This window comes from Biomphalaria glabrata, chromosome 2, assembly GCF_947242115.1.
Source record: "Biomphalaria glabrata chromosome 2, xgBioGlab47.1, whole genome shotgun sequence".
NCBI lineage: Eukaryota > Metazoa > Mollusca > Gastropoda > Planorbidae > Biomphalaria > Biomphalaria glabrata.
The window spans coordinates 55798463-55859410 of NC_074712.1; the positions used below are offsets into that span (position 1 = coordinate 55798463).

The 60948-nt window shown below is 33.6% G+C and overlaps 1 protein-coding gene across 1 annotated transcript; it reads left to right on the top strand.

Moving 5' to 3' along the window:
• Nucleotides 1-5412: 5412 nt before the first annotated feature.
• On the top strand, nucleotides 5413-60464 carry LOC106056167 (phospholipid-transporting ATPase ABCA1-like). Its single transcript, XM_056021505.1, has 61 exons — nucleotides 5413-5712; nucleotides 10547-10640; nucleotides 11606-11735; nucleotides 12251-12393; nucleotides 12632-12762; nucleotides 12853-13050; nucleotides 13586-13803; nucleotides 14173-14320; nucleotides 14687-14847; nucleotides 15009-15108; nucleotides 16505-16671; nucleotides 16944-17068; nucleotides 17232-17335; nucleotides 18244-18428; nucleotides 18936-19063; nucleotides 19829-19971; nucleotides 20693-20896; nucleotides 21985-22187; nucleotides 22618-22754; nucleotides 22895-23013; nucleotides 23201-23389; nucleotides 26458-26638; nucleotides 27165-27317; nucleotides 27535-27674; nucleotides 27842-27958; nucleotides 28552-28810; nucleotides 29688-29832; nucleotides 30092-30268; nucleotides 30659-30776; nucleotides 31671-31861; nucleotides 34240-34378; nucleotides 34812-35010; nucleotides 35208-35324; nucleotides 35676-35844; nucleotides 36805-36906; nucleotides 37128-37217; nucleotides 37343-37539; nucleotides 37921-38099; nucleotides 38250-38277; nucleotides 38883-39097; nucleotides 39742-39865; nucleotides 40110-40368; nucleotides 40510-40617; nucleotides 42547-42762; nucleotides 43365-43528; nucleotides 50486-50546; nucleotides 50984-51161; nucleotides 51302-51417; nucleotides 52698-52836; nucleotides 53717-53835; nucleotides 53932-54066; nucleotides 54338-54461; nucleotides 55200-55268; nucleotides 56055-56161; nucleotides 56311-56452; nucleotides 56577-56711; nucleotides 56880-56983; nucleotides 57334-57426; nucleotides 57600-57699; nucleotides 57960-58097; nucleotides 58274-60464. The coding sequence occupies exons 1-61, from the start codon at nucleotides 5644-5646 to the stop codon at nucleotides 58556-58558; spliced, it is 8928 nt and encodes a 2975-aa protein (XP_055877480.1). The 5' UTR covers nucleotides 5413-5643; the 3' UTR covers nucleotides 58559-60464.
• Nucleotides 60465-60948: the final 484 nt, after the last annotated feature.

A 60948-nucleotide genomic window follows, 5' to 3' on the forward strand; every position in this document is an offset into this window, starting at 1 on the left:
CCGGGAACCCCCTCCATTTTCCTATGCCGTACCAAGCCATAAGTGTAACAGTCCCTTGAGGAACGGCGCATGGATTATCGACAGGGACGTGGAAGCTCTCTTTCAACTTCACACCGTGCGATGGGAAAGCTCTCGCATTCCCTTGGACACTCCCACAGGAGTTTTGTTTTGCTATTCATTTAGCATCTAATCACTTCCTCTAGTGATCGTTTCCACGTTGAGGCAGAAAAGCGTAACTCGGGAAAAACACTACCTGAAAAGAATCTTGGATATCATTCCTCTGCTCTCAAGCGTGGTCGATAGGCTAAGTGCGCTTGAACTTGGCTTGGCTTGGTTACCTATAAAGGGGGCTCGAGGTTCGACACCCGACTCGGGCAGAGTTGTGTTTACTGAGCGCCTAAGGGCAGCTCGGAAAACCAACTCCTAGATACCCCCTGGTCCACAAATGAGATTGGACCAAAGCGCTCTGAGCATGCTATAAGCATGAAAGTAGCGCTATATAAAAGCTATAAATATATAGGCGCTAATATAAAGCAGAATCTGGCACTTAATGACCATCGCAGAAGAGTTAAAAAAAAAAAGAGTCGCGAAGAAAAAATATAAGTAATTTCTAAAAGTTAATGAAATTACTATAATAAGTAGGCTACAATCTACTCCAGAGAGTACATGTTCTTCGAACCAAGCTAGATCCAGACCGAATACGTAAATGTCCCCACAAATACAAAACGAACCTATTGTAATATTGGGTGATTACGGGCCAAATATTTCTCGATTATTTAGACATGGGCTTTTGCACACTGGCTGAGGCTGAGAAGCATAGTCCGGGGTTTTTATATCTATATAGCTGACGAACGGACAGACAGCCACACCACACAAAAACAGCTCTACTGCTGCTATACCACTTGTACCACACACACACAATAGAGATTTTAAAAAATAAATAAACAAATTTTAACGGGCATCGTCCGGGGTTTTACCGACAATACTCTAAAATGTAAATCTTACTGTTGGAAACACTGTCGTGGTTAAGAAGTGTCCGCTTCTAGTGTCTTCTAATGTCTACAGTATGTTAATGTTAATATTTATCTGTGACAACAGACAAACTCAAAAATATACTTTTTGGACTAAAACATGCATATACGTTGTTTTTTTTTTTTTTGTTGTTTTTAAAAAAGAAAATGAGATCAAATGTAGGCCTACAAATACTCTATTTTTTGTCTTCCAAAATATGACATGCTTTTAGATACAAGTATCATCATTTATAAGTTTATTTTAACCAAAGCTTTCGAAAAGTGGTGAGACTTCCACAAGGATCCTACCCCTGAGTCTTCTCTTATTTAAATCCGGCCCCGAAAATAAATATTGCTAGAGGTTATTATTGGGGATATACATTACTAGATGTTATTAGTGGGGCCCATACACTATGAAATAAGAGCAGCAACTCTGTTTTCTCTTTTACTCGACATGTTTATATAGGCCCTACATCTGGTTCTTTGAACACTTTCATATTCCAGAACTTCAAATGTGAGATCTAGACAAGAGCGTCATCTCCTACTATTATAAGTTCATTGAACTCTGATCGTCTATAAAAAATCTGTAATGATTCTTCCTGTTACAAAAAAGGCACGTTTGTGTATTACATAAAAAACAAACTATTATGATACTACAGTACAGTGGCAGTACAATCAGAAATTCAATGCATAGCCCAGTGAACAATCATTCTGAAAAAAAAGTGGACTCCTAGTTACACATGACAAGTTTTGAAAAGAAGCACACCAACCCAGACGAAAGACACACAGTACGAATTATTTGTAGCAAGAGGAGGGGCGTGGAGGCACATTCAATTTCTGTTTTTTTGGACATACATTTCCAGTTCTCAGTGACTTTTTAACCCTGTGTTAGTGACTGGGTTATTTCCCCATAAAGCTTTGATTAAAGTCTAGCCTGTCGTCAAACCTATCTATATTCAAAACTAGCATTTTTAGCGCCCCCCTAAAGGGGAAAAGACGCTATTATTTTTGTGTGGTTTGTCTGTCCACCCGTCCGTCCCGTCTAGATCTCGTAAACTAGAAAAGATATTGAAAATCGGACATCACGATATTTTAGACCTTTCAAAGTTTTTTATGCAAAGCTTTTTTCTTTTCGTAAACTGAAAATTTTAATTTTTAAAATCAACCATGTAAGCAGTTTTTTTTTTCATAAAAATACACCATTTTTACAACTGTTCACCATGGGCGTAACCAGGGGGGGGGGGGGGGTTGGGGGTTCAACCCCCCCCCCCAAATGAAATCGCCCCCCCCCCCTCCGCCCGAATTAAGTTACTGATTTTTGCTTTCATTTTGTTTATTTTAGGTGAGATTTTAATACTAAATCATCACTAACCACAGCACAGCCGAGGGAGTTTTTAGTTAAAAACCCTCTACCAGGGGGTTTTGAGATTTTAAAAAACCCTATCAGGGGGTTTTGAGATACAAATCCCTCTACCAGAGGGTTTTGAGTTTAAAACCCCTTACCAGGGGCTTTGAGTTTAAAACCCCCTACAGGGGTTTTGAGTTTAAAACCCCCTACCAGGGGTTTTGAGTTTAAAACTCCCTACCAGGGGTTTTGCAGTTAAATCCCCCTCTTCTATAAACAAAACTAAAAAAAATGCAAACGACAATTCCTAATTCCAAGAAACAACTTAGGAAGATTTAACTTTAAAACCGCCTCCAAAAATTACGATAAACCCCCTCTCAATATAACAAAAAAGCAACTTACACACTCACAATTCTATGAGAGTAGCCAAAGGGGTTTTGAGTTTAACCCCCCTCCCCTCCAGCTGGGGTTTGAAGCTAAAAAGTGCCTATTCAATATATAAAAAAAAAATCAAATTACACACTATAAAATCTATGAGCGTAGCCAAAGGGGGTTTGAGTTTAAAACCCCCTGCCAGCGGGGTTTGAAGCTGAAAACTACCTCTTCAATATTAAAACAAAAAGCAAATTACGCACTCAAAATGCTATGAGCGTAGCCAAAGGGGATTTTGAGTTTAAATTCCCCTCCTCCAGATGGCTTTTTCTTTAAAGTTTAAAACCCCTCCAGATGGTTTTGAGTTTAAAATTCCCCTACAGAGCGTTTTGAGTTGGAAACCTCTATCTTCAATATTATTTTAAAGCAAACTACAGTCACCAAATTCTATGATCGTAGCTAAATGGGATTTTGAATTAAAAACAAAAAACTCCAGAGATTTTTTAGTTTAAAACCCCTCAACAGATGATTTTGACGATAAAACTTTCCTTTTCGATATAAAATCTAAAGCATGTAATTCCAAGAGCGTAGTCAAGAGAGGTTACAAATTTCTACTAGTGACTTGGGCTCCATTAATAAAGTGTGAATAGTCTTCTGCCGAAATTGAAAAACACTAAATGTGGCTCAACAAAGATGGCTAAGACAGATTTTAGGAGTCAGTTATAGAGATCGGGTCTAAATCAAATAAATCATATGCCGAACTGGGAGTCGAACCCTTAGTAAGGTTGTGACAGAGCGTCGCATGAGGTTTTGCAGGACATGTTCTCCGACAAAATTAGTTACGCATAATAAGAGTTGCGGAAACAGCTTGCCGGAAAATGCGCCGAACTGCGCGAGAGAGTCTACGCCAGTAAGACTAGCACATTAGGTTTTTTAAATAAAACATTTTAATAGCAAGATAATGCACTGCAGATACCTCAGAATATACATTTTGTTGGCTTTCAATACCAGAAATAGTGCTCGGCGGCGGGGCTTCACCTCGCGTTGGGGGAGCTCCCCCAGACCCCCTTGCTATCAAGGGCGGGGAGTCTACAAGTTTTCCACATATTCCAGGAAGAACCTATTCTAGGGCACAATAAACGTCTTCCGAAAGGGTCAGAATGTAATAAAGATTAATTATGTACACACACACATACATGTATATATATATATAATTTTTTTCCTCGGGGGAGGAGGGGGGGAATATCCCCCCCAACCTCCCGAAAACAAATCCTGGCTACGCCCATGCTGTTCACTATTAATAGTAACAAACACAGGAGGCAATTTAGTAAGGGAAATTACTATCAACCATATTTTTAACACATTTATGCAAACGGTTTTAGATTTTGTCAAAAAAATTTTTTTTCTACAAATGTATTGTTATTGCTATGTAAGTTTTGTCATATTAACAACTCCATTTAGCCTACAAAAAATGGTTACTGTTTTTTTCAAAGAGAAAAAATCTATTTAATATGCATATAAACAACAATAAATAAGTAGTTGTTCATATTATCACGTGTATTGCAGGGTGACACCGTAACTCAACCAGACCCTCTCCAAAAATAATTTTTTTTTACGAAATGTTTTTTTTTTTTATAAGGCTTTGAATAAGAGATTGGTCCTATACAAAACAATTAGACCAATAAGATAATCATTATATGAAATCAGTTAAGCCAGGTTCAACTTCACCTTCACTTTCACCTATCCCTTGGTCTGCTGGACCGTTGGGGCACCACACAAGATCTATCAACCTTCTTTCTCCATTCTTCTCTGTCATTTGCCTTTGATATAATTTTATTCTGATATTCTTTCTGAAAATATTTAAACCTGCCTTTTTACCTGCCTGGGTGGACCACTTCGGGGGCCGATTTTGAGTTTCTATCGATCTAGTTTAAAACAAATAAGAACTTTTTTTACAACCCTTATATTAACTAGTTCAGTCTGTTTGGCATTGTACTTTACAGATGTGGTGGTAAAAGTTGAATTAGTGCCAACTTTTTAAAAAGCGATCACAGTAACACAGGCACGCCCTTATCCCCCCCTCCCCATTTCTTTTCCCAAGGTCAGACAAATGACCGGGGATGAAATGACCGGTCACCCTATATGTGTAATTCGAAGGCTAAAGTATTTCAATTGCACGTGTTTTCCAAACAACAGTTAATGACAAAAAGTGAATAGTCTAGATTTAAATTCAATTAAACTTTAACTCGTCTTATTAATAGGTTTCTTTTTTTTTTTTTTAATCCTATCATTTGTCTGACCGTTGGGAAAAGAAATGGGAGGGGGGGGGGGAAAGGGCGTACCTGTGTACGAAATGACCGTTGATGAAATGATCGGGAATGAAATGATCGGGGATGAAATGACCGGGGATGAAATGACCGGGAACCAAATATAGCCTATATGTGTGTGTGTATATAGGACTAAATATACATCTCTTTTTTTTATTTAAGTTACCCTCCCCCCCTTTTTTTTTTATTTCTGGATGTATTCAGAACAACTCATATATTCATATCAAAGCCTCAACGGGTTTCATTTGTAGGCTCTATGTATCTATAAGCATTTCGTAACGTGTCATGTGCTATGAACCGTGTAGTTGGTAACGCTCTACTTAACATTAAATCCTATAGATCTCGAATAGTTTTTTTTTTTTTGTGTTTTTTTTTTGGTTTCTTTTCTTTTTAAAAGAGAATTTTTGCTCATGTCTATTAATTCTTTTAACTTTAAGATTTGTATACTGGTGGTTTTAATGTCTTTATAACTTATTATATAGACAGCTACATAACTATATAGCTATTTACAAATGTGACGCTTTGGATATTCGAATTGAAATTAAACATAACCAAAGAGCCGTCTTTAAACTGAAAGATTGGATTGAAGATGTATCAATCTTTAAGTCAACTATGGCTACTCTTATGGAAAAATATTCTACTACGTCGCCGGAATCCGGTAAGAGAATATTAATATTTGTAGCTTAAGTTAATCAGATGTAGGCTTAATGAAGTTATCTATAATCATAGACACTTTCAGTCTTTAGCAGATATTAAGCGATTAAGCGGTGAGAGTGATATCAAATAATTGTGCATGCAAAATTATGCCTCAATAATATAATTTGAAGGTAGAAAATTGATGCATTTTATCTACCTTAACAAAAGTTGAAAAACACTCGGAATTTTTAATCAAATGATTGGTTTCAGAGGTATTCACCTCCAGAAATATGATAACACAATGGATATCACATTATAATCTCTCTCTCCCTTCCCATCCCTCTCTCTTTCTCACTGGAGAGAGAGAGACAGAGGAAGAGCACGATGTAATAGTCATGTGTATAATAATAATAAAGAGTGTTTTTTTTAGCAGCCTCCGACTGAATTCTACATATAGTTCGTTTGATTCCTTTAATCATTTGGCAAGTGATGTACGATATTCTCATCTCATCATCTGTCCTTGAGTCTCGTCGTAGGGGTGCTGTGACGATTCCCGTGACCAAATCCAAAACTTTTCCCGGTCAGCAGCTGTTCTTAGTAGGATGAGAGTGAGAGAGAGAGGCCGGTCCACTCTGTTATTCAGCTAGCTTTTCTTTGACCCTTTCTTCGTGCTCCCTCCACTGTACCTTGAAGAATGACTTTTGATAGTGAGTCATGTCTTACAATAGGATCAAACCAGCTCAGTTTTCGTCTCTTCACGGTATAGGGGAGTTCTTCCTTTTTCCCAGCCAGAGTGTAAGCTTGTAAAAATACACACTCATTTGTCTTCTTTTCCTGGTATCTGATACCCAGCTTATTTTCTGTAGCATTTTACTCTCAAGGCTTGAATTCTTCTTTCAGCCTCAGCGTTCAGTGTCCAACTTTCCCAACCTTATAAGAGTACAGTGACCACTATGGAAGAATAGTTTTAATTTTACTGGGAAGCTGATGTTATTCTTCCAGATTTTCAATAGTTTGCTTATAGAAGTGGAAGCCAAACTTAAACGAGTTCTCATCTCTTTTATTGATCCTCCATCTCTTGTTATGTTTGTCAGTGATCTTTTTCCGCTTCCCATCCCACTATCACAATATCATTAGCTACACTAGCTCTGGTTTAGATCTATCATTTAATGTTATTTACTTACTTAGACTTAGGTCCTCCCGCGCCGTTCGGTGCATTGGGCGGCAAGCTGTCTCCATAGAGATCTGTCATTGGCAATGTTTGAAGCCTCCTCCCCACCTCTTATCTAAGTTTATGCGGATGCCAATTTTGGGTGCTTCTCTATCTAGGCTCTCCGTCATTTATTGTATGCCTTTATTTGTAGCCCCGAGTAGTGCAACGTCATCAGCAAAGTCCAAGTCTGTCATTCGGTTTTGTTCACGCCATGGAATACCAAAGGCAGTCTGTTTCATTGCTCTCCTCATTATGTAGTCGATGGCAGGGAGGAAAAGGAAGGGAGATAAGATGCACCCCTGTCTCACACATGTCTCTATGCTAAAAAACTCGGTTGTTCCTTCTTCTGTTTTAATTCAGCAACTAGACTGACTGTATAGGTGTCGTAGGATCTGGACGAATTTTTCTGGGATGCCGTATTCTCTAACTATTTTCCATAGTGATTCTCGGTGGTTATTATCAAACGCTTTCTTAAAGTCTACGAAACTGATCGTTAACCGTTGTTGGTACTCAAGACTTTGTTCTATGATATTTCGTACATGATCTGCCTCTTCGGAAACCTGCTTGTTCTTCTCTGAGCCTCTCATCTACAGACTGTTGAAGCCGTCTCAACAAAACAGTGCTGAAGACATTGCCCAGGACAGAAAGGAGAGTAATGCCCCTCCAGTTGTTGCAGTCTGCCAAGTTGCCTTTTTTTTTTTTTTTTGGAAACTTTACAATCACTCCTTTTTGCCAGTCCTCGGGGACTTTTGAAGTCCGCCAACAGAGATTTAAGAGATCAATCATTCTGCTAACAATGCACAGTCCTCCATATTTTAGCATTTCTGACTTAATGCTATTAGGATGTTATTAGTTTTTTATTTATTTTATTTATTTTTTATTTATTTATTTAGACGCTTCTAAAAGGAAAGAGAAGTGACTTAATGCCATTTAAAAAAAAATGAAAAAATATAGGAATACTTATTTTTATATCAAATTTTATTCGAATCGGTACGACAGTTCAAGAGATCTCTTGATCAGTCAGCCAGTGGCCAGCCAGGAAGCTGTTGCTTTAACTTATGTTGAACATAAAAAATACCTCTGTTCCGATTTTTAGCTATATATTATAACGTTTGGGGATATTCTGAATATGGTAATAGGCCTAACTCAATGGATGATCCATTCATGTGATAATGGTATAGAGGCGACCGCTGGAGCATTACAAGAACTGCTCGGAATAAATACTAATGAAGTACAATTTTAAAAAGGGTATTGACTCTTCTGAATGTACCTGATAGTTTGATACTTATCATATAATATGGAAGGTTACCAGTAAGATTTCCATCTTCATATCTAGTGGATAAAGGTTTCAGCGAGTTCTCAAATCTAATAAAACATTAACTGGACATCACTAAGTTTTAATATTGCTATTTATGGTGTGGTCTTGTCATCCTATGCTCATGATAAAGCGCAGTCTTTGGTGAAAGCTTTCAAGAAGTCTTCGAGGATCTTTTAGCGCTTCCTCAGACCCCTAGCTAGCGAGGGAGGGGTGTCTACTGTCGTTTAGGCTATCTCCAGAAAGATCTTATTGTTAATAAGGTACAAAAGACGTCCGAAAAAAATGAACGGACTGCATTCAATTTATTTCGGGATCTTTGGGCGCCTGATTCCACCCAGCTCTAATAGGTACCTGACATTAGTTTGGGAAAAAAATAAAGGCGGTTGCTCTTGTGCTGGCCACATGACACCCTCGTTAACCGTAGGTCAAAGAAACAGATGACCTTTACATCATCTGCCCTTGAGACCACACATATATGTGTGTCTGCGTGTGGGTGGGTGTGCAAAGAAAAAAATGTCTCCTGTAGTGAAATGGTCAATACATGTTTAAGACTGTTAACTTTTGATGCCGAGTTCTGGTACACTGTCAAGTCGCTTGGTATGCGCTCCACACTGTTATTTGGTGGTCACGGTGGATGGCCTCGGGATCGAGACTACCTGCATCAAATCTGAAAGAACATCCAAAACATATAAAACAAACAGCACCTATACTGACAGATAATGTTGAAAATAAAAACAACTCTGCACTCGAGTCTTACATATACAAATCTAGGTCTAAATTACAGATTTCAAGAGAAGATAATTAGATCTAGATTTGTATATAACATTAACAAAGAAGAGGGAGTCATAGAATGCGATGGAAATCATAAAAGAATGGACAGGCCTGCCTTTGAAAGATATAATAGTTTATCCAAAGCAAAAACAAACAAACAATATAGGCCCCTATAGTAGGCCTAATTGATGATTACGGGAGACAGATCTATATAATATTCTAGTGACCACCTCTCCACTTTTTTTTTTTTTTTTTTTACATTACTTTTTCTTTAGATGTCTAAAAAAAAATTCACCTTTTCACTTCCTCTTTGGATAAAATCAGAAACATTTGGTTTCGCATTTTTAGTATATAGAGAGCAGATATGTGAAAGCTATCTGTTTCTGTGGCCCACGGTAAACGATGGTGTTATCTGGTCAGCACAACGACCAACTGCCTTTACTTTTCCCCAACTTATGTCAGGTACCCATTAGAGCTGGGTGACTCAGAGGCGCCAAAGATCCCATTGTAGTTTAAGATGTAGAGCTATTTTAAGCCTCATGGTGAAAAACGCACGAGACTGGCTGGTGACGTAGGCTTGTAAAACACGATGTTTGGTTTCCCATAAGTGGTTAATTTGTATAGATCTATAGGGGCCTACGTCTTATGTGGCTATGCGCATCCATAATATAATAATCCATAACAATTAGGCCTACTCATGTTGTGTATGTTAATTTGATAAGCTCTGCTTTATGTCATAGCATTTACCGTCTGTCAATCTTTTCCATGCTCTAATGACATAGATTATATATATAGAAGGAGCATTGGTTAAATTCACATTGCAAGCCATTTGGGCACTCACCTGCATCAAAACAAACAAAGCCCTCCAAAGTTTTTAATATTCATCCTCATACTCCAAGGCATTGTTGATCTTGTCTTTTGTGGACTAGCCTTGAAGGGTGGCCAAGCAATGTATGTCTCTCAGCTAATCATTACTATCTTATTTTGATATTATTTCAAGGTCTTCTCCCAAGAGCATTATGCTCTTTTTAATTTCTGTTACTATAGTGTCTGATTGGTTGCATGTCTACTGTACAGTTTCAATTAGTAGCTATAGATCCACAAATTTTTTAAAGTACTTGCTTTCCCGAAGTATTTATTTAGTTTTCTGCCATGTCAGTTATTGTCCAGGCCTCATTCCAATTCACAACCATTGGTAATAAATGTGTATATACAGTTTTATTTTCCTGCAGATTTGTATGGTGTGGTACAGTTGTCTACTATTGTTATTTGCTGTTTAATTGACTCTTTTAAGCAACAATCAATGATAGGTTCTTGCTTAGATATTCCATTAACCAGTTTTTCTTAATAATTTCATCAGGACCTTACAGATGATTTAGTTTTGATAATTTCATAGAGTTTATTATTAATAAAATACATTTAGGTATTTTTTTTTTACTAATTTGCCTAGATTAAATATTTCTTGTTAGACATGTAAATATGTAATATAGATATGTTATTATGTTTTTTAAGATAATTATAGTTATAATGTAGATTATTCCTAACTGTTTACAGATGGTCCTTGTCATGGAGTTAATTTTGCCAGTTATTCTCCTTAGTCTTGTAACAGTCATGAGGTTAGGATCACTGCCTTCAAAAAACCAAGAATGTAAGTGATATAGTTATTACTTTGTTAAATAAATTCACATTATTAGCACATAATCACAATGCTTTTTATGTTGTTTTTCTAAATGTATTTCAAGTTAACCAAACATTGTACCTTAACAACTTGATGCCACAGAATGTGATGTTGGCCTGACATTGACAAATCTTTTGAAGCATTTTTTGTTGAAATAATGCAATAAGAGAGTGAATTTTAAGCTTATTTAGTTGCTTTAATCAGACTGTAATAATACATTGGCTCCAAATCAAACTTAGGTGTACCTCAAGGAGCAGTCTTAGGCCCACTACTGTTTCTAATTTACATAAATGACCCATCAAATTATATTTGTTCACAACAAAAAAGGTAGACTACTTGCAGATGATTGCATAATTGACATAATAATAAAAACAACATAGAAAACTGACATTTTACAAAGAGAATTAGAGGAATGACAGAAACTGGAATAAAATTGGAACAAGTCTTTCCACACAGAAAAAAATGCAATTATTAAGAGTTAAAAAAAAAAACTAAAGCAAATAAAAGTACTTATCTTCTTCATGGCAAACCAGTTACACTAACTAAAAACTCAAAACATTTAGGTGTTCTTGTAGATGAAAAGTTACGATAGAATCCCTATATTGACAAGATTATTAAAAAATCATACCTAGCTTAATGTTTAATTAAAATAAATTTTAACAAATCAAATAAAAATATTCATTTCTGCTGACCTAAAAAAGTAAAAATTGGATTAAACATTTGCACACATTTTCACCTGGGACAACCTTTTTTTTTATTAACTTGAAATACATTTATATATGGGTATTTCCTTTCAATAACAAAATTTAATGTTTTTATTTTCAATTATTAATCCCTTTGCTGTGGATCTGTATCACTATGATTTGATTTAATGTATAAAAAAAATCAACCATGATGAATTAATGTGCTAATTTTGATGACTTTTTTTTTAACAGGTCATTACCAAAAGTGGTCAATGCCTAGTGCTGGAGTAATCCCTTTTCTTCAGTCGTATGTGTGTAACATAGACAATTACTGTTTTAATGATGTGGATAGTCTTAAAAGTGTTGAAGTATCTGCTAAAAGGTAAACTTAAAGAAAAACAAATTTTTGGTATTTAAAAGACAGGAATCAATTGCACAACTGGACAACCAGAAGTTTAGTTTGAATAAAAGTTTATTTTCACTTTTAACTCTACTCAATTGTAATGATTACTAATCATTTTATTTACAACATTAGTCTGTCTGCATTGTCCCTTTCAATAGATATTTCTGTATCAAGGAATCTCAATACCATGCAGATATGATTCTCTGATTGGCTTTGGCATTATTGATTTTATCATTTGGGGTAGGCCTAATGAGTAATGTTTTTTTCTATTCTTGTTGGATTGTAACAGACTGTGGTAGTTTCTCTTTTCCTCCTTTAGCTCCTCTAGCATTAACATTAGCATAAAAATGTCTGACACTAAAACAACAACTGCCCCATCACATCTGTACTTATACATCTTGCTTCTGTTAATAAATACTTAATGATTCAATTGATTTTCTTTAATAATAATTTCTAAAGAAAACTTTCACATTAAAAAAAATGTAACTTGACAGTTTTTCAGCCCTAACACAAGATGTTTTACCTTTAATCTCTTCGGATGATACTCTACAAATTCTTACAGTATCTAATAAAAGCAGTGGTTTACTCAACTTGTTTAAAAATGTTATTGAAGACAAACAGTTGTTATTTGACATAGGTGAGTTACATTTTTAAAAAAATAGTATAAAAAGACTTTAAAAATGTATCATTTTTTAATATTTCAAATAATACTAATACTTTCACTTTCATTCCTTTTACTTGTGTAATTATGCTTTCATTATATTAAAACAACTGGCATTAAAAAAATTAATATTAAAATCAGTAAATGAGGATCCGATACTGATTGCGTTGTTTGCTTGGAGAGATTATACAATTTTTGAATAAATATTTTTTAGGTGAGCAACTCTACATAAAATATTACATCAGAAATGAAACGGAATTCAAAAACATACTTATGAATAAGTATCAAATCTTAACATTAGATGAAGTCAATGAAATAATGATGTCTAAATTGAATATTGCAAAGGTAGGAAAAATTATCTTATTCAACTAATTATACATTTAGCTAATTGGGTATCAGTAAGTACTGATTATTCATATTGTTCTTTTATTTAAGCTGCTGAATATGACAGAGATTACAGACATCAAAACTGTTGTCTGCAATGATGAGCAGTTTCAGTCTTTCATCATTTTCCCAGAAAGCTCAAGAGCTCAGAATATTTCTACTGTACTTTGTGAGTTATATCTACTCAATGGAACAGAGCTGATAAATGAGGTTTTCCAAAATGTGAATTTTTCTTCAGTGATTAGAGCCGTAAGTACTACATCTTTGTAAGAATTTTTTTTATTGACATAATCATATTAAGGAGCCATGGTGGCTGAGTGGTAAAGTGCTTGGCTTCTGAACTGAGGGGTCTTGGGTTAAAGTCCTCGTGAAGACAGACTTTTTAATTTCAGGATTTTCAGGGCACTTCTGAGTCCACCCAACTCCTAATGCATAACTGACATTAGTTGGATAAAAGTAAAGACAGTTGGTCATTGTGCTGGCCACATGACACCCTTGTTAACCATGGGTCACAGAAACAGATGACTTTTACATCTGCCTCATAGATTGTAAGATCTGAAAGAGGAACGTTTACTTTTTGTTTTAATCATATTAAAATAAAAAGAAATCTTCAATTTTGATAAGATATTAAGTGAAGCATTAGAAATTTTAGTTCAGTAAATTTAGTTGACATGGTTAATAGTAATTGTACATTAACAAGTCTCTTGGATCCATTGCTCTTGAATTCTGTCTTTAAAAATGCATAGCCCTCTGCAATTTCTTTTTTTTTTTCTTTGTTTTTCAGATAAAACTAATTGAAGAAATAAAAGATAAGGGACCATTGAAAACAAATTTAACTTTCATATTAGATGAACTGGCTAAGATGTATGACATTGTACGCAATGAAGAAGCTTTTCTAAGAGCAGTGCAGGTTTTGTTTGATCTACCAAACGTTAATGACCTTTTGAACATTGTACCCTTTTTAGTAGAGAATAGGAATGATTTAAAAGATTTGATTGAATTGTAAGTACACATTATTTCTTAAAGCTAAATTATTATTGTGATTTTCTTTTGCTCATTTTTTGTTGTAGTAGTTAGCTGTTTAAACATTATCAATCAAAATATTGACCAAACCTAGGACTTTGTTTACATTTACCAAATGTTCAAGTTTAACTCGGTCTCTAATGTTTTTTTTTAAATTGCTTTTATATATTGCATCTTTCATCCTGATAGCATGCTCAGTGGTCGCATCTCTTTTGTGGACCATTGGAGGAAGAGGGCATTTGAAGACTTATGTAATTTATATAAATCTCTAGAATCTCCTAATACATGATAATCAAAAATGTTAAAACTAAAAGACTAATGTAAATATACTCCTATTGTTTTGTTTAGCACAAGGAAACTAGTGCATAGTTTGAATCCCATCATGTTTAGTCTGAAGATGGATAATTCAACACTATGGATTATGCTGCAAAATATGGCACTGTTAGGGGACTATTGGCAGGAAATCAGTGATGGCACGTGGAGTCATTCTACTGCAGTAAGTTCTATAAAAGTTAAGATATTTTTCCTCGTCTATATTTTCTCAATTCTCGAATAATGTATAATTTAAATTTAGTTGGGTAAAAGTAAAGACAGTTGGTCATTGTGCTGGCCACTTTAAAAAAAATGCTTATTATGATGCAAAAAAGTTTTTAAAATTTTACTTACACATCTAAATAACCTCCATTAAATTAAAAAAATAGAAAATTTTGTGTTGCAGCTTTACAAATGTTTATACAGAGAAATGTGTCGATGAATTAGATATCTTTTTTTGTGTGTGCCCCATTTATCCCAAAATTATTTCTTTTTGACTTAACAGTATTTATATTTCTTTGTTACTTATTTTTTTTTAAATATATATTAGGATTTTGTCAAGCCTCTTGTTGTTATTGTGAATAATATAAATCAACTATTAGTTGACAACACCAGCACTATTGGAATCAACCTTATTAAGCTGTTAGCTGATTCAAATTGGATAAGTTTTACAAATGAACTATCCACCTTCATAAGAGCTCTAACAGTTAGGTAATTTTTTTCTTCTAAATTTCATAAATTAAAACAAATTTTTTTGTTAAAAAACATCTGCAATTTATTGCATTTAGCTTACCTATTTTTGTAACTTTCTGAAACAGCAAATCCAATAGTATTTTTATTGAATGTCTTATGTTTTTTAAAAACTTTTCCAGCAATGGAAGCACAATCAACAGTTTAATTCAACTGGTTGATTTTGGCCCAGATTTAACAAAAGCACTTAATCAAGTTATAATGAATGGCAATTATACTGAAGTGAGTTTGTGTGATTTAATCCTTTATTTATATATATTTATTGATATATGGCTCATTGTTGCTTTATCAACACTGGTTGTGCCCAGAGTTTCTACTTAATGGTACATTATTAGACTATAGAAGGGATCACGTTTTGCCCAAGAATCATGCTCCCTCCTTGATTTTCTAGTGTGATCTAAAGGAATGCTGTGTTGCAAGAGCGGTTGAAACACCCTTGTTGATATTCCCAATACCTGAATTCCCAATTTTATCCTTAAGGTGAACTTCTGTTGTTTTAACACTGCTAGGCAATAATGATTTAAATTGATTCACTAATCTAATGAGCTTATTCTGCCCGAAGCTCCTTGTTTTAATGGCACCATGTATCTGCCTTCACTCATTCACATGACAGAATGAACTGTTTCATCAGGCTATTTAGTTAAGCCACACAACCAAACAAGGTGCTGTACTTGATTGTCAGAAGCTATTTGAGATGCACGCCATTTAGAAGTATTTTACAGACAATGGGATCTTATTACCATTTACAACTGTGGCTATTGTTACCTTTATTTAGTTTTATGATAAACAAATGTTTCACAACATGTTTGCTTCTAATTTAAAACTATTGTTTGAACAATTTTAATTTTTAAAATTCTTTGAATATACCGTTTTATCAAGTCATTTATACAAGTTACTATATGTTGTTTTGGTTGAAAGCGAACTCCATGATTTATCTTATAAGAATCTTATAAGAAGACTTTATTTAGACCTTCGATGAAGTCCAGTAGGGAATCGGCGCCGGAGGCGCCATTATCCCGTTGATGGTTAGAAAGGCTTTTATCCAACCACCAGGCCTGGACATAGGGTTCTTCACCCCTGTCCTGTCTGAGGGCACCCAACGGTAGGCGGCCATATTGGTTGACTGACTGGTAAAACCGGGCCGTGCCGTGTACACATCGCACCGTCCCCGAGTCTTAAGTCACCCGCTATAAGTGTCAGGGACGGCGCTAACTGCGGGGAGCTTGTCTCATATTCCTATACTGTAACCGCCACTGTTCCGTGCAAGGGCTGCCAATCCAGCAATCCGGAACTGATGACGACCCCCTTTGTGGAACGGCGTGGCGGACTTTTTGGACTTGTTCCATCCCCTCCCCGAGTGAGATAAAAAAAAAAAAGCTCACCCAGGGAGACCTGCTAGAAGGCCTGGTTCGCTACTCGTTCTTAGCCTGTCCAGATCCACCTCTGGATGTTTCCACCGGAGGGCCACGCTGAGGCGACGGGTAGCTGGAAATCCTCCGGTTATTTAGCCCTAGATTGTCCTAGATCTACGATCTACTTTATAATTATTACTAAAACAAACACAACAGTATAGAGAATCTATTGCTTTGTCTTCAAATGTTTCATGCATTCATTTCAGCTGGAATTGCTTCTCACCAAAGCTTTTCTAAGCCTCAACCTTCAAGACTCCATTGGCAATCTATTGCTTACGTCATTCAGAAATTTAATTTTAGCAGTTCAAAGTTCAGAGTCTTTTACACTTTTCATCCAACAGCTGAAGTCTGTGCTACAAATCACCAGCTTCAGGTTGCTTTAAAAAAAATATTTATTTATTTTTCATTTAAAACTATACTTATATTTATTTATTATATTTACATATCATTTAAATAATAAAGATATTTCTATTCTTTTTTTTTTTAATATGCAGGAAGTGTATTTTCAAATGACACAGCAAAAGTTAAAACATAGAAACAATAGAAAACTAATTTTTTTAAAATTGATAACTAGTCAGATGTAGTTTTTTGTCTTATAAACTTGTGGAGTTTTTTTTTTTTTTTTTTATTTTGTTGCTGCTTTAGTTTATCTACTATGTGCAACATAGAAGATCTATTGATAAGTCAAACTGACCAAACTGTCAAACAAGCTTTGTACCTGATTATTGAAAGTTTGAGTGCTCTGTCAAACATGTTCAAAATACTTCCAGGTAATTTTCAAAGATTATTTGTTGTGATCATTTGTTTGTAGATTTAGTATACTATACTATTATACTGAAAAGAAAGAAAAAAAAAGTTAGATTATTGTAATTGCTGCATTTCTTTTTAATCACATGCTTTTATTTATGAAGTTCATTATAATCTTATCTTTAGAACTTGATGATCTAAGCTGTACTTTATTTAATAAGACTGGGTTAAATGTGATTGGTTTCTTGAATAAGTTGACTGACATTGGCTTTTGGAATGACTTGCAAAAGGTAAGTAGTAGTCTTATAGAATTTTGAATTAAATAGGATGATACATCTTGGTTATGTAGCAATCACTTCATTGAGCAGGGTACTTCATACAAGATTACTTAATTATTTATGCTCAATATGGGAAATCAACTAATTAACTTTCTTATGTTATGAAATACAGACATACTTCAAAAAACAAGATGATTACATCCTATGTGTATTCCTAGGTCAATCTAATCATGCTTGTTAATCAATGACTTAAATTCTGCCAAGTCATTGGTTTTCCTGGCTGTCTCAGGCAACCCATTCCATGCTCTAAAAGCACCAGGGAAGAAAGAGCATTTGTACAGATTTGTCGTAGCATGAGGATTGAATCTTTACTGTAACAATAAATGATAAAACTTTTTTTTTCTAATTAACCCTCTAAGCTTACCATATCTTTTTAAGCGACCACTCAAATCACCTGGTTGCATTTTTATTTAGTTTTGCTAACAACCTTTTATTATCAGACATAACAAATCAAACTTCCTTATATCAAAATAGTTATGTTAACAAATTCACTTTTTACATGTCATGCTGTACACAAAAGGTATTAAATAGATTTTTCTTTTACTTAAAGCAGCATAGCATTGTTTAGTTAGATTGTTTTTATCTGTTCTGATGCATTGTTTTGAATAGGTATAAAATTATTATATATGGACCTAAATATTATCTTTCTAATTTACCTATGATAATTTCAAAAATCTAAAATGTTATTAAATTGAGTTGGTCCCTTTTTCGTTGAATACAAATAACCCATTGTACATGATAGCATTGTTCTGCTATCATCATGGTTATAAAAAAAAAATTAAAATACTAGCCATTGTTTCAATTCATTTTTAGTTTGCAATGTATTTTTAATTTCACCTTTAGCAAAAAAAATTTTTCAGAGTGTTGCAGATTTCTCTAACCCAACACTATCACTAAACTGTTTAAGTCCGGTTGAGGCTGTTACTGTCATAACTGAAAGTATTGATAACACCTTTACAAAAGATGGCCTTAATATAACCAGAGTGATTCAGTGTTTCAGCCCAAGTGAAGGACAGATTGTAAATATGCTGACATCCATTAGCAAGTAAACAAGTTTTTACATATTAAAAATATATTTACTGAAAAACAAATCCTTTAATATATAGAATAGAAATTAATCTAAAAGATTAATATGCACAAGATGAATGTATACATTAAAGTATATATAGTATATACAAGAAAAAATAGTAGGAATGAAATTATGTGCTTTGTAGTCAAAATTAATAACCATTAAGTTATTCTTAAGGCATAATTGATTTTAAAAATAGATGATACAATAGTCATCAGTAGCTCATTCATTCATTATTTAAAATTTGCTGTTAAAAGACCTGCTGGGATTAATATTTAAAAAGCATAACCTTGAAGAATGGTTAATTTGGTTACATATAGTCTGCTTGATACAAGTCAAATTATACTATTTGCATTAAAAAAATATTTAATTATTGTCTAAAATTCTAACTTAACTTTGCAGTAAAAAATATTTTTTTCATCACATTATTATTCAGAATATTATTTTAACATTACTTATTAAGTGTCTTATTATTCTTTCAAGCTATCTGGTGCTTCTTAATGATTTGGTGAACATACTTCAGAAACCAGCAGTTGAAACATTTGTTACTGATCCTGATATAATACCATTATTTGATCTTATGCTAGATATAGTGTTGTATAGCTCAAAAGGTAACTAATGTTTATGAAAAATAAAATAACCACTAATAAAATACATGTATATAATTCTTTAGAATTGTAAATTTGCATTGTCCAATTGGATGGCTGCCTGGTCATTGCAATGATCTCTGGTTTGAACCTTGCTCCATTAATTATCAGTTTAGGCCAGGGGATAATCTTCATTTTTGATGAAATATTACTAAAGTTGATTTTTTGTTTATTTCTCTAAAAGTTTCTATAAAGGGAAGTAGCTGTGGAAAGTGTTTTTTAGTAGTGCTGAATAACAAGTGTTGTTAGCCAATCTATTATCTAGCAAGACCTAATGAGTCTTTAATACCATATAATCATTATTATATTACAACTACTATCCATCCCCCTCCTTTGTTTACAAAATAAATCTGAAATGTTCATTTTGCAAAGCTTTTTGATTGAAACAATATTCCATAAGTTTCTTCTTAGTTTTATTCTTTGTAGTTATATATGTATATATCATCAATTGGTTGGTTACTTACCATTTATTGGAAAGAGTCAGGGGGAGTTGTACTGCTGTCACAGCTCTTTACATCTTCAGAAATAGGGGAATAATGTCCTCTGAGATTGGCAAACTTTACACCTCGTCAGAAATAAAATCCCTCTCAGAGGGTGAACTTAACATATTTCTCAGAGACTAGGTGAATTTTACAACTTCCTCAGAGAAATCACTAAGGAAGGCTTGTACTTTTTTTTTGTTTCTATGTTAACAAACAAATTAATACTGTTTTATCTATATACTTCCAGAAAATGTAGATGTACGTCCAGCAATGCTGCATGTGTCAAATCTACTCAGATCTGACAGGAATATAACAGAATTTCTTTTGAATCTGGGATTATCTCAACTTGTGGTGGACACTTTCCTTACTGCAGCTGTACATACAAACCAAGTAATTATAGGATTGCTTTATAATATTTTTTAAAAAATAAGTACCGGAAAAGATAATATTCTAAAAAAAAAATAGAAATTATCATTGATATTTTTCAGGCAGATAAAATGAAATTTCAGTGCTAATAACTAAGATTAAAAGAAAATTGGCATATTTGTAATATTATAAGTAAAAAAAAGGCTTATCATTGTTTTACCTTGCACAATCATGACTTCCACTCTTTCTACTTGAGTTGGTAATCTGAATATTTAAAAAAATAAGAATATTCTTAAATGCCAGTTTATTATAAACTAATATAATATTTGAAAAGAGCACAAATTTTAATATTTAAAGATAAAAAAAAGCCCTTTTCTAACATCTATTTCATCCTTTTACCTCATCAAAGATAATACAAGTTAAACATTACAAAAGAAGGCAGACAAAAAAATAAACAATAATATTAGTAATGAAATAAATTTCTCTTTATCCAAATAATGAAATCTTGAACTGGGATTGTTGAATTGTTCAACAAAGTATCTCATGTTTTTGTACATTTAAAATCTCATTTTACTAAAAGAACATTGTTGAATGTTAAAGTAAAATTTGCAATTGTAAAATATCCTTTGAGATTGATACATCTACATACATGTTACTATTATATTTATCAGCATTACTTTTATTACCATAATACAACTTACTATTTATTTAATACTTTAATAATGTCATGTTGTTTTTCTACCAGACATTCTTTCTCCAACAGTCCATACTTGATATAACAAATATTTTGTGTAATCCTCTCAAACTTGTAAAAGTAATGACACTATCAGTAACTGCTCAAGTTAGTCTTATCAACATCAGCAGCTCTTTCTGTAGCAGTACACCTCAAGGAGTAGTTATTGCAGAATATTTAAAGGATTCTTCACTGTCTTCTGCTGTCATTAATAGTGTAAGTTTTTGCATTTTTTAATAAGTGTCTTTCTTTTTTTTCACTGAGAGAAAACGTTTTGAAAAAATGAATAAGCTATATATTTTTTATGAATTTACCTGCTGTTTATTTAATTGAAAGATTAAAGGATTAGAAAAAGATATATTTGTTAAACTTTTGACAATAAGTTGAATGAAATATTTTGTAGTTCAGAATTACATGAAGTCAAACTTTCTTATATAAAATTACATTTTTTTTAAACATCTGGGATGTGTGGTTATATATTTTTATAGATCAACTCCCCCACATAAAAGAAAATAGCAGGTACATATCAAGGCATATTCTAGTGTGATACTCTGAATGAATTAGTTCTTACATAAGAATCGAACTGAGTAATTTCTCATGTTAATGATTTTCATTAAGTTTACTGCATAGTACTGTTTTGTTTATATTTGAAAAGTTCCATAGTAGACATTGAAACTGTGACATATTTTGATAACAAAACATTGACATTGACTAGACATCTGTTTACACACAGTTTGCAAGCTGCTGCACTTTTACACAAAATAGTAAACAAAGAATTAATTACTGAGAATATGATTTTAGTCTTGCTTGGATTATTATCTTTTTTTTTTCAACAAGGCATACTTAGGTCTGTTCAAAAACATTGTTAACAGTACATCTGTTATTCCATTCCTTACTTTAGAATTCAAAGTAAGGGTTACCAGTATAAGATTCTGGTGGTGGCTCTGAGGTTTGAAAATAATTACTACTAGTCCACATCAAAGGAAATTAAACACAATCATTGTGTTGCTCACATTGCATCCTCATCTGTTGACATTTTAGACCAGCTGATGAGCAAACATCATATGCTATAAGACCTTTAGGTATTAAAGGGGACTGTCACACTTTATAAACATTCCTAAAACTACTTAAACATTGACTTATCTCTTATATTGTATTTACTCTTGTTTTGGTAGAAAGATATTTAAAATAAATAAAGTATGATTTTTTTTTAAGTAAATGTAAAAACACATAAAGACAACAAAATAAAATGTTTATTATAAATATGTTATTCCAGTTTGTTTTATTCATTCTTTACATTACAGCTCATAACATCATCACCAAGTAATTTGATTGATACAATCAACTCTGTCCTGCCTGTTGTGAGAGATCTTTTGAGTGAATATTTTGATGTTATCAAGTTTTTCATTACTTCCATCATTGAGACCAACATCATTGTTTTTCAAGATAGTTATAGTGTTGTAGATCAACTTCTTCAAAACAACACCATGACTGCTTTGTCTAATGAGTGAGTTGTTTCCCCTTTATCCATTACAGAAATCAGCCCTTGTGGCAATAAGTAGGAATACTTCTGACCTTTAAGATTTTAAGAAAGTGTTGTGTGCATATATACTTCTGGAAAAATGAACGTTCAAAATGTTAAGACATTGTAAGGAGTGAATGTGTTAGTCTATTTCTTTGCCTGCCCATTTCACTTGCTATTAAAGGGCCTTGGAAAAAGTGGGAGAAAGCTATACAAATGTTTCATTTAAGCATTGTGCTAGGTTTAATGTTTACATTTTCATCTCATCTCAAAGTTAAGAGTATGCATTGAAAAACAAAAGTCAAAATTTTTTTTTTTATTTTTTTTTTATTAGAATAAAATTTTCATGCATTTAACCCTTCATTCCCAAAAACTCTAACCTTTAAAAGGTAAGTACCTATATTTCTAATTTCAGACTGCAGCTATTAATGACAAAACTTGTTCCAGTATTTCCTCCTAAGTTTACAAGTGTGACAGTAATGTCCTCAATACAAACTATTTTAAATGGACTCATTGATGCAGACATTCTAAAAGGATATTTGTTGCCTGAAAGTAATTTGTCTTTGTGTTTTTTGGTGGTTGTTTTTTTTTTTTTATTTCTGATGTGTTTAGACTTTAGATTAAACTTTTAAAGAGTTATTGAATCTTTGAATAATGGTAGAAATAATATCTTTTTCAATATTTTTCTGTAGTTCAAGTCAAAAGTATGCTAAAATATCCAATGAATACCACAAATTATTTTACAAGTGTTTTAGGAATTACTGAAAATGTTGCCCAAGAAATTTTAAATGCTGTCTTTTCTTCTGGAATAGTAAGTTTTAGGTTGAAATGTATTATAAAGCTTATTTAAAATTAAAATAGAAACTCTATAGATCAACTTATATTTGTTATATGATAAACAAAATATCTTTATTATATTCTAGAACAATCAACTGCAACTTTTAGAAATAAAAATGTTGAAACAAATAATACTGAATAAAATTTTTCTTCCTAACCAGCTTCAAGGCCTTGCTAATTACAGTAGCTACACATGCAATGAAGTATTGAAGAGACTTGTGTTTGTTAACGCTACAAAAGCCACTCTTCAGAATGTCCAAACTGAAATATGTGCTTTGAATACTTCACAAGTTGTAAAGCTTTTAAATGTTTTAATCCCAGAGCTTGACATTAGTGCCCTGATATCCAAAGTAAGTATATAACTTATTTAATTATAATCAAGGGTGCACTGGATAGTACTTTTTGGTATTCGACCGGAGACAGATATGACCGGATAGTAAAAGATGATATTTGGTGAAGCCAGAACTGGATACCTACATGTCTTGTAAATAGCTTGTGTTGCTGAACATTATCTAAATTATTTAAATAACATACCTATATACGTATTGATTTTTTTTTCATTTTATTTACCTTACTGTTTTAAACTCTGTTACTGATTGATGAATTAAAACTTAACAGTATTTATAAACAGATAGGCCTATCAGAAATTAATTTGTGTAACATGAGTGTGTGTATCTACAAAGCCACCAACTGTAAAGGATGTGTGTGGTCAATGGGATATGTAAATCTATATTAAACTAGTTACTAATGTACATCTCTCAAAAGTGCAATCTGGCTTGATTAGTGGTAGCATGTATGTGTTCATGATTTCAGACCAACAACTGATCATAAGGCTTGTCATTTAAAGTCTAAGGACCACTTCTGGTTCTGGCTTCAAGGGCTTAATACTGATAGTAGCTGTTAGTTAATAGTTGATATCTGAAATTCTAGGTCAATATTTATTGTTTTAGATTAATTCATTTGCGGCAAACGATATTTTATTAATAGAGGGAACATCAATTGAACATATTTATAGCTTGAACCTTAGATGGTGCGTAAACATAGATTAAATTATGTCTGTAGGCCTGTTATTGAGATTTAGTTTTAGACTTACAGTTATAAAGATCTAATAGCATTAGGAAAACCAAATATAAAAGAAAAAACCTCATCTATACCCTCCCTACCAAAATAGATAAATTGTCAGATGGACGTAGTCAGCCTACAGATTTATTTCTATTATAGTGTGTATATTTGATGGTGTTGACCATCACACTTTTTTTTTTCCTTGGGCAAACACAATAGTGTTGAGTGTTTAGGCAAAAAATAACATAATGGCATGGCCAGTCAAGCATGTAGATCTAGTATACCCATACACTAGTTACAGAGGTCAAGTGTTTCTTAACACTCCAGCAATGTCAGCATATTTTGGTCACCTATCATAAACTAAATGTGATGGACTAAACAAATAAAAAGGGGGTGTGAGTTGTTCATCTCTACCTCTGGAAATATACCCGCACATATAGACAGACATCAGGTCAGCATGACTTGGTCAATAAATATAACATCTTAACATGTTAACTAACCCACTCAAAGGTCACGACAAAATAAAGGCCCTATTTTTAAGCACATTATTATGTTTCAAATATAAACATTTAACCATTCTTTAACAGACATTAATGGAACGTGGTCCACTTTATGCATATTAAATAGGTACAAGGTGGCCAACCATCTGGCGATGATATTCGACCGGAGCCGAATATTGCTGAATAATGAAAAAAGACCAAATATTTGGCAGAAGCTGAAGCCGGAGCTACTATCCGGTGCACCTCTAATTATAATAAATGTTTTTTTCTTAAGTAATCTATGTTAAATTGTAAATACCTGCAGCAGTCATTTTATAAAAAGGCATCTGCTATAAAACAAAATACCACAGACTGCTTGAAGCTATCTTACCTCTTTTTAGATACATCAACTATAAAACAAAGCCAAAACATTTTACTGAAACAATACATAAGCTCCATTTAAATAGGTTGATGTGAAAATACACAATATTACAATATTAAATCCTTTTGAAAGGTAACTTTTAAATAGTGTCAACATACAAATGTATACACAATAGGCAAGATCATTAAAAAAAAAGTGTACCTTCCATACCTACATCAAAGCAATTAGAAATGAATGGAAAAGTGTTAACAAAGAAACACATTTATTTTATTAACATTACCAGAGAATGAAATTTGTTTATTAAGTATTTAAACAAAATTTTCTTACATTTTTTTTCATCTTATAGATCAGTTAAAAGTAATAGACTTGATGTTCTGCAGTAGGTCTGTTATCTAGCCAGTTGTACTTATCATCATAGAATTACAGACATATTGTGTATTGTTTTAATCTGAACTGTTTACTTTCCACAACTGCCAACAAAAATTATCATTGAACATGTTCCACAGTTGGACTATCTTTCAGTATCCCTGCTCTTCAAACCTCTAATAATAAATTGTGCCATCTTGGACTGTTGAGCACCACACATGATCTGTTGACTTTCTATCTCCATTTCTAACTCGTCCATAATGTTCAAATTCTTCATACATTTCAAATTGCTTCATTTTCAATAAAATCACTCTAGTTTCATCTATATCAGGAAATTAAGCAATGGTTAAATATATATTGTCACAATTCACTAGCTTGCTTTATATATTTCCACTTAATCCACTTAGTCTACTTTAATGTTGTCAACTTTCTGTATTGTATACTGTTTAGTTTAGCTCTGCCCAGCAAACATTTATCCATCATTAGCACTATGATAGGGACAGTTTCAAGTGCTGAAGTGGATGAAAATGATTTTCTTTTGGGCACAAGAGCAGTTTTAAAAACTTACAGATGTATTTCCTTTATTTTCTTATGTATTATTTTTGATATTTAAGGATTTCCCAACAGAACCAGATAACTTCCTTACAGAAAAAACAAAGTCTCCAAACTTTTTTTTGTTTATAATTTATTTTATTTTTTTTAGAGATTTCATTCTTTAAGTAATTCTGCAATGTTCATGGGTCATGAACTAATTTATTTTGGTTTTCATTTGGTAGTCTGTTGCTAATCACATTGAAAATCACTGCATACTGATAGAAAAAAAGGAAGATTAGTTTGTCTTTTTCTTCTCATCGGCAAATCAATAGAATATTTGGTTGGTTTCACTTTTTAATATGAAGTTTTTTTTCAGTCCCAAAACATTTAGGCACACGAAAGGGAGATAAAAGGGATTATATGGTTGCTGAGTTCTCCACACCAAAGTAAAGAAACACACATGGATTGTCGAAATACTTTTAATGATTTCATTAAAATAAAAATATCAGAAGCATAAGTCTTTCATATTATTTTGTTTTTCCTTCTACTCTATTAATTAGTCTGCTAAAAAAAATATTTTCATATTCTATCCCAGTATGTGTCCTACATTTCTGCTACAATGCTTCAACAAACCAATGTGACAAGTAAGGAGCTTGAAGGATTGGCTAGCACTGTCAATAAAGGAGTTAGTAGTTTTGTAGAGACTTACCAACAGCTAAACCAAAGTCAGAGCAAAATGGACATAGTGCAACTTTTTTTAGCTTCTTCAAAAAGTAGTAAGATCATATTTTTATCTATTTCTAGCTTTTGTATTTTCTGAACCTTGCTACTGTTTACCGCTAAACTTATAAAAAAATATTTCTGTTTTCTTTATTTTTAGCAAATGATAAAATTATTAATATTATTTTTAAAATATTAAATTAGGTCTAATTTTTTTTTTTTCTATATTGTGTTCTAATATTCAGCTTCTCCTGGGTTAGTTAAATTCTATGGCTTTAGGCAAACATTTTGTGCTAATGAAGAAATCTTTATTTTTGTATTCAAGTAGTTTTTAATATTGTTTGAGGTCATGACAAGTGAGTTGGATTCAAATAGTCTATCGATTTCCAACTAGGACATCAGATATGCTGTGAAACCCTAATAGTGCACAAGTGTTTATAAACATTGTGTTCAATGAATAAATCTAACGTTTCTATTACTAGTATAAAAATTTTGCTTTCCAATTTGGATAGTTTTTTAGTGTTTTTTTTAGACTTACTATTATAGTTTATGCAACTATGTCTTTTTTTTTCTTTTTTATAGGCATGACATCTTTCGACAAAATAAGTCACAGTCTTTGTGGTAAAAAACTTTCAGGTGTTTCATTGCTCACATCTCTTGGGACTAATCTACCTATTGTAAAGACTTTGGTTAACTCAATCCAGACAGAATTTGCAGGCTTAAATAATGATATAAGTATGTTGTTGTTTTAAATTACTTTTTCCTTTACCGATAATCTGTGTGACTCACCAATACCAATAAGTTTTCATGTACTATGCAATAATCTGTGTGACTCATCAATAAGTTTTAATGTGCTATGTGTAGACAGTGAATTACCAGTCAGTTGACATTATGGTCATTTTTTGTCATTGGTTGTTTATTTCTTATAATGATTTGTTTTATTTTCATTTAGGTGGAGCTTGTCAAGATTTATTCAAGACCATCAGTGATTTAGAATTAGGAAATGTTTTGTGGAATTATTTGAAACCAGTTTTGTTGGGTAAAATTCTGTACACACCAGACAATGAACTTACTAGAACAATTTTATCCAAGGTACATAATATCATTGGAAGAATACATATATATATTTATATTTATTTTTCTTTTCACTTTTTTTTTTACCAAAGTTTCAATTGGAAGTTTTGTTATTTGAACTATTCATTAACTCTTTGTTTCATGACAGATTTTGTGACATGTCCAATTGTGTTTATTTACTCTAGGCAAATAAAACTTTTGCTTTAGTTGGAGAATTAAACAGGATTGCTAAAGCCTGGGCAGATCAAGCAGGAAATCTGCAAGTGTTGCTAGACTTTATCAAAGACAGTAGCCCATTTAAAGTAGGTTATTTAAATGATAGTTTTACTTTTAAAACTATAATGTACAGCTATAATGTACAGATGTTTTATAGTGATGCTAATATAGAGAAGAATCCTAGTATAAATTGAGAGGATTCTTTATCAAAGACAGTCGCCCATTTAAAGTAGGTTGTTTAAATGATAGTTTTACTTTTAAAGCTATAATGTACAGATGTTTTATAGTGATGCTAATATAGAGAAGAATACTAGTATAAATTGAGAGGATTCTTGTACTTAAAAAATAGTGGTAAACAGATTTAGCAGAATATGACTTTTAAACTTTATTTTGACATTCTTGAAATTTATAAAGTGGAAGTTGTTATCTGGTCTCTCATGACAGCATATAAGAGATAACACTAAAAATGGAAATGTTTGAAGACTACACCTAATATTCAGATGAATATTTCTTCAATGTACCATATTAAATATTAATAAACATCATTACAATTGAGCATTTTACAGAACCAATCAATCGTACTCAAAAAATAAATATCATGTGAAATAGACAAAATTATTGCACATTGTTGGTGTAGCTAAAAAAATAAGATACATTTATTATGTTTGTTTTTCACTAGGATGCCCTTAATAATGAGGCCATTCAAGATATTCTTAGAGCAACTACAGGAATTGAACCAGAGCTTCTTCTCACCAGTTTGTCTACATTAGAAAACACAACTTTTAGTAATGACATCTTGGAAACTTTGCAATCAGTTGCAGCAACGGTGGCAAATTACACTTCTTGTATTCTGGCTGACAGATTTCAACCTGTGTCCAATGAAACTGAAATGGAAAATATGGCTTTCCAGTTATCAAAGTCAAAAACTTTTTTTGCTGGTAAAGATATTTTATTAACTTGGTAACATGTAAAAAATGGATCTACAATTGTCTGTCAGCTGTGTTGGGCCTGACACCTATGACTGCATAATAAAAGGAATCTTTTTTAGGCAAGTTTAAAGGGGAATACTGAAACAAAAGTGCCCCCTAAAAGCACTATAAACATCAACTTAGGTGCACAAATTGGTAGAGCCCTCATGAATTACACCTGAAGCCACAAGCCAAGCTTGTCACCTTTTGTTCTAATCTTTACAGTTGAACCACATATGTTCATCAAATCCTTCATCAATAAGACAATAATGATACCCTAAAAACATCCTTTGAAGACAACAGGTGCAGAGAACAAAATAAATCTAAATAGACCCAAGGACAACAATGGCTGTGTCTGCATCATGTTTAGAAATTATGCCGGCAGAATAGAAAACAATGCCTTATAATAAATAGTCTACAGCTGACACCAACTTTATTGTCTAATACATTAAGCTGAACAATTCTAACTTTACTTTACCTGATTTAAGTAATTACATATTATATTCAGAGAAATATGTTAATTAATACTCTGGTGGTCTACAAACTCTGTAGATACTTAGGCTTTCTCACTTACAATGAGCTGTATATCAATCATTCCATAAGTAGATAACACCTTTTATAAGTTAAAACCTCAATAGAAATGTTTTCTACTATTAAAAGTTTTAAAGTATTCACATTTTTTTATTTTTGATAACATCACTAATCTCTAAGGAAGTCTCTACCATTGCATCATTTTCAAGCGTGTTGGGTCTCCAATAAAATGGTTTATTACTACTATCTAAACTATTCTAAATCAAGCATTACACAATACACAGCTTAGATCTTATAAAACGCATTCTTATTTCAGGCATTGTTTTTTATGATGTTGATGAGAGTAACAATGCAACCAGACAGAAGCGTCAAGCCAGTAAATACATAATACCTAAACATATAGGATATAAAATAAGAATGGAGGTTGATAGTGTAATGGACACAAATTTATTGAAAGAAAGGTAAGGAGTTATAGGAGAGCATGTCAGACACTGAATGAATAGTCTTATCTTTTCATATCTTATCTTATATAATACAGACGTTACTTTGTATTTTTTAATTTTCTCTTCTTTAAATGGTAAATGTTTCAAATGTATGATTTTTAGACATAGCATATACTCTTCAGTTTTTCTATAATTTAATATACATCTGAACATTTTCATAAACCTTTATACCTTGTGTACAATTTCAAAAATATTTTTTGTTTTTTAATTTGTTTAGAATTTTCACCATGAGTTCTGAATCCAGTTTTATTGAAAAGTTGCTGTATCTCAGAGGCTTCATTTTTCTTCAGGATTTGTTAGATTCTGAAATAATAGAGCTTCATAAGAATCAAAGTTTTTCAAGCCCAGCTATAAATCTCATTCAGATGCCATTCCCTTGTCATCGTGCTGATGGGTTAGGTTTAAAAAATACTAACACTAATTCATGAATTTATTTGTTAATTTATGTGTAAATACTATGTGTCTATGTCCCACTTATACATTAAATACTATGTGTCTATGTCCCACTTATACATTAAATACTATGTGTCTATGTCCCACTTATACATTAAATACTATGTGTCTATGTCACACTTATACATTAAATACTATGTGTCTATGTCACACTTATACATTAAATACTATGTGTCTATGTCACACTTATACATTAAATACTATGTGTCTATGTCACACTAAAACTAATTCATGACTTTATTTCTAGTATATATTAATAATACCTTGAGTCTATGTCCAAAAACATTTACTGGTGTATTAATTTTTTTTCCTGTTTTTTTTTCTTCTCCAGTTTTCAATATTTTTTAGGAACTTATTGTGTGCCGACTATGTTATGTTTTGTTTTTCTGAGTTTACTTGCTGTTGCCACTTTCAACTTGGTTTCTGACAAAGAGAATGGGCAAACTGAGGTAAAAGTCTTTTTTTTTTTTTTAGATTATTTAATATATTTTTATGGACAGATGTAAGCAAAATAATTAAGTTTTTTTGTTGTTGTTTTTGTGAGAGCTTTGCTATATACACATACTAGCTATTAATACAACCAGCTTTTTATTCTTATTGTGGAATCTGATGATTTTGGCCTGACCATTTTTTTTTTTCATTTTAATATAATAGTTTGAAAAGGGTAATTATTATATAACTTCAAGAAATTCTGTGTGTAGATAAATATATAAAGTAGTTTTTTATGGCTCAAAAGATATATATCCACAGATTATTCATTCCCTTGTTCCATTAGAGAATGGACTGGGTTGCCTGAATCAGCCATGAAAACCAACAATTTAGCAGAGTTTAAGTCATTGATTAGCATGCATGACTAGTTTGACACACAAATAGTGTAGGATGTAATTATCTTTTTTTTTCAAATAACGTCTGTAATATATAAGATAAGATAAAAAGATTCATACACAATTTTAGAGAAAAAAATTTAATGTAAGCTTTTTCATACCTTTGTTATTATAGGTTTCTTTAAAAATGGTAACTAAAAAAAATTTATAATAGTGCATCTTCCTTGGACCTATGACATGCACACTGTACTCTTGCTCAATCTTTTTTTGTGGGAGTATCTAGCAGAAAATTTCCCATGGTACTTTTAGGAGCTCAGCAAACCTAGCTCAGATCCAGATAAATTTCAGAATCTGAACTCGAGCCCTCATAGTTGAGCAGCTATGTGAATTTTGTTACTTGGCCACACATCCCATTTATAACAATATATATTCTTGATATCAAATTTCATCACATGTACAATTTTATATCAAAGAACTTAGTCAAATGCATTGATGTTTGTCTTTATTTCTTGATTTTAGGCCCTTTGTGTGATGGGAATGTTGAAAGGTGTACACTTTCTTGCCTGGTTTCTCAGCACAATGTTTATGATGTTAACTGTTGCCATTATCATGGCTGTGATGCTCAAGTATACCAACATCTTCATCAACAGCAATTTGTTCATCATGTTCCTTCTGATGGCTTGCTTTAGTCTCTGTTCCACCATGATGATGTAAGCAATGCTTTTATTTTAAATTATTACGACCTAATCCAGAGAAAGTTGAACTTAACCCTTTTTTTTCATATTGATAATTTGAAAATGTAAACATTAAAAAACATTTATAAAACTTTAAAAACTATATAGAAAAATACACTAGACATACATTTAGGAAACCCTGCTGGAACCAAGTAAAAACTAAAGATGTTTGTGACACAAGGACTTCTTTAGCTACAAACAATAAGAAATAGATTTTTAGTTAACTTATCTGTCCAATGATGTTGGCTGTAGAGGAAGAAAAAAGGAAAGGAATGGTTGTTTTATCTCCATCTCATCTTATCTTATATAATACAGACATTACTTTAAAAAAAAAAATTATTACATCCTACGTGTCATGCATTTAGTCATGCATATTAACCAATGACCTACATTCTGCAAAGTCATTGGTTTTCCTGGCTAGCTCAGGCAACCCATTCCATGATCTAATATTTGTCCTAGCATATGGAACGAGGAATGTGCCTTTATCTTTGTGTCTTTCTGAGTATTTTATTAAATTTTGTTTTTGTATTTGAAGATTATGGTTCAGTGTTTTATGTATAATTGCTACTTTACTTTTAAGTCTTCTATTCTGAAGGCTGTCTAAATTTAGTGATTTTACTAAAGGTGTTACTCTAGTCAATTGTGATTATTCGTTTGTTATGAATCTCACTGCTCTATTTTGTGTCTGTTCCAGTTTCTTAATGTTTTATTGAGTTGAGGGGTCCCAACAGAGGATGCATATTCTATTATTGGCCTAACCAAGGTTTAATAACATTTTAGTTTTATGTTCTTATTTGATTTATAGAAATTTCTTTTAATAAACCTTAGAAATGTCAGTTGATCTTTGATCCTATCCAAATGTGCAAATTTGACTAGCTTTAATCATTTCATGTTTTCCTTACAAATATTTCATGCCTGATGAGTTTTTAAAACTGTATTGTCAAGTGTAAAAGGAATGGATGGCCAATCTATGTAAGAGACTATAATCCTGGCAAAAGACAAAAAGGACTATTGTGAGATAGTTGTCAGATCATGGGATTTTCCTCGGCTGTCTTTTTGTTGGACAGGTGAAAGTGAAAATGGTAGATGCTTTCCTGCTATCAACACAAAGAAGTCTTGTCTAAACCCTATGCCTAAAGTTCAGTGCATGAAAAATTTAAGTCTACTTGATGAGGAGGTGTTAAATCACCTTAATCCATTAACGCAACTAATAAGTTGTATATAATTATAAGCTATTTCTTTTAGTTGTTTTATTATCTTATCTTATCTTATATAATACAGACGTTACTTCAACTATTAGGTTGTGTATGTAGCATTGCACTAATATTTACCACTACGATCATGAATATCTAAACTATTTCTTACATATATTATTTAAGCATGTTCTTACCATAGCAAGGCGAAAAACAAACCCCAAAGACAGGGCAAAAAAAAAATCAAAGACCAAGACAGTTCCAAGCCTCAATCTCAGTGTCCTCTACATGGAGAACAAAGAGACCAAAATTTGGGCAAACTCAATTCTGTTGTGACTGTAATTTCCATGGAGGAGGTGCTATATATAAGTGCTGATACACATGACAGCTAGTTATACTTACAAATAACCATTTTCTACTGAAGACCAGCTTAGTAGAACTACTTGGCTTTTGGGGGATGACTACATGCAAATGGTGATATTTTTTTTTATTTGGTCAAGCTTAGATAAGAATGGCATACCTGGTGCCCCTGGAAGCACTATAAAGATTTACTCAGACACCATTTTGCCCTTATTGGCTGAGAGGAAAGCAGATGGCTTCTGAAAGAGTACAGCATGAGAGCCTTCACAAAGATGAGGCCTTGTTGAAGACAGGTGCAGAAGATGAAAAGATCTGAAATAGACCCCTTGCAAACAAAGGCAGGTGTGGCAAAATAAGAAGGTTGCAGCTGGGTTTGCATGGCTACATGAATTACCGTACTTATCCTTAATCAGCTATGTCTGATCAAGTCATAGATCTAGTTTCTGACATACTCATGAATTGCCATACTTCAAAGATAAACTTACTTATGAACCTGTGCCATGACCTGTGCAAGGGAAGAATAACATTAAGAGGGGGAAAAAAAAGCTTTAAGGTATCATCCTTTGTGGATTTTCACTTGCTTTTTATGGTTTATGAAAAATATTTATATATTATTTAGATTACTATCTGGATAAAATGAATGATGAGTTCTGCAGAAAAATTTCAATTGTTTGAGTCAATTTGCAAACATTTATTGTTATTCTTCATACAATCTTAAGTTAACTAATAATTTTATTTTGGTAACTCAGAGACTTAACTAAAGGTAGAGCTAAAATGACATTGTGTGTTTCTATATTTCAGATACATGGTGGCTGCATTCTTCACTCAAACCAGCATGTCCTTTTTGTTTGCCACAGTTCTTTACTTTTTGCTTTTTTTACCTTTTACCCTTTTTGTTAGTCTTGAGTATCAACTAACAAGTTGGCAATTAATATTAGCGGTAAACTTAAACATTTATTATTATATTTTTTTTTACAATTGAATCTTTCAAAAACTAAACATTATTTATTCAGTTGTTATGTTATTGTCCTAGTTATTATTTCTTTTGTTAAACAAATGTTTAAAAAAATATATTTAAAAAACGTCCATTCACTTAAGATGAAAGATACTGCTTAAATATTGAGATAAAGTAATAATTCATAAACTTGTATTATCTATGCCATGCATTCTTTCAAAGAATGTTAGGTAACATTATTTGGAAGTAAATTAATATCATATGACATGTTTTTTTGTTGTTGTTTTTTTTAGTAAAATGCAATTTATATTACTTATCTCTCAGGTTTTTTTTAAATGTTAGATAACATAAAATAATATATGCCGAAATATATGCTTTTTGACAGAAGTAACACTAAAATAAAATATCTCTGTTGCAGTCTCTGTGCTCCACTTCATCATTTGGTTTTGGCATATTCAAGATTTCAATTCTTGAGGAACAAAATATTGGAATTCAGTGGTCTAATATCAATGTTTCTTTAAATGAGCAACCCAGTTTTGCTTGGTCAATGTATTTTCTGTTGATAGACAGCGCTATTTTTTTCCTTGTTGGATGGTATGTTCAAGAAATTAAACCAGGTATATTTAATTAAAATAATTTTTTAGGACGTCTCCCAGATATGCTATTTTGTAATATTCTAAGGTTATGCTATACCTCTTGTTTGTTCTGCAGTTAATGTTTAACAATCAAAATATTTAAATCATTAAAAACAAATGTTATTACAGTGTAATATTTAATCTTAAAAAAATGATAATGTTTTTTTTTAAATTTTCAGGACATTATGGTTTGGGAGAGAAATTTTATTTTCCCTTTCAAATGTCTTATTGGAAACGTTTTTTCAAATACAAACTTCCTACTAGAGAAATGACTGGCAGAATGACACACACAGAAAGTTAGTTGGTGTTTTTTTATGCACATATAATAATAATTGTTTACATAAGCATGTACATAGACCTTCAATATCTTGACGTTTAAGTAGATAGCTTTTCATTATACAGTTCCAGCTGCAACCTACATACTTTGCCACATCCTGTGCAGACATAATCATCTCCGATGGTGGTAGATTTAGATTATTTCTCAATTTTCATCTGTATTATAAATGTCCTGGATGCAATTACATACATTTGGCATAATACTTCAGCTTATTAGTGGTTCTGTTTTTTTTTGTCGTCTTTAAGTATTAAACCTTTCCCAAATATCCTTAGTTTTTATTTGTTCTCAATCTGCTAATATTTTAATACAGGTAATTGGTATGAAGCAATGCCTGCAGATGTAAAAGTTGGCATATCTGTTGAAAACATCAGCAAAGTATACAATAATAAAAAAGTGTTAGACCAACTAGATCTACAGTTCTATGAGAATCAGATCACTTCACTCTTGGGACATAATGGAGCTGCCAAAACTACTACTATGTAAATATCATTTCTTATGTTAATATTTATGTTTACATTACAATTTGTTTTGGTTAACTTCTTCAAAAATATTCTTAATTTGATTGGATTTGGGAATTTTGGCACATCAGCACAATTTAGGCCATGTTGAGCTCATAATCCCTCAAGGACTACTTAACCTATATGGGTCAAGTTCTAAAAGTTACAACACAACTGAGGTATTAAAAAATAGGTCCACTCACAACTCAAATAAGTCTAGGAATATTTTCATTCACTGTTTTTAAACGTTTTATAGTAACAGCTAAAGAATGTTCATTTATAAACAATTATTTTATAAAATCAGCATAAATGAAATGTAATTATACCAACTTAACATGGTCAAATATTTTATTTATCTATTGAAACAAATACACAATTTTACATTTAAACGATACAAATGTACACAATGTTGAGCTCTTTACTCTGAAAAAATTATGAAAACTATTAAGGGGATATTGATATGATCTGACCATCTGTGATCTTAAATTACTGGCTGAAATATTTTTTGAAGGGCCAGATTTTTTTTCTTCATATATTTGTGCTTTGTTCTGGACTGACTTCACACTGGATCCACTGTATTGGACTGGATTTTGAATCATGACTTTGACTTGTACTAGTGAAGTTGTGAAGTGACATGAAGTGAAGTGACTCTACGCCTTTGCTCTTTTTATAGGGTCCCAGAAGGCCTTCTAGAAACCAAAGGAAGGTTGCTCATCTTTTCTGGGGGAGCACACAACCGTATCCAACATAACTGGCCTGAGCAGTGTTCACAATAAATCTTTCCTAAAGCAGCTTCACACTGCCAGTTGTCATTCATCATGGTTAACAGCTTGTCTTGCACTGGCCTGTGTAATTTATGTCAGCTTGCTACACACACACACACAAGTATCTCTATCCAAGTCATTTCCAGAGTTATAACACTATGTTTACTTTTGTTTTTAGTAAGATCATCTGTGGTTTGCTGAAACCTACTAGTGGTCATGTGTCTTTCAGCAATAACTCTTTGTTAGGACTATGTCCTCAGCAGAACTCTTTTTTTAATTAGTAAGTGATTTTAATTTTTTCCGTTTTTTTTTTTTTTTGTAGCGTCTATTCAATGCCATTCATACTATTTTGAAATACAAAAATATATCTAGCCTATAATAGCTCATTTAAATAAAAGAAAAACTTATTTAAACTTATTTTAAAAATCTAAAATGTTTAGGCTTGTTACATTTCCCCAGCCCTGGTACTTTTTATAAAATCTTTTTTTTTATATTATCCAGCATGACTGTCAAAGAAAACATGAGGTTTTATGCAGGAGTAAAAAATAATAGATCTAAAAACAAAAAGATCATATCATTGGAAATTTACAGGTAGATTCATTCACAATTTTTTTAGATTGACTGATCAACACAGAAAACTTATTCTGTAAGCAATTATAAAAAAAATGTTTGCTGTCATTGTTTTAGTAACCTGAATATTTATTTCCTATGAATAGACTATTGAAAGAGGTAGACCTATGGCAAAACAGAAATATCCCAGCTAGAAACCTATCATATGGCATGAAACGACGCCTCTGTGTGGCTTTGGCATTTGTTGGGGGATCAACATCAATCATTTTAGATGAGCCTACAAGTGGAATTGACCCTCACACTCGGAAACATATCTGGAATTTATTAACAAAAAACAGGACAGGTAAAATTTGCTTAATAGTACAAAAAATAAAATGGTGTTACATACAGATTTCTAACATAGTAATAATCAGAAAGACACAAAGATAAAGGCCCATTTCTTGATCCATTTGCTAGGACAAATTTATACAAATACTCCTTCTTTCTTAGTGCTATTAGAGCATGAAATGAGTTGCCTGAGTCAGCCAGGAAAATTAAAACTTTGCAGAGTTTAAGTCATTGATTAACATGCATGACTAGATTGACTTAGGAATACACATAGAATGTAATCATCATCTATTTTAAAGTAATGTCTCATAAGATAAGATAGATAGATATATATATATATATTCCAGGTATGAACTACTTGGAAAGCTGCTCCAATTGTTACTAATGTGTATTACAGGTCGAACTATTGTGCTCTCAACCCATCACCTAGACGAAGCAGATTTTTTAAGTGATAGAATTGGAGTCATGCATCAAGGGAAGTTAATTTGCTGTGGTTCTCCCACATTTCTTAAACAGTCTGTTGGAGGTGGTTATCGCCTTACTATAATGAAGGCAGATCAGACAAGTTTGAGACAGGTAAGTAGCCTTACAAAAAAATATTCTTTTTAGAAATACACAGAAAACATGTCTATACATTTAAATAAGACATTTAAAACATTTTTTTTTCTTCATCATATTTAGTTGATGTTCTAAAGAGTTAATGCTAGTTTTATAACTATTTTACAGGATCAACCACAAGAAATTATTGACCTTAGTGAGTATATACTTGCAAAATAACTTAAAAGAGAATCTTATTTTTGTCTTTTAAATAAAGTGGTATGTGCTGTGGTTACAATGATTTTAACTTAACTCTTTGTGAAACAGTATAAGGAGATGTGATAGTAAACAAAGGTCTGCTGGAAGCAAGATTTAGCTGGTAGCAAGCCAAGGGTGTCCAACTGCCATTTCCAGCTTAACATCATTATGTTTTACATGTTTGGGATGTTCCTTCAGAGTTGAAGATAATTTACTTCCTAGTCCAAACCTCCCGCAGGTTGACAGGGGATGGGAGCAGGCAGAGAAGTCTGAACGACAGTCCAGCATGCAAACCGCACGACCAGGCAGTCATCCTAGAATCAACCTCTTCTATAATTGTGACCCCTTACTTCTATAGCCCATATGCTATATCTCTTAAGGATGAAATACATTTACTTTTCTTTAACCAATCGAACAGTTTGACAGGAAGCTTAGTCCTCACAATCATCCAACACACATTTTCACACTGACATTTGTTTTAAAGTCAGTTCTGATTCTAGAAACTAAATACAGCCCTGACCTACTTAATCTATTTGTATACACTAAACACTTTTTTATTTCCAGGATCCAAGAGTTCAACAGCAGCAATTACAACGTTCATTCAATCTTTATGTTCTAATGCAACTCTTGAAGAGCAAGCTGGATCTGATTTGATCTTTAACTTACCTAAAGATCACAGCTTGATTGTACCAATAGATGAATTTTTCAGAAGATTAGATCAATCTGTTAATCAACTAAATATTGGTAGTTATGGATTGTCTGACACTTCACTGGAAGAGGTATGGTGTATTTTGATAGTGTTTTATGAGTAATATGTAAATATGAATAAATACAACTTTCATGATGAGAATGCAGAATGATCTAATTAGTAGACATATTATTCATAAGCATCATTACAGTACAGCACTACATTAATCACAGGAACTAGGAACTATTTGCAAATGTGATAAAATATGATGTTTATTTATATGACATAAATCCAACTTTTATGATGATATTAGATGAATATAATATCTTTCTATATTCCATTTATAATGTGTTCATTTAACTAAGTCCACTACTTGACTTCACTTAAATTTATTTCATTAATACAACTACTTGCTTTAACTTTTCAAATTCAACTTATTACAATAAAACTAATAACTTCTACTTGTTTCTCCAACTAACAATTTCAACTGAACCACCTCATTTGACTAACACATCAACTGACTTCTTCAACTAACCAAACTTGACTTACTTCTTCAGCTGATCTTGACTTATTCAACTAACAACTTCAGCTAAAACTCTTGATCTCTCATATGACCTTACTTCCGCTCATACCTAACTCATGTTCACTATTTACACTTTCAAGCTCTGTATTTACTAAATTCACTAAAATACAATATGGTACACAATTTGTTAACTGATGCTTTCATATTTAAAGATATTTCTTAAACTGACCAAGTCTGCTGATCAAGATTTGAGCAATAATACTCAAGCCACTAAAACAAAAGTCCCAAATCAACAATCTAGCAGAGTTGACTTTGATGATGGACAATCAAGAACAGGTTTGTTAATAAAATTTAACCAAAATAGTGGTAAAGAACTGGCTAGAGTTTGAATCTCTGGTATTGAAAGTATTTTTATAGAATGATTTTGTCATATAAACTTTTTTCTTCATTTGTTGATTCTTCTTAATTTAATATAATTCTTCCAACAAAACAGTAAATTACTTAAGCTAGTATAAATGTGCGTGTGTATATAAATGACACTTCTTTGTTAAACCAGACCTTATTATGCTTGCTATTTCAGGCTCTCTTGATCCTTTATGTGATATGAACTACAGAAGAACTGGTATGAAATTAAAGTTGGTTCATATTGAAGCCTTGATCCTGAAGCGTCTTCATCATTATCGTCGCAATTGGAGAATGCTTGTATTTTCTATATTTTTGCCAATGAGTTTTGTCTTGCTTTCTTTGATATTCAACTCATTTAGACCAGATGACCTAGACCCCAAGCCACTGCTATTGGACCCTTCAATTTATGGCTCTGGAATAAATTCATTTTACCAGTATGGTTCTGTTTTCCTGTTTTATTTAGCTGTATTCATATTTCTTCTATTACATGTTTATAAATATATCTAATAAATAAAATACAAACCAATGACTCACATCTAATAACAGAATCTATTTTACTTCTTTTTGATGGATAGAGATGCAGTGAAAAGTGATATGACTAATAAATTAGTACATGAACTAGCGGATAATAACATTGGGTATGGTGCTGCTTGTATGAAAGATTGGCAGCAGAAATATTTCAAGTAGGTTTCTGTATTTCTCATCTTTTGCACTAAACATTTAGTTTTTACAGTTTCTATTGCTTGCAATACATAGCTCAGTTTTGTTGATATTTTATTCTACCGTAGAATGTATGTAATGTTGGCTTCACTGCACAACTTTGACAAAATATTGTTACGAATCTCACTATCCAGGCTCTCTGCAAACTGCACCATACACCACCAACTTAAAGAACTTGACAACTCAGGGCTCCAAAGTAACGTAACGCTTTAATGGTTGAATAAATAGCAGCCAATACTGTACAATTGGCAACACGAACACTGTACAAATAGCTCTGCGATAACAAATATCTCTCCGATAACACCGTTCCGCCGTATCAAGTCTTGCACTGGCCTCTCCGTCTCGTTCCGGGCTTGCACTGGGTTCAACAGTTCGGGACTGACTTCACACACTTGGGCTCGTTGTGTCCGACTCGATCACAGACCAAGATCAAGACGCCGTTCGTCTCAACTGTACTTGACAGTACTCCGCACTGAACCGTCGTAATGCTCCGTACAGAACCACACCGTTGAACTGTGCTGTAGTCGACCGTGTTCTGAACTCCTGTCGTGAACCCGCTTTCTGAACCGTCTTGACTGCGACACCTCCGCTCTTATATAGGGTCCCTACTGGCCTTCTCGAACCGGACAGAACGCCGCTCGACGTTTCTAGGTGGTCAGATGACTACAACTCTCGTGACGCTCCTGAGCTCTGTTCACGCCGTCGATCCTTCCCGGACCGCCGTCGATCCTTCCCGAACCGCCGTGTTGACACTCGTCACGGTTGACCGCTCGTCTAGCGCTGGCCTGGGGCGATTTGCGTCGGCTGACTACACTCACACCACTACCCCCATCTGTGCCACCACCAGGTTTATAACAATATGTTGGTCAGTGATGGGGAAAATTGTAAATTCTGCAGATGTTGCCTGCCCGTCACAACTGAGTACCATTTAACATTTGCAATAATATTTTTCAACTGAAACAACTGCAGATCTTGTGATGTGTGATCTTGCAGTTTACTTCTCAAGCATTACAGATAAGAGTTCAGGATTATGTTTATAAAAGTGATAGAAAAAGTACTGCATAATAAAGATTCAGCTCCAACGAGATGCTTAGGCTTCTCTTGATTGAGAAAATATTATACATTTTCTAGTTATCAGTCATAAATCCCATTTCAAATATTTTTATTTGGAGATTTTCCTTTTGGAAGGTGCCACTATGAACATGCTTTAAAGAACAACTCATGCACTGGCTTGTCTTAGCTGGCATATAGGAGAAACCTGGCAGTAAATGGTCTCCATAAGTGACAGCTGGAGATCTCGTACAAAAAGCATGTGATACACACTTCAGGTGCAAAGGAAAGCTAATGTCTACAACAGCCTAGTCTGTTGCAAGAGAGTGGTAAAGTTTCCATAAGAAGTGGCTAACTATACAGATCACAGCTATGACTGTGCAGCCAAATGAAATACTGTACTCCTCTTTAATCTTTTAACTTGAAGACAAGCCTTCTATAGGCATGGGAGTGAGAATATTGTATTCATTGTTGTTGGTTAGTATCATAAACTAATGTGTAAAGACATTTTCTTTAAAGGCAATGGCCAATATTGTTTACCGGACTTCCAGTCTTTCAAAGTGGCCTGTTCAGCAGCTTCATTGGCACATACACCATCTATAGCACATTTAAAATTGTTGAAAAATGTTTTCTCCTAAAATAAAAAAGTAAAGGTAGAGAAAAAATTTTGAAACAGTTTCTTAAAATATGTCTAAAAGCTGTAGCAATTGACTGTTACCAAGAGACTGTATAGTCATTAATTGTACAACAGTAGGCTTTAAAATGTATGAACAGAATATATCCAATGTATACAATGTTTGAAATAAAAATAAATGCTTCACTATTATTTAAACTTTTCTCAGAACTAACAAGTGTGTGTCCAAGTCTCCATGGTACAATAACTCACTGCCAATGTATAAAGTGGAATGTGTAGACAGTCTTCAAACCTTCACATCACAGTCAACAAACTATTTGATTCCAGAAAAACATGTCCAGGCTGACAATTTCATTCAGAATCTCAATGATTGGAGTATTCCTTCTTTTTTAATCAACACATTTGAAATGTACAAACAAAACAGGTATTATCAAATAGTAGTTTCTATCATCTACAGACACTCTTTATCACATGTTATCCAATTGTTATTCTAGTTGTTCAGATTTATTACAGATTTAAACTATACTTAGACATTGATTTCCCTTCATGTAACCCATTTCTTGTTTGAATGGTACTCACAAATAAAATGTTAAACATATGATGGCAAGGGGGAGCAATCAATAATTGATACATTTTGTTTGCTAACCCAAAAGTAGTGGAATCTAATAGATAGCAAACCTACTTTATAGATGTACATGCTATTATTGTCTGTCATGCATACTTTATACATGCCATTAGTGTCTGCCAAGCTAAGAAATTTTTGTTGTATCTTCTGGAGAAAAAGATTATAAATTGAGATTTGATTACTATTTACATCTAGCTATATTGGGTTAACTTCTTTGAGACTATAATCGTAGTTGGTCACAGTTTTTACATTATACCCTTGTAGATATTTGAGTATCAAAACTCAAGCTTTCTTTGTTCTACAAAATTTTCAAGTCAAAAGTTTATACAAATTTGTAGTTGCCATTTTTATAAGAACATTGTTGCCTATTTGAATGATGCTCTGTAATGTTTATTGTACAGGTTTGGTGGCTGGTCATTTGAAAGTTTGGACAAGAAGGATTCATTAGACACTTATGTCTGGTTCAATACAAAAGGTTATCACTCAATGCCATCTTATTACAATGCTCTCACCAACACAATCCTAAGAGCTCAACTTCCTGATGGCAGAAACTCTTCAGAATATGGTAGGCACACTTTTATAGATAATTAACTATCCTTTATTTTACAAACATCTATGATATTTTCTACCTTAAATACATAAATATTGATTGATTGAATGATTCTTGGTCTTTCTTCCCTTTTTTTTTACATTAATCATAAATTATATACATAAAGTCTGTTCAATTTAATTGCCTACTAAAGATTGCTTAAGAACAGTCCTTTAATAATGACGGCCATGTATTCTTTTTCAAAGATCAAGGGTGAGTGGAATGTTTCACAAGACTGCACAAACCAGTTGTGATATACATATTTTGTCACATCTAATTCAGATAAAGCCAGTGTCTGCAAGGAATCTTTTTAAGAATAGTCCAATGCTAACAAAAAACTCTTTTTCACTTAGTTTCTTCCCAAATACAACAATTTATAATGAATTGTTTTCTCAACATTTAACCTTCAATTAAATATTATTTGCTTTCACATTTTCTTCTTTCCTTTGTTTTTCTACTGATCTTTATTGTTTTTTCCTTTGTTTTTCTACTGGTTTTTATTGTTTTTTTCCTTTGTTTTTCTACTGATCTTTATTGTTTTTTTCCTTTGTTTTTCTACTGATCTGTATTGTTTCTTTCCTTTGTTTTTCTACTGATCTTTATTGTTTCTTTCCTTTGTTTTTCTACTGATCTTTATTGTTTCTTTCCTTTGTTTTTCTACTGATCTTTATTGTTTCTTTCCTTTGTTTTTCTACTGATCTTTATTGTTTTTTTCCTTTGTTTTTCTACTGATCTTTATTGTTTTTTTCCTTTGTTTTTCTACTGATCTTTATTGTTTTTTTCCTTTGTTTTTCTACTGATCTTTATTGTTTTTTTCCTTTGTTTTTCTACTGATCTTTATTGTTTCTTTCCTTTGTTTTTCTACTGATCTTTATTGTTTTTTCCCTTTGTTTTTCTACTGATCTTTATTGTTTCTTTCCTTTGTTTTTCTACTGATCTTTATTGTTTTTTTCCTTTGTTTTTCTACTGATCTTTATTGTTTTTTTCCTTTGTTTTTCCCGTCCCGAGACATGACGTTAAACTGCGCTCCTCTTTCCTTAGCACTTTTGGAGCTCAAAATTGCCCTACTTCTTTTCTATCATTGTGTCTGCCTCCTCTTTTCCTAAGTCTGCCTTCATTGATCATCACACTGTCTCCTTAACTTTAAATTCTCACTACGTCCTAGACCAGTCCGTTTGCCGTGGACTGCGACGGGTAAGGGGGGATAAAGAGATCCTGGTGTTTGAGTGGTGGCTATCTGAGGATAAACCACAACAACACAATACTTTGGCTCCAAGTTCCCCTAGACCTGAGACCCAGATGGCCCGCTCTGGGTCAACCGGCTGGTCATGCCGAGCTACCAGCATAGGTCGTCGACCTATGCTGGAGGGCGGTGGCTGGAGGGTCAATCAGGGAGCTGCTGTATCGGACACATGTCCGATGTAGCAGCTGACTGAGTATAGCACCTGTGTAGCCCTGGCGGGCTCATTCTGGACATCCGAATGGCCCGTCCCCTTGTTGGACTCGATGGCGGGTGGGGAGCACAGGTGCCGAATTAACCAAAATATATATGGACAAAAAAACACACACAAAACTACTTGCCCCAGACCTATGTCTGGGCAAGAAACGTCGAATTGACGATAAAAAAGAGGAGGTCCCAAAAAGCTGTGCCACCTGACCATCATTTCTGATGGTTAGATGCACAGAGGAGGGAAAAAGCCTGACAAAGTTGAGCCCTTTTATTATCTATAAGGGACTCAAGTCAGTAGTGGGAGAGCCCAAGAGTGTGTCTAAGCTACACAAAACAATGGAATTCCTTGTAGAAGTAGACAGCAAGACACACTCTGATGGGCGATTTTAAGATGCAGAAGACTCTGTGATCTCCAAGTGGAAGTCATGCCACACAAGAGCCTGAACACCAGCAGAGGTGTAATCAGCTCTAGGGACCTACTGGAATGTTCCGAGAAGGAAATAGTGGAGGGCATTGAAGGAGTCACCCATGCCCGGCGCATTACCAGGCGCAGGGAGGGTGAGGAGATCAAAACCGCCACTATTATCCTCACATTCGGAACTAGGACACCGCCAGAGTATGTGAAGGCAGGATACCTACGAGTTCCAGTGAGGCCCTACATACCTAACCCCATGAGGTGCTTCAAGTGCCAGGGTTATGGACACGGCGCGGCAGTCTGCAAGAGGAACACTGTGTGTGCCAGATGTGCTGGAGAGGGTCATGAGGACAAGGGCTGCACAGCCCAGTTCAAATGCTCAAACTGTCAAGCTGGCCACTCAGCCTACTCCAAGGACTGCCCTGTGTGGAAACAGGAGGTTGCCGTGCAGGAGTACAAGGCAAGAAACGGATGTACCTTTAGCCAGGCGAAATCGGCTGTACTGGCCCTACCCAAGGGCCAATTCGGCTTGACAAAGACCTACGCCCAGGCTGTTGCTAAGAAAGGAAGATCCATAGCCACACAGACGGACACATTGACCCCACCACCCCCTCCTCCTCCCCCAACTCAGAAGAAAACACCGCCAAAGAACACACCTCTGAAGAAACAAGAAAGCCCTGTTGTCATGCTAAAGAACAGGTTCTCTGTGCTCGCTGATGAGAGCATGGAGACTGAGCAGCATGTCAAAACCAATACTCCGGGAGAACCCGGAGACATCATGTCTGACACAGGTTCTCCTCAGAGAACCCAGCCAGACACCCCAACCTCTACCGAGTTAGAGGTTGACCAACTCCCTAAGGGGAGAAATCAAAGCGGAGAGGATGCCCGAGGTGAGAGAGGAGGAAATAACCTCCGCTCTAACCAGAGGGATCTCCCCTCTCCAGAGAGAAAGACTTCCCCCAAAAGGGGGTTGTCCTCCTCTCCATCCAAACCCAAGAATAAAAATACCAAGGTCACTGGAATAAAGGGAAACCCCTCCGGGGGCCTCCCAAGGCCAAATAGCTCCAAGTAGGTCATCTAGAATAAGCCATGGATTCCAGAATTGTACAGTGGAATTGTAGAGGCCTCAAGGCCAATTACGAGGAAATGCAGGTACTGATGGACTCTGAGACTCCTGTAGCTGTCTGCTTACAGGAAACATTTCTGAAAGCTTCCGAAGCTACCGTGCTTACACCAAGAATGTTGAGGATGCAGAGAGAGCATCGGGTGGAGTCTGTATCCTTGTGAAGGATAGCATCCCCCATGAGAGGGTAGAACTACAGACCACAGTACAGGCCGTAGCAGCTAGAATAACCCTTCACAAGGTTATCACTTGCTGCAGCCTGTATCTACCACCAGGCGCTCCATTAAACCGAACAGACATGGAGGACCTATTGAAACAACTCCCCCGGCCTTATTTAATCCTTGGGGATTTCAATGCCCATAACACCATGTGGGGATCCAACAATACCGACACAAGAGGTCGTATGCTGGAGGATATCTTCCTCCAACATGATTTATGCATACTTAATGATGCATCACCGACCTACTTGCACCCAGGAACTGGATCATTCACATGCATTGACCTCACCGTATGCGTCCCCGGACTACTGGACGATTTTAAATGGTCAGTTAGCAATGATCTACGGGGAAGTGATCACTTCCCAATCATCATTACTAACAATCTCCCTTCATTGGGACGACCTCAGCGGTGGAAACTGAAAAAGGCCGATTGGGAACAATTCCAAAAAAGATGCTCTGAGGATATCACAGAAAATATCCTCCATGAACAGAACCCAGCTGATACCTTTGCTAGCAAGCTACTAAGTATAGCCAGGAAAGTTGTACCCCTAACCTCTGCAAATCCAAAACGGCCTAGCAAACCATGGTTTGATACAGCTTGCAAAAGTGCTATTGGTGATAGGAAAAAACGACTGGCTGCATTTATAAAGAATCCTTCCCAGGAAAACCTAAAGCTATTCAGGATAGCTAGAGCAAAGGCTAGACAAACCATACGGTCAGCCAAAAGGAATTCCTGGAGAAGTTTTGTCGGCAGTCTGGATGCCAAAACTTCTGCTAGAGCGGTTTGGAAGGCAGTAAGGCGAATCAAAGGGAAAGAATCAAATGCAATAGGGCATTTGAAAAACCAAGGACGAACTGTCACGTCCCCCAGAGAAATAGCTGACTGCCTTGCATCCTCAATAGCAGAAAAATCATCCACTGCACACTACACGCCAGAGTTCCAAAAAGTCAAAACCAGGGAGGAAAGACACCCCATTGATTTCAGGTCAGAGAACAATGAAGACTACAACAAACCGTTCTCGCTTGAGGAACTGAGGGAATCGCTGGACAAGTCACATGACACAGCGCCTGGAGAAGACGAAATCCATTACCAGTTCCTCAAGCACCTTCCCGAACCCTCATTGGCAGTCCTGCTAGGGGTCTATAACTGTGTGTGGCAAACAGGCGCTTTCCCAAACAGCTGGAGGAAAGCCACAGTTATACCGATACCTAAACCGGGAAGAGACGGCTCTGACCCAGCTAACTATCGACCAAAAGCACTAACAAGCTGCATCTGCAAAACCATGGAAAGAATGATTAACAGTAGGCTGGTCTGGTACCTGGAAAGGAATAAAGTGATCTCAAACTACCAGTGCGGATTCCGGCAGGGGCGGACAACAACTGACCACCTGGTAAGGCTGGAAGCTTATATTAGAAATGCATTACTCAGAAGAGAACATCTAGTAGCTGTATTCTTCGATATAGAAAAGGCCTATGACACAACCTGGAAACATGGCATTCTACGTGACCTGGCGCTTATGGGGCTTAAGGGACACCTCCCCCGTTTTGTGGAGGAATTCCTGAAAGATCGAAAATTTCAGGTTCGAGTGGGCAACTCCGCTTCTGACACTCATGACCAGGAAATGGGTGTACCCCAGGGCAGCATTCTGTCAGTCACCCTGTTCAACATTAAAATAAATAGCATCGTAAATGCGCTGTCCCCTGGCATAGAGTGCTCTTTGTATATTGATGACTTTGTCATTCTTACTTATGGGAAAAACATGAACACCTTAGAAAGGAAATTACAGTTATGTTTAAACAAAATTCATGGTTGGGCAAACTATAATGGTTTCAAATTCTCAGACTCCAAAACAGTTAGTATGCATTTTTGTAATCTAAGGGGACTCCACCCAGACCCTGAACTATTTATACACAAAAAGAAGATCCCTGTCGTGAAAACTACAAAATTTTTAGGCCTCACCTTAGATTCCAAATTTAATTTTCTCCCCCACATTAAGGAACTTAAGAAGAAATGCCAAAAGTCATTAAACATACTAAGAGTACTCAGCCATACGGACTGGGGAGCTGACAGAGATACCTTGCTGCTGCTCTATCGGAGTCTAATTCGATCCAAGCTAGACTACGGATCCATAATATATGGAGCAGCAAGGAAGTCGTACCTAAAAATACTGGAACCAATACAAAATGCTGCCCTGCGTCTCTGTCTCGGCGCGTTTCGTACATCACCTATCCCAAGTCTCCATGTGGATGCTGGAGAACTCCCCATGGATATAAGAATGAAAAAGCTTGCAATGCAATATATAGTCAAGCTAAAATCCAACCCCACGAACCCTGTTTTTGTTACTCCATATTTAACCCCACAGAGGTAGAATTATACAATGGAAGGCCTAACGTCATACAGCCGTTGGGCCTTCGAATGAGAGAACCCATCCAAAATTTAACCCCACCCATTGACCAAATCTCTAAAATAGAAACCCCTCAGAATCCTCCTTGGCTAATGAATAAACCCAAATTAAATTTATCCCTCCTTAATTTCAAAAAAGAAAATACAGACCCAAGCATACTACAAGTCCACTTTAGGGAACTGCAGGAGAGCTACGGAGATTGTGGGACCATCTACACAGACGGATCCAAAATGGAGGGAAAGGTCGCGTGTGCCTGCTCCTTTCGGAACAAAACAATCTCCCGTAGACTCCCCGATGGCTGCTCCATCTTTACGGCCGAATTGCACGCAATATTGCTTGCACTTATGGCCGTAAAAGCATCAGAAAGGAGTAAATTTATAATCTGCTCCGACTCCAAATCTGCATTGCAAGCTTTGGGGCGGATGAAGACTGACATCCCATTGGTACATAAGAGCCTGAAGCTGTTGGACCTAATAACAGCCGACCGTAGGGATGTCACCTTCATCTGGGTCCCCTCTCATGTTGGCATTGAGGGAAACGAAGCCGCAGACAGAGAAGCAAAGAGAGCCCTAAATCATGCGGTGTCAGGAACCCAAATTCCCTACTCGGACCTGAGACAAAGTATTGACTCTGCCACCTATCGAGAGTGGCAGAACCGATGGGAGGCTGAGACTCACAGTAAACTCAGGCAGATTGTGGCGGATGTCAGGTGGCGGCCCACATCTAAGGGTCTGACAAGGCGTGGTAGCACAACCATGACCAGACTTAGGATTGGCCACACCTACATCACGCACTCTTTTGTACTGAAGAGAGAGGAGCCCCCACTTTGCGAGTACTGTGACTCTCGCCTCACCGTGGAACATATCCTCGTTGATTGCCCCAGATACCAGGATGTCAGGGCGAAATATTTTAGAGCCACTAATCTAAAAACACTATTTAATAATGTCGACCCTGGGAAGGTACTGGGCTTTATTCGGGAAGTGGGGCTATCTACGAAGATCTGATTTCTGAATTTGTGAACATGCACTATTTACATTAGATTTTTACCAAATATTTAAATTTTTACTACCTTTACTATTTTAACTGTGAATAGACCTTGATTTTAATTATATGACTGTATAGAATCTGGCCCTTGTTGTTTAGAGAGAGAGTAGTCCTTAAGGGACTGCAGGCACGACATGGCCTAAATTGTGCCGATGTGCCTCAAATCCAAAAATCCAAATCCTTTGTTTTTCTACTGGTTTTTATTGTTTCTTTCCTTTGTTTTTCTACTGATCTTTATTGGGTTTTTTTAAATTTTTTTTTGCTTTTTTCTTCACCAGGAATCACAGCAGTGAATCATCCAATAAGATTATCCGGAATTCAGTTAAACTTTAAGTCTTTGTAAGTTGCTCAATATAAAACATGTTTAAATCTGATTTAACTTTCTTTAAAACTCATTTAGGCCAAATTGAAATTCTTATAGTTCCTTAAGCAATACAAATTGATATATTCCTTTTCTTTTTTTCCTTTTCAACAAAATTTTTACTACTGATCTTTTAGTTATTTAACAGCCAAAACACACAAATAGTACAAAGTCCTTGACTGCTTCATGTTAGTATATAGCTTTTTGCCCAGTTATCTAGTATTTCTTGGCCTTTCTTTGACCATGAATGGTTTTGTTGAGCCATCTCAGACCTGGTTCCTGGCAATCAAGACAGCTAATCAACTTAAATTTAACTGTCATACATGACCATAACAAATGAAAGGAAGCACAGCCTATCAAATCAAGACTTTTCCAGAGTTTTAAAATCTACCTTTAACTTTTGTTTCAACCACAGGATCTCATATACAACAGATTTAGAAGTGTCTCTTCTTATGCTGGTGGCTTTTACCTTTGTTCCTTGTGGCTGTGTTCTTTTTGTTATCACTGAAAAAACTATGAAGGAAAGACAACTTCAGAGTATCAGTGGCATGACTAGCATTACTTATTGGACAGTTACCTTTATTTGGGATATGGTTAGTGTCACTATAAGTTGATAGTAAAAATAATGATTTATGGAGTCAATTGTGGTGATACTTACATTTATTGCAGAATACACCAGCTAGTACTATTTTATATACATATATAATCCTGTTGTTATTTTGTGACTTTTTAGTTCATGTACTGCTGTACAATTTGTTTGGGAGTTATTTGGATTGTGCTCGTGAAGCCAGATTCTTTTTATTTGAAAGACAATTTAGCTGCATTTTTTGTGGCCATTCTGCTTTATGGGTAAGTTATAGTTTGTTTAAATAGTTACATTGTTAATGCCCTTTTTTTTCTTAACAAAAATAGTGATAGCCTATAATGTTTTGTGATTTCTTTTCTTTTTTTAAATTTAATGTGTAATTTCTACACTTACGGAAAAAAAATGAGTAAATCTGAGAAAGTTCCTTGTTAGACAATAGATTCTTAGTTAATTGGGAAGTAATTGTACACAAAGTATTACATATTGGATATTTCATGTGATGAGCTACTAACAGTATATAGACATTCAAAGTTAAACTTAGGAATTTTAAAGGTTAAAGGACAAAAATTGTCCATAAGTATTAAATTTCAACCATTTTTAGTTAAACTTAGGAATTCTAAAGATTAAAGGACAAAAATTGTCCAAAAGTATTAAATTTCAACCATTTTTAGTTCTTTATGTGCTGCAAGATTTCTTTTAATAGCTATCAACATGTTTTGCTAAATGTCCTTTGCATCAAGCCTGGCTTTAAAATAGACCCAATGCATGAAACCCATGACTTGTAAATATCCAGAAAAATCATTATTCCTGACAAAATAGTGAGGACTTCATAGCTTTAACTTTATTGCCATCTATTGTAGTCAGCACTGGCTCATGTTTATTTATTATAAAGTTAGGGCTAAATTTTTCTTCTATTACTATACCCAGTTATTGAAAAGCTGACCGTGGATATCACAAGAAATGTGATCATTAATTTTAAATGAATAGAAGGTGTGTAATTGAATTTAGAGTTGGAACAAGGATTAAAGTTTTTTTTTATGTGGAGAGAAAGTCAGATATTTGTTTTTAAGAAGGAGAGTTTGGGTTGTTTCATTTATGATGAGGTAATTGAAATACCTTGTAGCCTATTTGATGTACATATTAAATCCAGTTGATTCTCTTCAAGAGTATGATAGGGCTTTGTGAACTAAGTACATCCACTTGGTAGATCTTCCTGTCAGCAATTCACTAGACTAGTCTTAGAAATAGCTTGCCAGCGAATGTCTAGATAATGAGCCTGCACAACCACATAAGCAACTAATATAGAGGGGTTTGTGGCAGACTCTACCAATGACCTAGCTCAGACAGCTAACCTATACCAGGATGAGAAAACGACTGGTTTGATGCGTACTAATTCAACTTTTTGTTTATTATTTGAAAGTCTTAATTTGAACCTTGTGAGTTGCAACACTAAGCTCTCACCAAATTTTCTCACACATGTATATACTGTTTTATTTAGGATTTCTCTTCAGCATGTTATTAACTGCTACATTTTCCTTTTCAGTTGGTGTATGATTCCCTTGGTTTATAGCGTGAGTCACTGGTTTAACAACGGAGGCAAGGCTTACTTTAGTATCTTCATTAGCAGTGTTCTGTTGGCCACTATTACTCTTGTCTCCTTCCTGACCATAACATTTTTTTCTGTAAGTAGATAGAGTTTGTCTTTAGTTTCTGATGTTTTGGATACACAGAAATATTTTTCTCATTTGGAGTTTTTATAAATTAGCTTAAGGTAAGATAATATATTGATCCTAAAAACAGAAATCTATTTTGATCACTGTAATACTTTAAATAAAATATTTCCAAAAATTAATCACAACACTAAAAAAAAATCTGAAAATAGACATTTGATCCCTTGGCACTTATTCTTAGTCACTTGAATAAAAAGGTAATAAAAAGTATTTTTAATCCTAAAATCTGGTAATGAAGTCCATTCTTTTTTAGACATCTTTCAAAGATGATCATACCATTATTACTAATTATCGATAACTGATGAATGCCTAGTTATCTAGCATGATTCTTGACAAAAATTTAAATTACGTTTTTTTAAACACACTTTTTAGCAGCTACCAAAAGGAGGAATAGTATTATTGGTTTTGTGTAGTCTGTCTGTCAGTCATGTAGTCATGTTTAGATCTAAAAATTTAAAAGTATTATTTAAATTCAGATTTCACAACTTTCTGTCGCATGCTAAAATATAGATGCAATAAATACTTTTAGACTTCTAAAAACAAATCCTAAGATTATTTTTCAAATGGAACTCATTGTTTTATGCAACAATCATTTTTTTAAATATCAAAATCTGCCCTCTGACACAGTTAAGTATTTCAGGCATGTAATTATAAATTGTTTGCAATCAAACATATGGAGTAATTATGAGTGACATTTTGTATTTCTGTTAACTGTTATCAAGAACACAAAATACTCTGTTTTGTATGTATGTTATGAAGTGTGATTTAAGAAACGGCTGTAAACTTGTAAATCTACATTTGAGTGATATTTATATCTTTCAATTTCTTGCAGTACATGACAACTGGATACAAAGTATTAAAATATCTCCTTCTTATAGTCCCTCAATTTAGCATTGGTCAGGGGCTAACTGACATGGCAACCAATACTGCCCTATATAACATTTTTAAAAGGTAAAGAGTTTTGATAATTCTAATTAGTGGAAATTAAATACATTTATTAAATAATCTACTTTGTTGATGCTAAATCTAGATACTTTCTATTTGCAGATATAATGAAGACAGATTTGTTAGTCCATTTAGTACTGAAATCTTAGGTTGGAATCTTTTGGCAATGGCTTTGGAGGGTGTTATTTTCTTTGTATTAAATCTTCTTCTTGATGGTGTCCGACAGCCTGTTTTGAGGTAGCTAAGCTTTAAGCATAAATGCTAGTTGCTATTTATTGTGTATTGTGTATCACAAGTCTTTATTAAGTAATTTTTTTTTTAATTTCAAGTGTTTGATTTATGGCATAGCATATCAAACTTCACGTTACTTTATTGACAAGTTAATCAATAATATAAATGTGTGAGCCATAACATTTACTTTCAACTGCTAATAAATAACAATTGTAATAGAAATGAATTTAATATGAAGAATTTTTATTTTATGTAATCGTCACTTTAATTTTCTTAGTCTTGATCAAGAAAGCAGTTTACTTGAGCAGACTTTGTCAGAAGATGAGGATGTTATTAGAGAAAAAGAAAGAATTCAACAAGGATTAGGAAATGATTTGCTGATTGTTGATAATTTATCAAAGGTATGCTACATTTTTTCAAGAAAAACATAAAATTATAATTTCTGTTATTCATTGGCAATTTTATATAGGCTATGTCACTCCAGGCTACATTTGTAATGATGCAAGAGCATTAGTAGTTTTATTTCGGAAAAGATTCAATTCACACGTCATTTAGCCAACCTTATCTTTTCCTATTATCATATCACTTCTAGATCCAATAATTTTTTAGTTTATCTTTTTAAGTTAATACAGGTGCTTCATTGCATTGCAAAATTTCTATTGAGTTTGAGTCAGTTGCTGTTATTGACATGATGTGATTAGATTCTGAACATTCAAAGAGACAGACTTTATATATTATATTTATATAATAAACTTTTTTAGATTAGTTTGTCATTTTAGTTCTCATGTTTATGTTTGTAATGTTATTACAGTGCCTTGAGCCTACATTTTGTTGGTTAACTGCGCTCTATAAATAATATTACTATTATATATATATATTATGTATATATATATATATATATATATATATATATATATATATTCACTAAGGAGCTTAACAAAAGAATGATGGAGTATAAAATAAGCCTCTATTTTTTTACATCTAGTCAAACATGTGGAAATGAAAAGAAGTAACACCTCTATGTTTGTGACTTTCTTAAAGAGCAAATAAAATATTACATCAAATATTTTAAACATATTTATATATTCAACATTGGTATTTCGATGATAGTAGTTTTTTTTTAATATTCTGTTGTGCAGGTTTACAAAAAAAATGGAAGAAAGTTTTTTGCTGTTAATCACATTAGCTTTGGTGTGCCCGAAGGACAGGTACGATTAATTTCTTTTGATAGTTATCATAAAATTATACATTTAAAGTAGGTATAATTTATTATAGTTTAGGCATAGGTTCATTTATTGTTAATCAAATGTTTGTATTTGAAAAAAATAAATAAATAAACCTTCGCTGACTCTGTTTGTTTTTTAAACATCTAATGTGTAAGCTTTGAATATTGAACTATAAAAACTTTGCTAGAGATTTCACTATGACCTAGATTTCATAGTAGTTCTAGTTGGGATGATTTTTTGTTTCATATCAAACATTGTGATAGACGCTTAAAAAAAATACCTTGCTTATATCAAGAAATTCTAGTTCAGAGTAAAGTGAAGTGAGCTTTTTGATCACTTTGTTTTATGCTGCTTTTTTTTTTAGTGTAACAAGTAATTACTCATTATATTCGGAATAATGATGACTTTCTAATGTCAGATTTTTTTGTACAGTTGAATAGATTTTCTTGTTTCCTATAAATTAGCTTAGTTGGTAGTGATGTACCAATACTTAAGGAACTTTATTAAAGTATTAGCCGTATAAGATCCCTTTAGTGAGCCTTGCCCAATACACGTAGTCCATTATCAGTTTGTGGCTGAGAAGTTTTAAAAAGCTTGGCTTCCTATCTAGATAGCACAAGTTCAAAACCTGACTTGAGCACAAATGCCTCCCAAAAATGGTCCTCTAAAGAGCATGCTATAAGTATGAAAGATACACTATGCATAAATAATTCTAAAACAAAAAGAGAAACATTATTTTAATAGATGGTACTGTTTTTTCATAAAAAGTGTTTTGGTCTTCTTGGTGTTAATGGAGCAGGAAAGACAACTACTTTCAGAATGTTAACAGGGGATTGTCTACCTTCATGTGGAACAGTTATTCTTAAAGGGGAAAGGTAAAATTGTACTTTTCAGACTCTTTTATTTTTAAAAGACTTATCTATTGTTTCTACATTATAAATGAATATGACACTGATGAGAAGTAGGCCTATATGTTAAAATGTAATAATATTAATGTTTTCAAAAATGTGTGTGTTTCACTTAGACTCTCAAAGAAAGATACACATTTTGGACAAAATGTTGGTTATTGCCCACAAGAAGGAGGACTTGATGAATACTTGACAGCAGAAGAAATGCTTTACTTTCATGCTCGTCTACGTGGACTCCATCCATGGCAGACTGAAATAGTGAGTATTTTCTTCAAATGCACAACAGTCAAAATGCAGAACTAGATTTTATTAAGACATGTCTAGTTTTATATTGAATATTACAGTTTTTTAAATCTCAGTTAATAATGAACTTTTTCCTCAGCTTGTAAATGAGCTTCTGGTAGAACTTGGCTTAACTCAGTATGCACATAAAGCTGTACATACTTACAGTGGAGGAACCAAACGAAAATTAGCTTTAGGAGTTGCTTTGCTGGGTCATCCACCAATCGTATATTTGGTATGTTTCATTCTTAATGTTTTTTTATTAAACACAACCTCAACTAATTGCAAAACATATAATAGTTAATGGTGATATGGTTAGGTGGTAGATCAAGTTTACACTATACTTGTGTTACTTGACTTATCTTTTTTATGTTATTTTGTTGATGTGCTTGTTGGCTAAAAGGATGAACCAACAACTGGTATGGATGCTGCTACTAGAAGGTTGGCTTGGAAATGTATTGAAAAAGCGACAAGAAATGGACAGTCAGTTATACTGACATCTCATAGGTGAGATATCTGTATTATTAGTACTACTTTGAATATTAAGCAAGTGAGGAAAGTTGAACTTTCATTCATATACATTTTTTTTCTCTAATTTGTCGATTTTTTTTTCTCTTTCCTAAATACATAATGATGTTATCTAATATCTGCATAAGCCACTTGGTTACCTATCCTGATTCAGAGGGAGTTGTGTTTTCTAAGTGCCTAAATGCAGCATGGAGATACCTCCTCCCCCAAATGTACACAAAAGATATTAGACCAGAGCGCACTTAACATTCTTATAGCATAAAAGATGAGATATACAGAATTAATCATTTAAAAAATATTTTTTTATGTGTACCCCGGTACTTCACCAGCATGGATGAATGTGACACCTTGTGTTCAACTCTAGCCATCATGGTGGATGGTGAGATCAAATGTATAGGAAGTCCACAGCATTTAAAACATAAGTGAGTTTATCTTCTATTTTTTATATTCAAATATTGGGCAAAAAAAAAGTTACAACTCTTGATAGATAATATGATAATAGAGATATCTTATTATAATATTTCATTAAATGTAATATTTCATTAAATGATTTTATTAGGAGAATATTAAAATCTAAATGTATTTTTTAATTTAGGTTTGGTGATGGATATATTGTGACTATTCACAAAGGCAATAAACTATTAACAGATATATGTCATGACTTTGTAAACAGATTTACAGGCTCAGAAGTTATAGTAAGTTTGAAAAGATACAATGCATAAAGTGTTCTGTTAGCAAAATCTAGTGTTTTATACTAGTGATATTATAAAACTTGTTTTTCATAAAGACTATATTTATTTAAAAAGTTCATTTAGTAACTAATGTTATTATATCTCAGATGCTCTAGAAACAAATTTAGAAATTTAAAGAGAGAAATTTGACAACATCACCTGCCAACTAATATATTCATGTATTTCTATAAAGATAAATAAAACAAAGTATTTTTTCTATCTAGGGCAAACATCACAGTTGTGTCAAACTTCAAGTTCCTTTTACCTCCTTTTCTCTTGCTAATATTTTGACATATTTACAAGCTGCACAAGAAGTTCAAAGTATCAGCTTCTATTCTGTAACTCAGACAACATTAGACTCAGTAAGTAGTTCTCATTCCTCCAACAGTGTCTTCTTTTCCTCAAATTCTATTACTTACTTTATTGTTAGTTTAATTGTTTATTGAATAGCAAGAAATATATTTGATGTTTTCTTTATTTCTGTTGTTAGAAAAAAGGAATTATTCATAAATTTGTTTTTCATATCTCTCTCTCACAGGTTTTTATTAAATTTGCACATGAACAATCAACAGGCTATGCAAATAACATTTCTGACAAACATGAAGCCTCCAAATCATCCAGTCAACCTTCATCATCAGACTCTGGCTCCACATTTTCTAAGGAAGTCTCCACATCAGTGTCCAATAGTGATTTGGAAAATTTGTCTGGCTTTAAAAATCCAGCATTTCTTGGACACATTAGCACTAAGGTAGAATCGTCACCAGCTGATACTAACAGTAGGAGACGATACGTTAGCATTATCCCCATTAAACCTCAGAAGTAGAACAATAATTAGTATTAAAATCTACAGACACTTTCCTCTTCTGCTGTACCTGAGATTATAATAACTGGATATTGTGAAGAAAAAAAGAGAGAGACAGAATGAAAACACCAATATTTTAATTGTTTTAAAACTGAGTTTATGTAAATCTCCATTTTGAATGTGAAGAATATCAAACTTGTATATATCAGTGCTCATTTTGTTGTAGCTTTTAGTCTTTGTTCGGAATAGTATGTTATTTTTAATTGGAGTTTATTAATTGATATTGCCTTATCTTTTGTAAGAATGTTGTAAATAATTGTTAAACTATTTATTAATATTTAACAAATTAATAATGTTCATAGAAGCTTTAAAAATCAACTGAATTTGGTCACTTTCTAGTATCATTTTTCAAAAATGATTTAAAAACATTTCTCTGAATTCTGAGTTTACTCTATAGTAATGGTGACTTCTAAGATTTAAAAGTAGTTGTCACTTACCTTCATAACTTCTGGGGAAGGCAGGGATTGGCAATCATTGAGTATCTTTCCACTACAAACTTTTTATGTATCACATGTTTTTCTTCGCAAGCAGCATAATGGTGATAATGAATGTGATATTATTATTGTAGTGATATTTGAATCTTTTTTTAATATGGTAAGACTAGATCAATAAATTTGATATCTACTGGTTAATTTCTAGTTTGAATGACAATTGGTCCATTGTTATATAACAAAAATAGACCGCCGGTGAACAATGGCTTTGTCAGCACAAGATGTGAAAGAATATATGCATGTCACAACTGGGTTTGCATAATCATGTGAAACACTGCACTCATCCTTAATCTTCAGAATCGAAGACAATTAAAATTTTAAAAGATATATATAGATATAGATAGATATATATATATAGATAGATATATATATATATTTTTTATTTTTTTTTTGTTAACCAAACCAAATACTACAAAAATTATTTTTAATGTTTCAATATTATAATGAAATGATCTGTAGTCATTTTTCGACTGAAGGCGGCCATACATAATAGATAACCTTGGTTAGGCCAATAATAGAATATGCATCCTCCGTTTGGGACCCCTCAACTCAAGAAAACATTAAGAAACTGGAACAGACACAAAATAGAGCAGTGAGATTCATAACAAACGAATATTCACATTTGACTAGAGTAACACCTTTAGTAAAATCACTAAATTTAGAAAGCCTTCAGGACAGAAGGCTCAAAAGTAAAGTAGCAATCATACATAAAACACTGAACCATAATCTTCAAATACAAAAACAAAATTTAATAAAATACTCTGAAAGACACAAAGATAAAGGCACATTCCTCGTCCCATATGCTAGGACAAATTTGTACAAATACTCCTTCTTCCCTAGTGCTATTAGAGCATGGAATGGGTTGCCTGAGCTAGCCAGGAAAACCAGTGACTTGGCAGAATTTAAGTCATTGGTTAATATGCATGACTAAATGCATGACGCGTAGGACGTAATCATCTTCTTTTTTGAAGTAACGTCTGTATTATATAAGATAAGAAGAAGAAGATAAGATCATGTTTTTTTTTAAAGTTTTTAACATGCTTGTGAAATACTTTAATATTTTTTACAGTCATGTATGGAGGCGCGGTATTCTATATTAATATATTTTTTGTAAATCTGATGTATTCTATATTAATATATTTTTTGTAAATCTGATGTGTTTTTTTGTCTCTCTACTTGTTATACTATTTTGAAGGCTGTAATAATTGTTGTATATTACATTGATTTATCTTTTTTTACATCAAAATTTATTGAAACTTGAAATATTTTAAATTTCATTATAACTATGAAACTATTGTTCCTAGATCTTTGGTGTTTGGCATCAAATAGTATTGGATACAATTAATTTTTTTAAATATTAAATATTCTTCCAACTATTTTCTCACTTTAAATGTATCATGTTAGAATATAAAATTTGATTTGATCATTAAAAAATGATCTAGTAAAAAGAAAATATTGTTGTAAATCTAAGGTAGGCAACTCAATGAAGTTCTACAGTAAATAAATAAGTGTTTTTATTTACCAGGACAAACACATAACAGCCTTATGCATTCCAAGAGTCTTGCTACTAATTATACCAGTCCTTTTACCAGCAACCTGAATACGGACCAACGACAGCCTTTCCTGCTTCGCTTCAGGTCCCCACCTACAGTCTTCAGGCAGCACAAAAGACAGCCCCTTAATTTCCAACAATTCAGACTCTCCACAATCACTTGATACACTGTTCTTTCCTCTATCCTAGCGCCTTCCTGTTCTGGTTCAATAGTGCGCTCGTACGCACCACAAGCACTGATGCAAGGCAGGGTTACAACAATATATATTATGTCCAATAAAAAGTACTTATTGATTTCCTCATCACTT

What these genes read in the sequence shown, in the direction of transcription:
- LOC106056167 (XM_056021505.1), top strand. Translation starts at nt 5,644, where the DNA reads ATGTATCAATCTTTAAGTCAACTATGGCTACTCTTATGGAAAAATATT. An exon ending in CCTTGTCATCGTGCTGATGG is followed by an intron (nt 30,269 to 30,658) that starts GTTAGGTTTAAA and finishes TTTCTTCTCCAG; the next exon opens with TTTTCAATATTTTTTAGGAA. An exon ending in CTCAGACAACATTAGACTCA is followed by an intron (nt 58,098 to 58,273) that starts GTAAGTAGTTCT and finishes TCTCTCTCACAG; the next exon opens with GTTTTTATTAAATTTGCACA.